This window comes from Coregonus clupeaformis, chromosome 17 (genome assembly GCF_020615455.1).
Source record: "Coregonus clupeaformis isolate EN_2021a chromosome 17, ASM2061545v1, whole genome shotgun sequence".
NCBI classification, from domain to species: domain Eukaryota; kingdom Metazoa; phylum Chordata; class Actinopteri; order Salmoniformes; family Salmonidae; genus Coregonus; species Coregonus clupeaformis.
In genome coordinates, this window is record NC_059208.1 from 41,242,873 (window position 1) to 41,313,313 (window position 70,441).

At 42.4% G+C, this 70,441-nt stretch overlaps 6 protein-coding genes across 9 annotated transcripts in view; 4 read left to right on the forward strand and 2 right to left on the reverse strand.

Moving 5' to 3' along the window:
* Positions 1-11,059: 11,059 nt before the first annotated feature.
* Positions 11,060-15,674, reverse strand: LOC121585571 (adaptin ear-binding coat-associated protein 1). Its single transcript, XM_041901896.2, has 8 exons — positions 15,488-15,674; positions 14,541-14,641; positions 14,275-14,379; positions 13,964-14,045; positions 13,599-13,707; positions 13,296-13,443; positions 11,725-11,821; positions 11,060-11,576 (listed from the first exon to the last, which is right to left on the reverse strand). Exons 1-8 carry the CDS (start codon positions 15,580-15,582, stop codon positions 11,522-11,524), a joined length of 792 nt encoding a protein of 263 aa, XP_041757830.1. The 5' UTR covers positions 15,583-15,674; the 3' UTR covers positions 11,060-11,521.
* A 364-nt stretch (positions 15,675-16,038) lies between these two features.
* Positions 16,039-24,240, forward strand: LOC121586409 (epsin-1). Of its 3 annotated transcripts, none has more exons than XM_041903058.1 (10): positions 16,039-16,125; positions 16,947-17,084; positions 17,284-17,385; positions 18,006-18,161; positions 21,052-21,180; positions 21,594-21,714; positions 21,896-22,077; positions 22,232-23,114; positions 23,267-23,419; positions 23,838-24,240. In XM_041903058.1, exons 3-10 carry the CDS (start codon positions 17,317-17,319, stop codon positions 24,011-24,013), a joined length of 1,869 nt encoding a protein of 622 aa, XP_041758992.1. In that variant the 5' UTR covers positions 16,039-16,125; positions 16,947-17,084; positions 17,284-17,316; the 3' UTR covers positions 24,014-24,240. The 3 variants fall into 3 exon arrangements, with proteins under 3 accessions (XP_041758992.1, XP_041758994.1, XP_041758993.1); XM_041903060.1 differs by having other exon boundaries at positions 23,862-24,240; XM_041903059.1 differs by having other exon boundaries at positions 17,300-17,385.
* Positions 24,241-28,349: 4,109 nt separating this feature from the next.
* LOC121586410 (germ cell-specific gene 1-like protein) lies at positions 28,350-37,339 on the forward strand. The gene is made up of 7 exons (XM_041903061.2): positions 28,350-28,536; positions 30,382-31,727; positions 32,376-32,570; positions 33,518-33,565; positions 34,315-34,473; positions 34,639-34,750; positions 36,595-37,339. The coding sequence occupies exons 2-7, from the start codon at positions 31,532-31,534 to the stop codon at positions 37,010-37,012; spliced, it is 1,128 nt and encodes a 375-aa protein (XP_041758995.1). The 5' UTR covers positions 28,350-28,536; positions 30,382-31,531; the 3' UTR covers positions 37,013-37,339.
* Positions 37,340-40,184: 2,845 nt separating this feature from the next.
* LOC121586411 (visinin-like) lies at positions 40,185-48,798 on the reverse strand. Of its 2 annotated transcripts, none has more exons than XM_041903062.2 (4): positions 48,616-48,798; positions 46,935-47,443; positions 41,504-41,615; positions 40,185-41,386 (listed from the first exon to the last, which is right to left on the reverse strand). In XM_041903062.2, the coding sequence occupies exons 2-4, from the start codon at positions 47,313-47,315 to the stop codon at positions 41,298-41,300; spliced, it is 582 nt and encodes a 193-aa protein (XP_041758996.1). In that variant the 5' UTR covers positions 47,316-47,443; positions 48,616-48,798; the 3' UTR covers positions 40,185-41,297. The 2 variants fall into 2 exon arrangements, with proteins under 2 accessions (XP_041758996.1, XP_041758997.1); XM_041903063.2 differs by lacking the exon at positions 48,616-48,798 and adding an exon at positions 47,892-48,071.
* Positions 48,799-60,790: 11,992 nt separating this feature from the next.
* LOC121585764 (coiled-coil domain-containing protein 106-like) lies at positions 60,791-63,318 on the forward strand. Its single transcript, XM_041902070.1, has 6 exons — positions 60,791-60,827; positions 61,049-61,136; positions 61,580-61,800; positions 62,302-62,463; positions 62,615-62,812; positions 62,980-63,318. The coding sequence occupies exons 1-6, from the start codon at positions 60,791-60,793 to the stop codon at positions 63,294-63,296; spliced, it is 1,023 nt and encodes a 340-aa protein (XP_041758004.1). The 3' UTR covers positions 63,297-63,318.
* A 1,435-nt stretch (positions 63,319-64,753) lies between these two features.
* The window catches only part of LOC121586412 (splicing factor U2AF 65 kDa subunit-like), an 18,919-nt gene continuing 13,231 nt past the window's right edge, over positions 64,754-70,441 (forward strand). Inside the window, exons 1-4 of the mRNA XM_041903064.2 lie at positions 64,754-64,896; positions 65,583-65,718; positions 65,873-65,911; positions 66,363-66,472. Of these exons, the coding sequence (XP_041758998.2) occupies positions 64,848-64,896; positions 65,583-65,718; positions 65,873-65,911; positions 66,363-66,472 (334 nt within the window). The 5' untranslated portion in view covers positions 64,754-64,847. The remainder of the gene's footprint in view (positions 64,897-65,582; positions 65,719-65,872; positions 65,912-66,362; positions 66,473-70,441) is intronic.

A 70,441-nucleotide genomic window follows, 5' to 3' on the forward strand; every position in this document is an offset into this window, starting at 1 on the left:
TGAGGAAAAATCACCCTGATTAACTCTTTAGTATTATCCCAGTTTACCTATTTGCTTATGGTCTTGCCTACGCCTAGCGAACAGTTTTTTAAATTATATGAGGAAAAAATATTCCATTTCATTTGGAACGGCAAGCCAGACAAAATTAAACAGGCCTAACAAAAGTTATACTTAAATCCGAACTGGTTCTCTAGTAAATTAGTAAGACTGTCTTACCCCATGTTCAAGAACGGCCTTTTTCCCTTTATTCAGATTACAACCTCTCACTTTCAGTTATTTGAAAAGAAAAGAAATCTCCCAAATATCACTATTTCTAAAACAAGCCATAGAAAGTTGGTTGCAATTTCAATTTAATCCTCCAGAAATTACAGAACAAATAATGCAACAAATATTGTGGTTAAACTCAAATATACTAACTGATAAAAAACATTTTTTTTAATGTTTAAAAAAGGTATAATCTTCGTAAATTATATCATATGTAGAACTGGTGGAGTTATGTCGCACATGCAGCTAACAAAAACATATGGAAATGTCTGCTCTACCCAAAATTACAACCAAATAATTGCAGCATTACCGCAAAAATGGAAGAGGAAAGTGGAAGGGGGAAAAAGTAAGGAACTTGTCTGTCGGCCTTGCATTAAAGAACATAATTGGTTAAAGAAAATTGTGATAAATAAAAAATTATACCAGTTTCATTTAAGGACCAAAGGATTGACAGCCGTCCCATATAGATTGCAAAATAGTTGGGAAGAGATTTCTGACGTACCGATTCCATGGTATAGTGTTTATGAACTGATACGCAAAACGACGCCGGATTCAAAACTTAGAATTGTTCTATTTAAATTATTATACAAAATTCTTGCTACCAATATAATGTTATTTATGGGGGATACAGTCTTCCCAGCTCTGCAGATTTTGCTGCGAAGAGACAGAATTATTAGATCATTTGTTTTGGTACTGTCCATTTGTAGCTTGTTTTTTGTCACAGGTCCAGGAATGGCTGAAGGATTGCAATATTTACCTGGCGCTAACTCTGCAGATAGCACTACTGGGTGATCTGAAAAGTAATAGTCAGTCGATCAATAATACACTGCTCAAAAAAATAAAGGGAACACTAAAATAACACATCCTAGATCTGAATGAATGAAATAATCTTATTAAATACTTTTTTCTTTACATAGTTGAATGTGCTGACAACAAAATCACACAAAAATTATCAATGGAAATCAAATTTATCAACCCATGGAGGTCTGGATTTGGAGTCACACTCAAAATTAAAGTGGAAAACCACACTACAGGCTGATCCAACTTTGATGTAATGTCCTTAAAACAAGTCAAAATGAGGCTCAGTAGTGTGTGTGGCCTCCACGTGCCTGTATGACCTCCCTACAATGCCTGGGCATGCTCCTGATGAGGTGGCGGATGGTCTCCTGAGGGATTTCCTCCCAGACCTGGACTAAAGCATCCGCCAACTCCTGGACAGTCTGTGGTGCAACGTGGCGTTGGAGGATGGAGCGAGACATGATGTCCCAGATGTGCTCAATTGGATTCAGGTCTGGGGAACGGGCGGGCCAGTCCATAGCATCAATGCCTTCCTCTTGCAGGAACTGCTGACACACTCCAGCCACATGAGGTCTAGCATTGTCTTGCATTAGGAGGAACCCAGGGCCAACCGCACCAGCATATGGTCTCACAAGGGGTCTGAGGATCTGATCTCGGTACCTAATGGCAGTCAGGCTACCTCTGGCGAGCACATGGAGGGCTGTGCGGCCCCCCAAAGAAATGCCACCCCACACCATGACTGACCCACCGCCAAACCGGTCATGCTGGAGGATGTTGCAGGCAGCAGAACGTTCTCCACGGCGTCTCCAGACATTGTCACGTTTGTCACATGTGCTCAGTGTGAACCTGCTTTCATCTGTGAAGAGCACAGGGCGCAAATGGCGAATTTGCCAATCTTGGTGTTCTCTGGCAAATGCCAAACGTCCTGCACGGTGTTGGGCTGTAAGCACAACCCCCACCTGTGGACGTCGGGCCCTCATACCACCCTCATGGAGTCTGTTTCTGACCGTTTGAGCAGACACATGCACATTTGTGGCCTGCTGGAGGTCATTTTGCAGGGCTCTGGCAGTGCTCCTCCTGCTCCTCCTTGCACAAAGGCGGAGGTAGCGGTCCTGCTGCTGGGTTGTTGCCCTCCTATGGCCTCCTCCACGTCTCCTGATGTACTGGCCTGTCTCCTGGTAGCGCCTCCATGCTCTGGACACTACGCTGACAGACACAGCAAACCTTCTTGCCACAGCTCGCATTGATGTGCCATCCTGGATGAGCTGCACTACCTGAGCCACTTGTGTGGGTTGTAGACTGCGTCTCATGCTACCACTAGAGTGAAAGCACCGCCAGCATTCAAAAGTGACCAAAACATCAGCCAGGAAGCATAGGAACTGAGAAGTGGTCTGTGGTCACCACCTGCAGAACCACTCCTTTATTGGGGGTGTCTTGCTAATTGCCTATAATTTCCACCTGTTGTCTATTCCATTTGCATTTATTGTCAATCAGTGTTGCTTCCTAAGTTGACAGTTTGATTTCACAGAAGTGTGATTGACTTGGAGTTACATTGTGTTGTTTAAGTGTTCCCTTTAGTTTTTCGAGCAGTGTATAATAATACTTTTAGCAAACATGTTTATTTTCAATTTACAATCTGTAGAAACAATGATAATAGAAGGGTTCAGAACTTTTGTGAAACATCACAGTACAGTTGAAAAATATATGGCAAATAGAAATCCAATATGGATGGTGTTAAGAGATAGATGGGAGGTGTTGAATGTAGCTGAAGGATGGGACTAATAACAACTAATAACAACAAGATAACTAATGTAAAGCATACTGTGTCCATAATAAGTATATAGGTTATAGGTTGAGAGCTTTTGTGAAAGAGAACAGCTAGAAAGATATGGCATATAGAAGCAAATCGGATGGACATCATGAAAATGATCGGAGAGGTTGAGGGTAGAGGAAGTTCAGGAGTAAAAACAAACAAAATATAATTATTGTAAAATGTACTGTGTCCATAAAATGTATACAGTATGTATAAGCTGGAAGTAGAGGCCTAAGCGTTGTTGTTCACTAGTTTACTCCAATTAGGGAAGAGGTGGTTGGGTTGGAAAGTAATAAAGGGAAATATATTTTTTTAAAGAATATGTATATATATGTATATGTATTTGTATGTATGTGTATATGTATGTGTATGTATATATATATATATATATATTTGTGAAATAAAAAACATATGGGGGATTGGAAGTGATGCAGACAATTACATTGATGAAGTTACAATCTATCTGCAATATTAAAGCTGATCTACCCCCCAAACGTAATATATATACACACAATTGAAGTCGGAAGTTTACATACACCTTAGCCAAATACATTTAAACTCAGTTTTTCACAATTCCTGACATTTAATTCTAGTAAACATTCCCTGTCTTAGGTCAGTTAGGATCACCACTTTATTTTAAGAATGTGAAATGTCAGAATAATAGTAGAGAGAATGATTTATTTCTGCTTTTATTTCTTTCATCACATTCCCAGTGGGTCAGAAGTTTACATACACTCAATAAGTATTTGGTAGCATTGCCTTTAAATTGTTTAACTTGGGTCAAACGTTTCGGGTAGCCTTCCACAAACTTCCCACAATAAGTTGGGTGAATTCTGGCTCATTCCTCCTGACAGAGCTGGTGTAACTGAGTCACGTTTGTAGGCCTCCTTGCTCGCACACGCTTTTTCAGTTCTGCCCACAAATGTTCTATAGGATTGAGGTCAGGGCTTTGTGATGGCCACTCCAATACCTTGACTTTGTTGTCCTTAAGCCATTTTGCCACATCTTTGGAAGTATGCTTAGGGTCATTGTCCATTTGGAAGACCCATTTGCGACCAAGCTTTAACTTCCTGACTGATGTCTTGAGATGTTGCTTCAATATATCCACATAATTTTCCTTCCTCATGATGCCATGTATTTTGTAAAGTGCACCAGTCCCTCCTGCAGCAAAGCACCCCCACAGCATGCTGCTGCCACCCCCGTGCTTCTCGGTTGGGATGGTGTTCTTCAGCTTGCATGTTTCCCCCTTTTTCCTCCAAACATAATGATGGTCACTATGGTCAAACAATTCTATTTTTGTTTCATCAGACCAGAGGACATTTCTCCAAAAAGTACAATCTTTGTCCCCATGTGCAGTTGCAAACCGTAGTCTGGCTTTTTTATGGCGGTTTTGGAGCAGTAGCTTCTTCCTTGCTGAGCGGCCTTTCAGATTATGTCGATATAGGACTCGTTTTACTGTGGATATAGGTACTTTTGTACCGGTTTCCTCCAGCATCTTCACAAGGTCCTTTGCTGTTGTTCTGGGATTGATTTGCACTTTTCGCACCAAAGTACGTTCATCTCTAGGAGACAGAACGCGTCTCCTTCCTTGGAAATTGCTCCCAAGGATGAACCAGACTTGTGGAGGTCTTGGCTGATTTATTTTGATTTTCCCATGATGTCAAGCAAAGAGGCACTGAGTTTGAAGGTAGGCCTTGAAATACATCCACAGGTACACCTCCAATTGACTCAAATTATGTCAATTAGCCTATCAGAAGCTTCTAAAGCCATGACATCATTTTCTGGAATTTTCCAAGCTGTTTAAAGGCACAGGCAACTTAGTGTATGTAAACTTCTGACCCACTGGAATTGTGATATAGTGAATTATAAGTGAAATAATCTGTCTGTAAACAATTGTTGGAAAAATTACTTGTGTCATGCACAAAGTAGATGTCCTAACCGACTTGCCAAAACTATAGTTTGTTAACAAGAAATTTGTGGAGTGGTTGAAAAACGAGTTTTAATGACTCCAACCTCAGTGTATGTAACCTTCCGACTTCCACTGTATATAATGTTTGTGTTACAGTGTGTCTGTGTGTTTGTGTGTCTGTCCCCTCACAGTCCCCGCTGTTCCATGAAATGTTGCTTGAGTAATTGGAGATGGAAGGGAGTTCCATGCGATCATGGCCCTGTATAATACTGTGGTTGCTGTGAATTCGTTTTGGACTTGGGGACTGTGAAGAGACCCCTGGTGGCATGTCTTGTGGGGTACGTCACGGTGTCTGAACTGAATGTTATTTGATTATGCAGACAACCTGGAATTTTCATTACAGTCATTTCATAGAAACTAGAAGAGAAGCAGTTAATTTCTCATCAACCCTCAACCAGGAAAGAATGCCATGCATGTTATTTATGTTAGTTCTGTATGTGCAGTTAAGGGCAAGGCGTGCTGCTCTGTTTTGAGCCAGCTGCAGCTTTGCTAGGTCTTTCTTTGCAGTTGACCATATTACCGGTAGGATAATATTACCGTGCAGGATACAATGTGTGTTATGCACTGGGATTGGTTGAACTTCTTTTTATAATTGGACCAATATCGTTGTACAATATTTACCACTTTCTCAAATTAGAAAACAATACAGAAATTCAACATATATGGGTTTGAGTGATATTGACCCAGAGCAGTACAGTACATCCCAGAGACCACCAGCTGGTCCTTACAAACAACTGATTTCATGATCAACCTTCCCAAGTTCTCCCATGTCACTCTGCTCCTCCACACACTCCACTGGCTTCCAGTCGAAGAGCGCATCCACTAAAAGACCATGGTACTTGCCTACGGAGCAGCAAGGGGAACTGCCCCTCCCTACCTTCAGGCTATGCTCAAACCCAACAACCCAACCTGAGCACTCCATTCTGCCACCTCTGGTCTCTTGGCCGTCCCACCCCTACGGGGGATCAGCTCCCACAAAGCTCTGCTCTGTCCTGGCACCCCAATAGTGGAGATAGCTTCCCCCTGAAGCTAGGACAGCAGAGTCCATGCCCATCTTCCAAAAACAACTGAAACCCTACCTCTTCAAAGAGTATCTTAAATAAGACATCTTAGTCTTATCCCCCCCCATAAAAGAATGATGCACTTGTCTTTTCCTAATAGCACTGACTTTGCTGATAACTTCTGTATTGAGGAAAAATGTACTTACTACGGCTGTGATGTGTGGTTTTCTCACCTATCTTAAGATGAATACACTTACTGTAAGTTGCTTTGGATAAAAGCATCTGCTAAATTACACATTTTCTATGTAAATGAAAATGTTGAGTTCTGGGCCACAACACCTGACCCCCTGTTAAAACACTGAGGTTGAAGCCCCCAATGTCAGATAGTCCTAAATCACAACAGTGCAGCCCAGCTTGGTAAACTTATGTGGAAAATTAACGCTATGTAGGTCACCCTACATGCGTTGTCCTTTGCGTAAATCAAAGAGATTAAATAAAACCCTGGTTTTATGAGCAAAACAAGGGGCCGAAAATGGCGGAAAAAAGGGGCACTAGCCAGTAACCAATGTATATGGACGGATAAAATACAGTCATCATCTGCCAGGCTAACAACAGCAGGTTATAACCCACTAGGCCAAAACTCGTTAAACGTGTTAATTATGTCTCGTTAGCGGTTGGACAGTTTAATTAGGGTATTAAACATGAGAAGGAGAGGGGCTAGGTTGGAGGTGGTGAGAAGGATCGCTGCATAGCTCCAATACACTATTCCAAACGCGGCTCACTCCTGACATTTCACCTGATATGAGTCATTAATGGTGTGTGCTTGTAAAAGTATGCTGAATTATGTGTGTGTGAGAGTGAGAGAGGGGAGTGGGGGGTGCGAGAAAGATAAATGCATTTGAGGTATATTTAAAATGTATTTTCTCGTGGCCACAACATCAGATCCCATGCTATCTAAATTGAAACCGATCTGTCTTGTATTTTGGCTCAGAGTTTCATTAATAGATATGTATTAAATGTTGACATACAATTTTACAAGACACATAAGGTGCTAGTCTCTCATGGGCAAATTAATATTAGCATCCAGTAACTACAAGCCTGTTAATGGGCCTTGCAAAAGACTAGTGCAGCCTGGCTCTTTGTGGCTGGTAAGACGCTTCATGAGGGTGGTCACGTGTGCTAGCAAGGCAGAAGTCCCAAGTATGGGCCGAATAGGGAGGAAGTGGTACTCGCTAAGCAACGTGACATCCTTGACACTCTCAAATATCATTTTAAATAATAAAGGATGACATAACAAAGTTACTTTTCAAAAATGCTATGCAGTCACGTCCTCCTGAAAGATACTTTTATAATATGAGTTGGATTGAAGTGTTTCAAATATATTTTCAGAATTAATGGGGCTCTATGGTAATACTGAAAACACCTAAATCAAATACGTAAAGCGAAATACAGCACATTTATCCAAAAACTGTTTTGCAGAATCGACTACAACCTAGGTAAGTGGAATTGTGTTTTGAGAGCAACATCCTCTGCCACAACTAACCACTGCCACCGATCAATAATATTACAATTTTCTAATGTAGGTCAATGTATGTCCCCAGTTAGCATGCTTCAAATTTCATGTCCAAATAATCTCTGAAAGGAATTGTTTAGTTCAAATTAAGATACATTTGGATTATTTGTGCATGAAATGTAAAGCATGCTAACTGGGGGACATTGACTTACATTGGTTTTGGTTAGAAAATGCTAATATTAGCAGTTGGTGGCAGTGGCTAGTTGAACACAACCAAAGTGTGGATTGCAGTTTTTCTTGTGCATACAGACAGCGGATTTACTAAACAAATATGCTAATTTCCAATTTGGCTGAATTATCCCTTGGATGTGAAAAATGTAAGGATATTTGACACTGAGCTTGGTCCAGACCCTCTTGGTATTTTCAGAGTATGTCATCTTCAAAGTATTGACAGACTAATAGCATAGCAAGTCCCATTCCTCAGAACTATGAGTACATGTGCATGAGCCACGTGTTGCCAATTGATCAGTTGAACGATATCCAGGGACAGGTTGGGGAATGGAGAGAGATAGATGAGGCTCAGTGGACGACTGTACTTGTTCTCATTTTTCCATCTCTCTCATTACTCGTGTTATCCATCCATATCCCTCTATCGTTTTCTCTGTCAGCAATGCTAAAATCGACAAGCCATGGAGAGATTATGCGCACCACTCTCTCTCGTCTGCCTGGGTCATATCAAGGCGGCAGGTAGCCTAGCTGTTAAGAGCATTGGGCCAGTAACCAAAAGATCGCTGGTTTGACATATTTTTTCCCTGTCAAGGAATATAGAAATGTAAATGTACCACTTCAAATATTAATTTCCTAATTTTTGTAATGTCTTTTGGGAAGCCATGTTTTCTATCACCTTTGACATACACACCTTGAAGGCAAAACCATGTCTATATTTTAAATGAACAGCTGAAATAACAACAAAATACAAATCTAACTTTCAGACATCATATTTTGAGATTTAAAAATGTCAAACTAAAAACGTAATCCCTGAGCCAACTAGGTGAAAAAACTGTCGATGTGCCCTTGAGCAAGGCACTTAACTGCTCCTTTAAGTTGCTCTGGATAAGAGCATCTGCTAAATGACTAAAATGTAATGTAAAAAATGTATATCACGCTGACCCCCTCTCTCTCTCTTCATTTACTTCCAGCCTCTGCCTAGCTCGTGTCACAGTCTTATCAATCGGTCTGTCCACTGTGTTCTTCGCGTGATGTCCCCTGTGCCCATGTTCCCCTGACCGTGTTGTGTCAACTTGGTATTTGTGACGAATGTGTCGGGTCTGTTAACTTCTCAACCTCTCGTGCTTCAGATAATGTCAGGTAGTTTTACGTGGGAATCGGCGTCTGCCTGTGTTTGCCTTCAAGTCACTGGTAGGGTATGTAGGTGTGAGTAGATGTATTGAGGCTGGAGTGGCAAGTCAAAAGCAGAGCATGTACAAAGCAGTTCAAAGTGGCTCCGTGCTGGTCAGCGTTGGGCTGTCCCCCTAGTGGTACATTTAATGTAAACGTTCATCTTCAAATATTAATATCCTCATTTTTGGAATGTCTTTTGTAACACCTTTGACATACATACATTGAAGTCAAAACACTGTCTACATTCTCATGAACATCTGAAATAATAACAAAATACAAAACGTCATATTTTGAGATTTAAAAAAAATGACAAACTAAAAACATAATTACTTTAGTTTTTTTTTTACCCTCTTAATTAAAGTCTAACCTTTTCTACCATGCATCATCCATAAGATGTACAAAGACACACTACTACCTTTTAAGGTTTTTATTGTCACTTTCACGTTATGATAAGTAATGACGACCAAGGCAATAAATCATAAGTATGCGTCTGGTGACATTACAGTAACTATGGAATGACAGAGCCATGTGAAACCATGTTCTGGGGAAGGTAAACAAACACTTTTGACATGAGGCAACTTAATCATTCAATCCCAACAGCATTCATCAATATACAACAGTACATCCTCGACACCAATAGCTGCAGTTGTTACACATTCATATTACACTATGTTAGACAATCATCATTTCACAGCTTGGTTGCCAGATTGGTTTCTGCGTTGGCTATTGATAAAGGAGTAGGCAGACACAGATCTGGCATCCCAGGCTACATATTTAATACAAATGAAACATTGAAAAGCACTTTTGCACATATCATTAGTTTTACACCTATGTACTTTTAATTCCAAGTATAGATTTTTCACCCATTTTCATCCAATGTGCACTACATCAAAACTACCTACTTACAAATGGACTGTAGAGGGCTGTGTCAAGTCATCTGCAGCAAAGTGAACACAGATACATGCTCTTCACTCTTTAAAAAAGGCCAAGTGTGAGGCAGTCAGTACAATGGAAACAGATAAGTTCATCAATATGAGCCCTATTCCGGTTCTCCCCCTTCTCCCAAAATTAGCCTATTGTTTGCATGCAATCATAAGGAATATGGTAGATTCCCTCCAGCCAATGCATACACTAATCCAATGCTTTTAAATCATTGAGGGGGAGTGAACGATTGCCCACTGAGGAGAACAGGGGCGAAACAGAATTGAGCGAGTGTCTGAGCAATTCCTTTTCACTTAAGACGATTCATTACTACGAATGCTGTTCCCTATTATGATCAGAAGAAAACCCTACGGGAAAGGATGTCTTTCCCTATGGGTTCCCCTCTCTAAATCAAGCATGTCGTGATGTTTAGGTAAACATTAACAAGGGGCGCTGGGAAGAGATTTCTGACGTACCGATTCCATGGCATAGTGTTTATGAACTGATACGCAAAACGACGCCGGATTCAAAACTTAGAATTGTTCTATTTAAATTATTATACAAAATTCATGCTACCAATACAATGTTATTTATATGGGGGATACAATCTTCCCAGCTCTGCAGATTCTGCTGCGAAGAGAGACTCATTAGATCATTTGTTTTGGTACTGTCCATTTGTGGCTGGTTTTTGGTCACAGGTCCAGGAATGGCTGAAGGATTGCAATATTTACCTGGAGCTAACCCTGCAGATAACACTACTGGGTGGTCTGAAAAGTCATAATAAATCGATCAATAATATAATAATACTTTTAGCAAACATGTTTATTTTCAATCTGTAGAAACAATGAGAATAGAAGGGTTCAGAACTTTTGTGAAACATCACAGTACAGTTGAAAAATATATGGCAAATAGAAATCCAATATGGATGGTGTTAAGAGATAGATGGGAGGTGTTGAATGGAGCTGAAGGATGGGACTAATAACAACAAGATAACTAATGTAGGGCATGCTGTGTCCATAATAAGTATATAGGTTATAGGTTGAGAGCTTTTGTGAAGGAGCACAGTTGGAGAGATATGGCATATAGAAGCAAACCGGATGGACATCATGAAAATGATCGGAGAGGTTGAGGGTAGAGGAAGTTCAGGAGTAAAAACAAACAAAATAGAATTACTGTAAAATTGACTGTGTCCATTAAATGTATATAGTATGTATACACTGGAAGTAGAAGCCTAAGCGTTGTTGTTCACTAGTTCACTCCAATTAGGGAAGGGGTGGTGTGGTTGGAAAGTAATAAAGGGAAATATATTTTTTTAAAGGATATGTATATGTGTTTATAGGTATGCATGTAGATATATATATATATTTGCGAGAGAAAAAAACATGGGGGATTGGAAGTGATGCAGACAATTACATTGATGGAAGTTACAATCTGCAATATTAAAGCTGATCTACCTTAAAATAAAACAATACAATTAAAACAAGAGGGCGCTGTTGCCGGGTAAAAAGCAGTACTGTAAAATTGCTGCTACTCTGGTGAGAACAGGAAATTGAAGATCCTATCATCATAGCCCTTAGGAGATATTGAAGACCTCCTACCATAATCCTCATATGACCAAATATTGAATATTTGCATTATTACCCCTAATATTACTTTTTGATTATTTTTTTTTACTTTGGGAGGAGACTATAGTGTACATCCATTCATAGATTTGATAAAGACTTTCTAGAAGTACATGGTGTTCTTTGTCTCTTGGAAAGTTTGCTTTGATTGTGTTGTAGCGACGGAGGGAGGCGGTGCGTTCAGTGATGGAGACAAATGAAAAAGGCGATGACGTGGACTCAAAACTGGCCCCAATTCGGCGTGTGCTCTTGTCGAGATGTTGGAGGGAGCGAACTGAAGATAAAGATACTATTTTTACAGGCTGATTGACTCATAGCAATACTGGTGTTACAGTATATTAAGCATATATAATCAGTATGTCATAGCATAACAAGAAAAAGAGCTAAAATAAGCTCCGTCACAGACAGTTCTAACAAGTTACCTTGCAGGAGAGGAGAAGTCTCCCCAAAGATCACTGTTGGGGTTGGATGATTGGACCACAGTGTTGGAGTTACTACTGTCCAGATCTAGCAAACAGCCTAGAGAGAGAGAGAAACTTCTGAAACGTTTCTGTGTTTATGTTAACTGTTAATTTGTGATTGCCAAAGCAAGTGAAATAAACAATGTTAACATATGTTACCCATTCCAATAAAGCCCCTTTGAATTGAATTGAATTGAGAGAGAGAGAGAGAGACGACAGAGAGAGAGAGTATGAACAATCAAAGCTACACTACATGGCCACTACATGCTCGTCGAACATCTTATTTCAAAATCATGGGCATTAATATAGAGTTGGTCTCCCCTTTGCTGCTATAACAGCCTCCACTCTTCTGGGATGGCTTTCCACTAGATGTTGGAACATTGCTGTGGGGACTTGCTCCCATTCAGCAACAAGAGCATTAATGAGGTTGGGCACTGATGTTGGGCGATTAGGCCTGGCTCGCAGTTGGCGTTCCAATTCATCCCAAAGGTGTTCAATGGGCTTGAGGTCAGGGCTCTGTGCAGGCCAGTCAAGTTCTTCCACACCGATCTCGACAAACCATTTCTGTATGGATCTCGCTTTGTGCACGGGGGCATTGTCATGCTGAAACAGGAAAGGGCCTTCCCCAAAAACATTTGCCACAAAGTTGGAAGCACAGAATCGTCTAGAATGCCACTGTATATTGTAGCGTTAAGATTTTGCTTCACTGGAACTAAGGGGCCTAGCCCGAACCATGTAAAACAGCCCCAGACCGTTCATCCTCCACCAAACTTTACAGTTGTCACTATGCATTGGGGCAGGTAGCGTTCTCCTGGCATCCGCCAAACCCAGATTAGTCCGTCGGACTGCCAGATGGTGAAGCGTGATTCATCACTCCAGAGAACGCGTTTCCACTGCTCCAGAGTCCAATGGCGGCAAGCTTTACACCACTCCAGCAGACGCTTGGCATTGCGCATGGTGATCATAGTCTTGTGTGCGGCTGCTCGGCCATGGAAACCCATTTCATGAAACACCTGACGAACAGTTTTTGTGCTGACATTGCTTCCAGAGGCAGTTTGGAACTCGGTAGTGAGTGTTGCAACCGAGGACAGATGATTTTTATGCGCTATACCCTTCAGCACTCGGCGGTCCCGTTCTGTGAGCTTGTGTGGGCCTACCACTTCGCGGCTGAGCCGTTGTTGCTCCTCGATGTTTCCGCTTCACAATAACAGCACTTACAGTTGACCGGGGCAGCTATAGCAGGTCAGAAATTTGACAAACTGACTTGTTGGTAAGGTGGCATCCTTTGAGAGTGCCACGTTGAAAGTGACTGAGCTCTTCAGTACGGGCCATTCTACTGCCAATGTTTGTCTATGGAGATTTCATGGCTGTGTGCTCGATTTTATACACATGTCAGCAACGGGTGTGGCTTAAATAGCCGAATCCACTATTTTGAAGGAGTGTCCACATACTTTTGGCCATGTAGTTTACCAATCACAGCTTTATTTAACTATAGAGAAGCTTATCAAGGCTTTTTGTTTTAACTGCTGTACCGTTATCTGAGCCTCCTGTTTGAGGCACTGTGTTTTGATTGGAGAAAGCAGAGGAAGGAGGAGGAGCTATCTTTCCTTTCCGTGGTGGCGGTAGGAGACCGAGCCCACCTGACCCCTGTGGGCGTGGCTTATCCCTCTTTTTGCCTTGCTTGAAGAGAGAAAGGAAGAGAGAGAAAAAAAATTAAGATTGAAATTGGGTGTTGAGTAAAAGTCAAATGGCCAATCCCAAACAGACCCCAGGGGCAAGGGCTAGTTATACAATTTCTATAAGAATGATCTAGTTCAATTGTGCCAGGTCTTTACCCCAATATTAAGGGTGATGGTTTGTCCGTCTTTAAATCCCAAGTCCAGCTTTGGTCCCAAAGCAGCCCCCTGAGGGTTTTTGCTGATCTCATTCTCTTGTTTCACCCACCTGTAACACACACACACACACACACAATATCGACTTAATATGCACTGACACTGGAAAAAGTAATGTTACATCAGCTGTTTTGAAAACTGCAGCATCTGGAACAAGCAAACTCAATGACACGTTGTTTTGGCTGGCAACTTATGCTGCAAACAGACCACAGTAGGTGTGTTTGTTATTAGTGGGAGATGATGAAGCACCAGTGTTTGAGTGCCTTGACAGTCACACTGTCCCTGGAGTGACCCCTTCCATCACTTACTTAAAGTGGTCCTGCAAAGACACGTTGAAGTCAAAAGAGTCCCCTCTGTCCCCGAATCCAACACCAATAAACGCACTGCGGCCTGAGAGAGTAGGTTGACATAGCTGTATGAGTTCATTGACATTGAGCTGACATAAGTGAAGAGTGAATTGACATTTGAGGAGAGCTGACAAACTCTATGAACGCACTGTGAACCGAGAGAGGATGTTGACATAGCCTGCTAAAGGAGGCTGACATAACACTATATGACTTGTGTAAAAGGCTGACATAGCTATGAATGCACAGTGAGGGGCTTTCACTCAAATACACACCATTGTCATCCTGTATTCGCAGGACAAAGTAGCGACTGGAGTCGCTTACGGTTTCAACTGCGATGCCGGGATACTCTGTGACAGGGGCCTGGGCGAACAGCTCCCCTGCAGGATGGGATGAGAAAAACACAATCGTAATTATAAACCACACAGATATGCTGTATGAAGTTCATTTTACTGGCTACATTGAAAGGGTCCCTGACAAGCAATGTTGGGACAAAGGGGCACCTGTGCAACACACACACACAATTTCATGACTCTCTCACCTGAGACTTTGTCTTCCAGTTTGATGTAGGCCACTTTACCCTTGGCCGTGATCCGCATGCGCCCTGACCAATCGGGCACATCCAGCTTCCAGTCTGCTGCCCTACAGGAAAGACCCAGGTCAGAGGTAACCAATAACAGGGCAAAACAGGGAGTACGTCAGAAGGTCAGTAAACAGTGCCTATTCAAACTGTTCTCAGACCAGCTTTTGTAACAAATAGTACGGTACAATATGGAAAGAATTCTGAATTGACCCAATTATCTTGTTCTTATAATGCCTGAAGGCTGAAGCAAGACTATTATTAAGATCACAAACCCCAATTAATAGCATAAGATAATTTATGGTTTTAGAGAATGTCAATTAAAACCATTTAGCCTACAGTTAACTGGTCCACACACATATAGGCCAATAGGCCAGACTGAAAACAGTAGTCTGATGAAACTACTTTTATTTTTCCCTGGCAGCTAGCACTGTTGGTTTCAGGTGCCTTTAATAGACAATGGTTTCATTATTTGAGCAATTCTGTAATCAATTTTACTATCACAATAGGACTGTTGTAGAATGATCGGGAACCTTGTATTATAGGCCCAAGTATATAGGGCTATTTATCACCTAATATACATTCATATAACATTTGCTGTCAATGCATTCTGCCAATACATTCTCTGGTTAAACTATGCTGATAAACAGCACACGCAAATACACATATCATGCCATTCACTGTCAATTCATCCGCACTGATAGTGCCAGCTTTGCGAGAGTAACATCAATATTGCCAATGGGGCAGAATAATTAGTGAGTCGTAGGCCTACGCAAAACAAATTAGACACACATCGACAGCTGTAAACATCCAGATAGATAGGCACACACACAATGCACCCAGATAAAACCACCAGCACCGCGGTTTTTGTCCAACACCCCAAATATGGGCCAACCCTTTGCATTTACCTGTATCCACGATTTGTAGCCCTCGGTGGTATGCGATAAACGTTGACGTCGGGTTTAACGCAAAGGATCGACTCATATTCGCCCTCGGTCGCCATCTTGATGTAAATTAAATTGACGTGTGGCTTATTTATCGGTCCTTTCGGTTTTTGCGAGTGTGCTATACACTCACAAGCCACGAGACGGCGATGACGTGAAGGGGATTCCAGAGCAGAGTTTGTGCTCCATCAATGGATGAATTGACCCTGCGCACATCCCCCAATGGTTTAAGGCAGCATTCCCCTTCCAATAATATGTATGATATGCATAGATGTTTACGCACCCATATATGGCATTGGTAATTATGACAAACAGCTGTTTATATATACTTTTGAGACCCAGAAAATGCTCTATAAACACATAAACAGGCAAGACTGCTCCCAATAATAATCAGTTAATTTGTGGAAAAACAAACAAGTATTTTGTTTCAGTCTCAATAGAGACAATGTTACATTGTTGCCACATTGTTTAATTTTATTGACAACAATGTAACATCCTCGTGATTATTAAGTAGGGGAGTGGTCTTTTAGACAGGTCAGGTTCAGAGTGCAGATGAAAGCGGAAATTGTAGTTCTTTGCAGATCCCTGATAGTATCCCGAAGGTTCGTATTCCTTTTAAATAAATGCAAAATCATATGAAAAATGGATGCTCAATGGAAGCATGTTATCTTAAAGTTGTCTGTTGTCCTTAGAAGTAGACCAAAGCTATATTTTCAAAGCTGTCGTTGTCATTAGACGGCTGTCATTGTTAGCTAACTGGTTAGCTTGCTTGCTACGCTGAAGCTTGGTTGAAAAGAACATTCGACAGCCATGAAGACGCACTGACGTTGGCTAGCTACGGTAGCTGTCCATGGTTCTGAATCGTTATGCAGACAGTAGCTCACATTTACATTTTAGTCATTTAGCAGACGCTCTTATCCAGAGCGATTACAGTTAGTGTGTGCATACATTTTCATACTGGCCCCCCGTGGGAAACGAACCCACAACCCTGGCGTTGCAAGCGCCATGCTCTACCAACTGAGCTACATCGGACTACAGCTTGATTGATATATCGCAATTACTGTTCTTGACAAGAAGAATATTGCCAAATAGCATGCTAATTCGACAGTAGCCTACTCGGGTGCATAGCTAATCTGTAGCACTGTAGATCATGGATTTGTCGGCATAGCGTTGGCATTGCAGTATGCTTGCTGGCCACTAAACTAGCTTAGCTTTTTGCTAACATGGAATGGCGTTGATTTAGTCACAATCATGAGGATTTGGCATTTTCTGTTTGGCATTTACATTTAAAAACACAAAGCTAGCCATTGCATAACTGGGTGATACAATGTGTTGCCCAATGGCATGCCAATGTGAAGTAGCTTCTTCAATAGCCTATAGCTATGTCATTGCTTTGCTCCATTTTAGGATTTTCTTTTCCCAGATCTGTGCTGTGTGCTGTGACAATGTCGTCGTGGAGAGAGAGACTAACAGAATGAGCATCCAGTGAGACCAGATCGAAAGAGAGACTCACTTCTTTGACATCATCCACAATCAGTTTTATTTCAATAGGGAAGCTGAGGTATAAGCAGCATGATTTGGGCTAAGTGCCAAGCAACTTCTCCTGTGTTACAGACACCTACATGTCTGGTGTTGATACCTGCCATTACGCGAGGCAAGACAGAAGCGTCATGGTTAATATATGAGTGAAAGCTCTGTCTTCTTCCGTTGACTGTGTGTGTGTGTGTGTACATGCTCTTACTAGTCTTTATACTGACTAGGTCCTTGTGGTTTGAGACACCCAATCAGGCGCCATGACGTCCTCTATGCTACGCCGACAATTGAAGAACCTTGTTCAGAACTTCTCTGAGGCTGAGGTCAAGGTAAAGGAGATTATTTACTTTCCCCCTTTCCTTTCCCCTTCGCTCTCTCTTTTCTTGCTCTCTGTCCTTTGTTCTGAGACTTTTGTCTCATCTTCCTCTCACTCTCTGCAACTTTACATACTTCCCTTCATCTTCACTCTATCCCTCTCTTTCTCTCCTCTTAATGCTGTACCAACGGTGGGTAATTTTACCCTGCAAGGGCCGGTGTGGGTTCAGACTTTTGTGCCAGCCAATTAGTAGCATACCTGATTCAACTGATCACAGTCTTGGATCAAGGCTTTAATTTAATACAATCAAGCTAGTACGGCTTGGCTGGGGCAAAAGCCTGCATCCACACTGGCCCTTGCAGGGTAAGAATGGCCACCCCTGCTGTTCAGTTGACACTGTCAGCATTCTAAAGTACCTTTGCAGCATCGTTCTAAAATAAGACACACCCTCTGTAGCAGAGCATGGGTCAGTACTCCATCTGTTACCCCTATCTGTAACACCAGTGACTCTATCGCCAGTATTTTCCTAAAATGATATAGTACAAGTTTGGTGCCAGAAAGCCTGGATGCTTTGGGAGCCTTTGTTCTCCGTCTGGAAAATAATCTGTGTTAACACTGCTGTATTTCTGTCAGGTGAGGGAGGCGACCTCCAATGACCCCTGGGGCCCCTCCAGCTCGCAGATGGCCGACATCTCGGACCTCACCTACAATGTGGTGGCCTGCAATGAGATCATGACCATGCTGTGGAAACGCCTCAAAGACGACAAGAACTGGAGGCACATCTACAAGGTGAGGCCAAAAGGGGAATAATCACACATATATTTATAGTTCGAAAGATTTAGATTGTGTATACAATAATCTAATCTACAGATGTACATCTTCTCATCATAACATCAAAGTTGTTCATACTGTATGGCTCACTGGCTGTATGCATACTTTATTCTTTATTATGAAACTTTATTATGAATAATTGATGAGCGAGCACAAGTTGCTTGAAAAGCCTGCTGAACAGCTCAGTTCATCAAACAGTGCTGGATAGAACCACGCCTCTCTCTTTTTCCGTCACATCAAATTATTTATTAATCTTTGGTGGGGTGGATTGCTATAATGCATTGGGATTGAGTTACTGGTATCAATCACTTGAGTGTGGGTACCTTTCAGAGACGTCAATGTCGATATCAAGCCTTTGTGCTTTTTGGTGCTTTTTTATTTCTGTTCAGTCCATGCTTCCTGTAATATTATCTTCTCTTATTTGGGTTGGTTGGAGTTTTTTTAGAGAGCTTCGTAAAACTGTAGCCAATATATTTTAAAAAACATTATTCCTCATACTGTGAAAATATTGTCTTTATATTATTTTACACTTTCTTCTTCATTTTGTTTATTTTTCCACAAACCAGATGCAAATACATATACAGTGAGGGAAAAAAGTATTTGATCCCCTGCTGATTTTGTATGTTTGCCCACTGACAAAGACATGATGTCACGAATTCCGCCGAGGCTGCTCCTCCTCCTTGTTCGGGCAGGCTTCGGCGTTCGTCGTCCCCGGAGTACTAGCTGCCACCGTTTGATGTTATCTATGTTTGTTTGGTTTTGTCTGATTAGTGCACCTGTTCCATATCACGTCTTGATTATGTCACCTATAAGTTTCCTTTGGTTTTGTTTGTAGTTGTGTGTCGTTGTATGCCTGTCTGTTGGTGTAGGTTATTTTGTTTGCTTATAGTTAGTGCTGTTCGCACTTTACGCACTGTTTTGCGTATTCGCTCGCCTCCTGTTTATGAGGCCCGTTTGGATTGTATTTTGCTCCTGTGACTATTAAAGTCGGATCGACTAAGCTTCTGTGTCCTGCGCCTGACTCCAACACCACATCCACATCAGCCCTTGACACATGATCAGTCTATAATTTTAATGGTAGGTTTATTTGAACAGTGAGAGACAGAATAACAACAACAAAATCCAGAAAAAGCGCATGTTAAAAATGTTATAAATTGATTTGCATTTTAATGAGGGAAATAAGTATTTGACCCCTCTGCAAAACATGACTTAGTACTTGGTGGCAAAACCCTTGTTGGCAATCACAGAGGTCAGACGTTTCTTGTAGTTGGCCACCAGGTTTGCACACATCTCAGGAGGGATTTTGTCCCACTCCTCTTTGCAGATCTTCTCCAAGTCATTAAGGTTTCAAGGCTGACGTTTGGCAAGTCGAACCTTCAGCTCCCTCCACATATTTTCTATGGGATTAAGGTCTGGAGACTGGCTAGGCCACTCCAGGACCTTAATGTGCTTCTTCTTGAGCCACTCCTTTGTTGCCTTGGCCGTGTGTTTTGGGTCATTGTCATTCTGGAATACCCATCCACGACCCATTTTCAATGCCCTGGCTGAGAGAAGGAGGTTCTCACCCAAGATTTGACGGTACATGGCCCCATCCATCGTCCCTTTGATGCGGTGAAGTTGTCCTGTCCCCTTAGCAGAAAAACACCCCCAAAGCATAATGTTTCCACCTCCATGTTTGACGGTGGGGATGGTGTTATTGGGGTCATAGGCAGCATTCCTCCTCCTCCAAACACGGCGAGTTGAGTTGATGCCAAAGAGCTCGATTTTGGTCTCATCTGACCACAACACTTTCACCCAGTTCTCCTCTGAATCATTCAGATGTTCATTGGCAAACTTCAGACGGGCCTGTATATGTGCTTTCTTGAGCAGGGGGACCTGTTGGGCGCTGCAGGATTTCAGTCCTTCACGGCGTAGTGTGTTACCAATTGTTTTCTTGGTGACTATGGTCCCAGCTGCCTTGAGATCATTGACAAGATCCTCCCGTGTAGTTCTGGGCTGATTCCTCACCGTTCTCATGATCATTGCAACTCCACGAGGTGAGATCTTGCATGGAGCCCCAGTCCGAGGGAGATTGACAGTTATTTTGTGTTTCTTCCATTTGCGAGTAATCGCACCAACTGTTGTCACCTTCTCACCAAGCTGCTTGGCGATGGTCTTGTAGCCCATTCCAGCCTTGTGTAGGTCTACAATCTTGTCCATGACATCCTTGGAGAGCTCTTTGGTCTTGGCCATGGTGGAGAGTTTGGAATCTGATTGATTGCTTCTGTGGACAGGTGTCTTTTATACAGGTAACAAGCTGAGATTAGGAGCACTCCCTTTAAGAGTGTGCTCCTAATCTCAGCTCGTTACCTGTATAAAAGACACCTGGGAGCCAGAAATCTTTCTGATTGAGAGGGGGTCAAATACTTATTTCCCTCATTAAAATGCAAATCAATTTATAACATTTTTGACATGCGTTTTTCTGGATTTTTTTGTTGTTATTCTGTCTCTCACTGTTCAAATAAACTGACCATAAAAATTATAGACTGATCATTTCTTTGTCAGTGGGCAAACGTACAAAATCAGCAGGGGATCAAATACTTTTTTCCCTCACTGTATGTATTGTAATCTTTCTCAACTTTTACAATCCGCTTGTAATTTCATAAAAACGCTCCTATCTTTGCCATATTTGTCTGGCATACCTTGGATTTCACTATGGTGTCATCTTAACTTTTTATAAATGATGTATTTATTTTTCTGCTGATGATTGCTCCATGCAGTGATCAAGTTGCAGAGCGTGTCTTTAAGGAGCAGGGGATACTCGTCTTGATTCCCTATTTTGTTTTTCACTCCCATCACCCAACTGCAGTCGTTGACCCTGTTGGAGAACCTATTAAAGACAGGCTCAGACCGCGTTCTGAATACAATGAAGGACAACATCTACATTGTGAAAGCACTAACAGAGTTCCGTTTCCAGGACAAGGATGGGAAAGATCAGGTACTAAAGCTTGCTAAATGCAAACCAACTCCTCTGATATGCAAGTTCCATCTCCAAGGTATTCTTTTTGAAGCCTCCCCACTTGAGAAATGAACTGTGAGCGAATTTACGTATTCATAATAATTAGCATAACTTTATGATTAGTATGTTCAGAAAATCTCCAGTGAAAGTGCTTTGTAGAACAGGAATAGGCTTAAACTGATCTGGGAAACCAGTCCAAAAGTGAGTGAGGCTTGAAGTATCTGCCTCTACTAACATCTAAGCTAACACAGTGCTTTGCCATGCATACACTGACTGATATTGAGCTTTCCTATACTAATTCTGCACAGTTACGCTTAGGGAGCCCCATGCTCCAGAAAGAGAGCTACCTAGTGGTACATACTAATGATGTCTGCTCATGCTATCCTTCACAGGGGGTGAACGTGAGGGAGAAGGCCAAGGTAGTACTGGTTCTTATGGAGGACGACGAGAAACTAAAGGAAGAGCGAGAGTTTGCGCTCAAGACCAGAGACAAGATCTCAAAGAACGCCACTGGTGCACATTAGAGAGCACACACTCTACATTTAAGAGACTTCATTTGACCATTTCCCTTAAAACATTCTTGGAAAACAATAAACAATTTCCTGAATTGAAAACTGAATTGACCCCCAACCCTGCTTGCCATAATGATGTATCTCATCATGCTATACTATATCTTATCGTGCTCTTCCCACAGCCTCCTCAGACGACCCCAACGACCCCAAGGACCCCAACTACAAGCCAGTGTATGTCCCAGGAGCCACCGGGCTCCCCTCCCTGGCCAATATCCCGTCTGTGGCTGACCTCGCCGCCAGCTTTGAGGCCAAGAAGCAAGAAAAACTGAGACTAGAGGCCCAGAAAAAAGAGGAGGAAAGAAGGGTAAGTATTACATTTCAATAGTCTGATTTCTCCCTTTATTTGGACTTTCAAAGACACCTTCAGTAAAGGATTGTACACTTAGGACATTTTGGATCATCTACCAAATAAATGTGTGTTTGGCATCATGATTGTCCAATCACTTATGTAATTGCAGTCAAAGATGACCAAGGAAGAGCTTGAATGGGAGGATGCCGCCAAAGCAGGAAAGGTTGCTGACGCCTTTGGCGGGGCAGATGAACCATCAGAGGAGGATGCATGGGGTGCAGCAGCCAAAGCACCCGCTCCTGATCCTTGGGGGGGTGCGTCCAAAGCTCCATCCGAGGATGCATGGGGTGCAGCATCTAATGCTACAACAGAAGAAGCAGATCCTTTTGCGGTGCCAGCCAGTGCCCCAACAGATGGTTCAGATCCTTTTGCGGCTCCAAAAGATGGTTCCGATCCATTTTCTGCACCATCCAATGCACCATGTAAAGTTGAAGCTGATCCGTTTGGGGCACCAAAAGATGATCCCTTTTCAGCACCATCAAATACACCAAAAGGTGTTTCCGATCCGTTTGGGGCACCAAACGATGATCCCTTTTCAGCACCATCAAATACACCAAAAGGTGGTTCCGATCCGTTTGGGGCACCAAAAGATGATCGCTTTTCAGCACCATCCAATACACCAAAAGGTGGTTCCGATCCATTTGGGGCACCAAAAGATGATCCCTTTTCAGCACCATCCAGTACACCAAAAGATGGAGACGATCCATTTGGGGCACCAAAAGAGGATCCATTTTCGGCACCATCCAATATGCCAAAAGACGATTCCGATCCTTTTGGGGCCCAATTGAATACCCCAACAAAAGGTGCTGATCTTTTTAGGGCACCATCTAGTCCACCAACCGAGGCTTCAGATGCGTGGGGTGCTCCATCCAATCCACCGTCCGAAAAGAAGGCTGATCCCTGGGGAGATGAGAGGACCACAGCTGCCTCTCCCCCCACAAATCCATTTGGCGATGGCTCGAAGGCTGATGATGACGCATGGGGACCACCAGGTAAGGAGTAATGGTTATAACCTTGTGACATCATCACATGTGCTCTTAATTAATATACAGTCATTTTTAAGATGTAGACCACAATTACCATATATACATTTTTGGTTGGAGTTCCCCTTTAGATCTGTTTAACCTCACCCCCTTTCCTCCAGCATCGACCCCGCCCACCGCCAGTGACCCTTGGGGTGCACCTGCAGCACCCACAGACACAGCATCGACAGGCGACCCCTGGGGAGATGGAGGGGCTTTCACCACTACAGACACTATGAACTCTGACCCATGGGGAGCTCCAAGTAATGGCACAGGTAATGTAGTAATGTATGCTTCCTCAAGGCTGTTGCCTCCAAGCTCTGAGTAAGGCGTCTGACACACCGAAATGTAAGCCTCTCTGTAGGTCCTGGCAATAAACCTTAAACGTCCTTGCATGCAGATATCTGAGTACTCCTTTTTCTTTCAGTCAAGCATGTTTGGGTACGCTCACAGATTCCATTAATGTTTTTCTTTGTGTGTTATCACTCCATCTGTCTTCCCTCTGTCTGTGTCTCCAACACTATACTGAACACATCCTTGTCTGGTGAAACCCATCCTTTCTCATGTTTATACTTCCCATAGGCAATTATTCCTCTAGGGTTTGGTGAAATCTTCAAGATGTATTATCGTATATCACGATATACGATAATATTGTAATATCGCAATGTACGATAATATCGTAATATTGCGCAGGCCTTATTTCCTCTTTCTCTACAGATAATGGAGCCGCCGCAGACGAAAACAACAAATCGCCAGCTTCGTTCCTTGGTGCCGGAGCATCGCTCGTGAACATTGACTCACTCCTCTCCTCCAAACCCAAACACCCCCCCCTCGACGTCCATGCCAAGCAACAAAGTAAGGACGGGTAAACGAAAGAGAGACCGGGGGAGAGAGAGAGGGAGAGAAACAGAGAGTGAATATATATTTATCCGTTCATTTAAAGCAGTGCTTGTGATTCAGTGTTTTGACTAGACCTTCCTCCCCCTTTAGTGGATAACTGTTGTGTTGGTCAGCATCAGTAGTTGTAGTCACGTACAGTACCAGTCAAAAGTTTGGACACACCTACTCATTCAAGGGTTTTTCTTTATTTTTACTATTTTCTACATTGTAGAATAATAGTGAAGACATCAAAAATGAATGTAGAATAATAGTGAAGACATCAAAAATTAAATAACACATATGGAATCATGTAGTAACCAAAAAAGTGTTAAACAAATCAAAATATATTTTAGATTTTAGATTCTTCAAAGTAGCCACCCTTTGCCTTGATGACAGCTTTGCCAACGCTTGGCATTCTCTCAACCAGCTTCATGAGGAATGCTTTACCAATAGTCTTGAAGGAGTTCCCACATTATGCTGAGCACTTGTTGGCTGCTTTTCCTTCACTCTGCCGTCCGACTCATCCCAAACCATCTCAATTCGGTTGAGGTCGGGTGATTGTGGAGTCCAGATCATCTGATGCAGCACTCCATCACTCTCCTTCTTGGTCAAATAGCCCTTACACAGCCTGGAGGTGTGTTTTGGGTCATTGTCCTGTTGATGGTAGTCCCACTAAGAGCAAACCAGTTGGGATGGCATATCGCTGCAGAATGCTGTGGTAGCCATGATGGTTAAGTGTGCCTTGAATTCTAAATAAATCACAGACAGTGTCACCAGCAAAGCACCCCCACACCATCACACCACCACCTCCTCCATGCTTCACGGTGGGAACCATACATGCGGAGATCATCCGTTCACCTACTCTGCGTCTCACAAAGACACGGCGGTTGGAACCAAAAATCTCAAATTTGGACTCCAGACCAAAGGACACATTACCACCAGTCTAATGTCCATTGCTCGTGTTTCTTGGCCCAAGCAAGTCTCTTCTTATTATTGGTGTCCTTTAGTAGTGGTTTCTTTGCAGCAATTCGACCATGAAAGCCTGTCACGCAGTCTCCTCTGAACAGTTGATGTTGAGATGTGTCTGTTACTTGAACTCTGTGAAGCATTTATTTGGGCTGCAATCTGAGGTGCAGTTAACTCTAATGAACTTATCCTCTGCAGCAGAGGTAACTCTGGGTCTTCCTTTCCTGTGGTGGTCCTCATGAGAGCCAGTTTCATCATAGCACCTGATGGTTTTTGCGACTGCACTTGAAGAAACGTTCAAAGTTTTTAAGAAGGCACACCTGTTAATTGAAATGCATTCCAGGTGAATACCTCATGAAGCTGGTTGAGAGAATGCCAAGAGTGTGCAAAGCTGTCATCGAGGCAAAGGGTGGCTACTTTGAAGAATCTCAAATATTAAATATATTTTGATTTGTTTAACACTTTTTTGGTTACTACATAATTCCATATGTGTTATTTCATAGTTTTGATGTCTTCACTATTATTCTACAATGTAGAAAATAGTAAAAAATAAAGAAAAACCCTAGAATGAGTAGGTGTCCAAACTTTTGACTGGTACTGTATATATTTTAGATATGTAACCTTTTCACTCCTCTCTCTGTTCTACACTCTCTCTTGGAATGTTCTGGACTGTGTATCCCTCCTCCTCCCTCTCTTGCCCCATTTCTTTAGCTTTTCCTAATTTCCCAGGCGTTTTACAAGGCCCAGGCCCTATGGGCAGACTCACGTCCATTGCTGGGGTTTCTCGTACTACAATCCCCCCAAACTCCAGCCTTTTTGGTTCCACCCCTATGTCCTACGGTGTTACCCGCCCCAGCTTTGGGTCCCCCAACCCCATGCTGGGGACTCCTTTATCCCAGCTATCATCCCATTCCCTGGGAATGCCTCATCCTGGCCTAGCTATTCCTGCAATGGGACCTCAGATGGCACCCCCCTGTTTTGGAGCTGTGATGATACAGCCCAATTGTCTGGGGGTTATTCCTCAGGCAGGACACTCTGCAATGGCCCACTTGGGAGCTTCCACTCCTCCAATGGGAGGGGGGGTCCCTTTGCAGCCACACATGGTTTTGGACACCGGGATGGGACAGCCTCTTCAACGGAACAACAATCCTTTCCTTTTCTGAAAAGCTACAACCTGTCCAGCTCCCCTTCCTCAACCCCAATATCTACAATGGTTAATATAATGTACATGTCTAATTTAAGTGTATGCAACAATATGTAAGAAATGAAACAAGGGAAAATATAAGTATTTCAAAAAACATTTGATTTTTATTTAGGTTCTTTCAAGAGTGGGAAACTGAGAGGGGACCATAGGAGTTAGTTCCATTTAGTCCTTGTGTGATTTTGTTCTTGTGTTGTTCTTTTTTAGTTACACTGACCAGGTTATTATCAATGCTCTCCTTCTTTATGCTCGACTCATAAGGCTCTGAGAAAGGTGAATGGAGGGTTAAGAAGACGTGATAGCAATATGTGTACAATCATTACAAAAGCCTATAGTGGGACACGTACCTGTAAAGAACAGGATGGAAGTAGAGCCGCTTTCAGGAGGTGTGTGTGTGTGTGTGTGTGTGTGTGTGTGAGCATGTTTTGTGTGAAGATGAGGTGAGATCCTTCAGCAAAAGTAACCATAACAACATTAACTTTTTAAAGTAATTTTTAAAAATGTCTATTTTATTTATTTATTCATTTATTATCCTATTTACTGTATTTATTAATTAAATTATTTGTTTGTTTCTTGAACACTTGGCCTCCAACAGATACTTTTGAAACAAACTAGAGCCATATTCAAATTAATTAATATCACATTACTGACAGCAAGCATCAAAGTTGTCATTGTACTGAGGGTTTCTTGAGTTGAACAGTGACTTTGGTTGGAAACGGTCATATCCAATTGGATAGAACCCTAATCATCCACATGATCATCCAATAACCAATAGTGGCTTTATTTCCCTTTTATTATTTTATACACATTTATATGTCTACTTATTTACTTATGTTTGAGAACAAACATGTTGTATACAAATGAAAGCTGAATTTGTCATATCATTTTTTTCTGTCCTGCGCATGTTGTTGAAAACTGTATCTCAAATCAGTTGAAAGTCATTTTTGTCAAATATTTGTATTGAAAGACAACATTCCATGCAGACAGTACTGTTATGTTTATCTATTCAGTGAGTTTTCATCGTAAGGCCTATGAATCCTATTGGATGCTTGTCATTCTGTATTTTGCATTCCCTCTTTAGCCTCAAACAAAACAGTTGAAGTACAACAAGACAGTGCACAAAATGTGAAGCGAAATGAAAGTGGGACTGGAATTATCTGAATCGTAGTGCAAGTCTATTAGTATTGTTATGGTAAATGTTATCATAGCTAATATTATCATTACATTTTGTATGATAAATAAATATTTATTTATTTGGGTTGTCAAGGCTGTGCTGTAAACTGTGACAGTACACATTTGAGTGAAATAAAATGATTCAATACCAGAGAGCTCAGCTCTGACTACAAATTCTCTCTTTGTTGGCATTTCTTATGTTTTAAGGTATCTTCATCAATTTCTGTTATCTCTTTGAATGAGGGGTATGGTCTATGCTCAATCAACATTTGTCTCAATCAACATCATAGTGATGGTAGCTATTACAAATGGCCACAAGAAGGCTGGTGACACATCTGTCACTCCAGCCACTCCAGTTCAGTGAGCCTGTTTTATACACTGTATACATATTTTTAGTATGCACATACATGCATGTGCATCCCTGGACTAAAACCCAATTTCAATTATGTTTCATTCAGTCGCTCACTTCACTCTTTCAGCCCCTCTCTGAAATCAGGATGATTCAAACTAATTTGTGGACATAATTTGAGGAACAGCTGTTTGATGGCAGTTAGCTAAGCGGAGTGGAGATTGCTGGGTTGAAGGGAAATTGGGTGGATCACTTGAACTGACGGGATGAAAGCGAGGGACTGAGTGGTGAGCGGCTACTGTAAATTCTCTAATTCCACTCCTCATTCAGAGTATGGGCATGACCCTTGGAAATCTGGGCTGTTGACTCATCATCCAGGCCACGATGGGGATTCCCCGTAGGGGAACAGATTGTGTTAAATCGTATGTAATCAGAGGGGTCAGAGCAGTACAGCACATCGGTACAGTACAACAAATGACATAGTGAGTTCACGTCCAATGCCATAACCTTAATCATTATGTAGTGAACTACAAAGTAGGATCATGGATTTGCCTCAAGTGGAGCGTAAGAAAGGGTAGGAGAGAGAGGGAGGGAGAGAGAATGTGAGGGATGGATGGATAGATATAGGGAGCAAAGAGAGAGAAAGTAACAGATGGGCTTGTGAGGATTAAGTGAAATCTGGGTGGGTTTGTGCTAGAAACTCACCCAAGAAAGACGAGCGTAAGGGAGAGGGAAAGTGAGGGAGGGAGAAAAGGTGAAGAAAGTGAATCTCGTAGAGAGGACGAAGGAGTGTAGAGGGTCGATGTCTCTGAAGGCCTTATATGGTACGTTTTTTTTCTTCTTTAATTTCAATGTCATTTTTTAGCTTGATTCATTCACAAACATCTGTTCGGTAACTTTCATGCATGTATAGTACAACCGTAATGGGTGGACAAGGACTCAATGGAAAGCCCAGCAATATGCAGCACATAGAGAAAATACAATGGGTATGGCAATTGAAAATCATATCTAGGCACAGGTATTACAGGAAATGAAACCTACCTACCTATGATAGCCTACAAGTAGCCCACAGGAAGTGTGGAAAGTAGCTTTTGTCTTGGGGAGCTAGTTTTCAACAGCTTCATATGTACTGTAGCAACATCTGAATTACATGGGATGGAAAAGTGATCCTGCGTGTGTGATTGTGTGGCTGTGTCATATTTAATCATATTGTTGGACAATGGGGATAGGAGATTTTCTTTGGTTTACCCGTTAAATTGATGCGGCCCCTAGACTGCCCCAAATCTTTTCCGGTTTCGAGTGAGGCAAAAAAAAAAAAGAGTGCCAGAGTATCTGGAGTTTATATGTGAGACTCTTAGGAAGGAGAGATTGATTGACAGTTTGAAACATTTTTCTGTTGAAATACTTACAGATTTAAATAATTGGAAAATTGAAGGGCTTGTAATTTGATCATTTGGGGGGAAATTTACTAAATTTGAAGGATATTCCATATGTTGGAATATTTTGGTATCATGATGGGATAAATGAAATACCTTACTTTTCTGGATGGGTGTCACTAGGGAGGGGAGTCTGACTAACTCCTGGTCTTACTGTCATGAGGAATCCTCTCTGTCATTATTTTGTGCTGCAATTGACAAACCAATCTGGCAACAACACAGCATTACACTCTTAGAAAAAAGGATTCCAAAAAGGTTATTCGGCTGTCCTCATAGGAGAACCCTTTTTGGTTACAATTTTGTAATTTAGAATACACTCTTATCCAGAGCAACTTACAGTAGTGAGTGCATACCTTTTCATACTTTTTTGTACTGGTCCCCTGTGGGAATCGAACCCACGACCCTGGCATTGCATGTGCCATGCTTTACCAACTGAGTCACCCAGGGAGAACCTTTTTGGTAACATGTAAAACCCTCTGTGGAAAGGGTCCTACATGGAACCAAAAAGGGTTATTCAAAGGGTTCTCCTATGGGGACAGCTGAATAACCATTCTAGGTTCTAGATAGCACCTTTTTTCTAAGAGTGTATAGTGGTAATGTATGCAGATGGACTGATGCAGATGTTGCCAGATTAAATTAAAATACAGAAACATCACATCTGTGATTCTGCTATCTTTGTCAGATTGCTATTCTACATAAAGACCATATCAACACAGATGGATTGATATTTCAATGACCATTCTCTAAGGTGACCAATAATGATTCATGGAAATGAGACAGACATCAGACCATCCGTATAGTATGATGATGATGATGATGATTGTGACAATGATAAAGATTGTGACAATGACATGATATGATGATGACAACAATGACGACGATAGGATGATGATTGTGTGGATGATTGTGATTGTGATGATGCAAAAGACTGTGATGATGAAGATGATGATAAAGAATGTTGTGATGATGATATGATGTTGACGATGATGATCGTCATCGATGATGATCATGGTCTGTTGACATAGTCCACATAGTCCAAAGTATGTATGTAATCTCAAACTTTGCTGACTATATGGATTACATCGTTGTCTAAGCCTATTGCCATGTAATATGAAATGTTTCTACATATGGGAGATTACAGTGAACAGTGATTTCTGACGGATTTTGCTGTATTTTGTTGCCCCTTAATTACTCCTCCCGATACTAATCCAAATTATTTGTCTTGCTCTATAGATGGTTGGACAGACGTTACGATCGTCAGATCAAGTGGGATTAACCAGATTCACCTAGTACAGGGAGATTAACACAGATTCATGAGGATTACGGGCCAACAGAGAGGTAGATTGAGAGATTGGACTAATCATTACATCAAATCACAATCTTCCTAAGAAAGCCGAGATGTGCGGGAAGAACAGAATATGTCCTGAGAAAAAGGAGACAGGAGAGAAGGATTAGGGGTTGTATAAAACGTGGTGAAATTGAAGTGTTTCTCTTCCAGGACACAACTGTATAACAGCGAACACATGCCAAATCCATGTCATGAAACTGGAAACATGGGATGTAGCATACAGACGAAAAATAAAAAATTTAAGAAAAATTCATTCATTCAATTTTTCTTCCCAAATCTAAAGCTGAAAAGCTCTTTGCCTGATTGCCCCAGTTCAATGACTGCTTTGATTTGCTAATTAATCATCACAAGTCGTTATTGAGGGACCACAGCTGGATCAGCGTGTAAAGGAGGAATATCGAGAGGACTAGTTGGAGTAGAGAATGACAGAGGCTAGAGGCTAGCTAGTCCTCATCTGCATCCAATCCATCTGTCTCACTCAACAGCGAGAAAATCCTCTAAATTCATTTTACTCCGCTCCATTGACCCCTGACCCCGTGTTTTATCTATTCCCTTCTTCTTCTTCTTCTTCTTCTTCTTCTTCTTCTTCACTCCCTCCCTTTATCCCGCCCCTGCCTAATCTCCTCGTCTCATCTCATCCCTCCATCCCATAATTTTCTCACAGTTTCCTAATCCCACTCCCCATAACCATCCCTCTGTCAAACCCCCTCCCCACTCCCATTTCTCTACTCTATATCTCTCCATTCCATTCCCCTCATTCTGCCTTGTCATTGAGTTCCCCCACAGTTCTCTCCTCATCATTGTCAATGCCCTCACTCTAGCTGATCTCTCATCAGTCCTCTGTCATCCCTGTGTCCATCCTCTAACCAGCACCCTCACCGTGTTTCACCATCCTTCGTCTCAAGCTCCTTTTGAGACACCCCGTCTCTCCCTATCTCTCGCTTCTCTTCCCTGCCTGTCTCCCACCTCTGTCTCTCTATTGGAGGACCACTATTTATTCTAGCAGTAGCCCTCGCCCCACACCCATAAGCCACCATGCTGGAGAACATGTCACGATGCAACCGCTCCCTGCTCTCCTTGTCCCTGACTTCGCTGGCCCTGGCACTGTCCATTCTGGCCTTTTGCACCTCGTACTGGTGCGAGGGGACCCACAAGGTTGTCAAGCCCCTCTGCCTCTCCCCGGTCAAGTTGAAGAACTGCGGGCAGAACAACAGCCAGCCCTACACCACAGGTAGGGAACAAATTCACCTATCCACATGTGCAAGAACGAATGTGGAGCCCAGTACCTAAACAATGATTTGTTTCCCTCACTATGTACTTGTGGACTCACCCCTGTTGAACCAACCCCTGAACATGAATCCTTACACTGAGAATTCTTGCTTTTTAGATGTCAGGGGAACCCTTGGCAAAAAGTCCACCTTTCCCTTTTTCGCAATCCTCTGAGAAATCTACTGTATATCAACAGAAAGCACACAGAGGTCTGTTTACATAGTCCACATAGTCCAATGTATGTATGTAATCTCAAACTTTGTTGACTATCTGGATTACATCGTTGTCTAAGCCTATTGCTATGTAATATGCAATTCTTCTACATAAGGGAGATTACGTCAAGAACAGTAATTTCTGACCGATTTTGCTGTAGATTGTTGCCCCTTCATTCCATTGACACTAGGGAGCACTTTTGACCTCTGTCCCTGAAGAATATTAAATGATGGTCTTGATATGCCTTTGACGAACATGGCTGGAAGATGTGTGTTTATGGAGTTTATTGTAGAAAAACATTACAGTAATACGGTATGTAGACTAGACACATATATCTCGCCTAAAACTGTCCAACCGTTCCTGTCCCAATTACCCCTTTACCCTCTCTTTTCCTCAGAGAGTCCCACTCTGGACCCTAAGACGCCGGCAAACAACGTCACCTTGTCGCCCATGGAAAAGGAAGAGCAGGCGAGGCTTCGGAAAAAGGCCCTCGCCAACGCAGTGCACTACATCTGGGAGACAGGCGAGGACAAGTACATGCTGCGCTACTTCCATACAGGTTTCTGGTTGTCCTGCGAGGCACACAACGAGGGTGAGTATTTATCCAGACCATTGTTTGAATATGCTTTACCCTTATAGAAAGAGGGGTTAAGTAGCCTTCATCCCAAGAACCTAATGATGCCTGGTCCTTGTACTGTAAGATCCAATCTCCTCAATGAATGTACTTGCTACGACTGTGATACAGTATGTGATATGTGGTTGTCTCACCTAGCTATAAGGAATTAATGTACTAATTGTAAGTCTCTCTGGATAAGAGCATCTGCTAAATGACTAAAATGTAAATGTAAATGAATCCCTAGCCTTAGCCAGTAATTGCTTGACACAGAGAACTTCATTGGAACAATGAATAAAGCAGGAGACAGCTCTTGTTATAGGCTGTTGATCTACAGAACCTTAATCGAGTCCAGTCTTACAATAAGGTCGGACCTAGGACTGAGTATAACGTCGATATATCTATCAGCATTTGCCATCGTGTCTTTGAATATGGCTGTTTTGCTGTTCTACTGTCAATATCTACTTATCCACTGATCTGGGATAGTCCCTAATCAGCTGAGGCTATGTAGAAGTAAATTATCACAAGCGGGTGCTCTGTTAATAATTTAATCATCTTTAATGTTGGTGATGTAAAGTCAAGAGTCAGTGAAGGCTAACTCAAAGGAATGTCTTCCCATATCATTTCAGGAGTAATTTGCAAAATCACTGTAGAGAGAAGAGTGTTAGAGCTTTTGTCTTGACCCTAGATAGAGAACATCTGGTGGATTTTTCTTTCTCCTCAATGTGGCTTATTTTACTTCAGAAAGTGTCCCCTTCCGATTGCCCATGCCAATTGGAACACTATTCTAAGATCTCACAATAGCCACTCAAGGGATCTCTTATTAAATCAGTATGTCAATCTTCTTGACAAGGCCCTAAAAGATACATGTGAATGTATTGACTTAAATTGTATTTGTTACTAATCACATTCTATTTGTCTTACAGAGGAGAAGTGCCGGAGCTTCATTGAATTGACTCCAGGGGAGACACAAGGTTTGTGCTCATTGAAAGTACATACAGGTGCTGCTAATAAGCCACCATTAAAGTCAAATAAGGACTTTATGCAAGCCTTTTCTCTCTCTACCTCTCTCCAATCTTAATTGTCCCTCTTTCTCTCTACTCTGTCTTTCTCTCTCTCTCTCTTCCTCACTCTTTCGCTCTCTCTCTCTTCCTCACTCTTTTGCTCTCTCTCTCTCTCTCTTCCTCACTCTTTCGCTCTCTCTCTCTCTCTTCCTCACTCTTTCGCTCTCTCTCTCTCTTCCTCACTCTTTTGCTCTCTCTCTCTTCCTCACTCTTTTGCTCTCTCTCTCTCTTCCTCACTCTTTTGCTCTCTCTCTCTTCCTCTCTCTTCCTCACTCTTTCGCTCTCTCTCTCTCTTCCTCACTCTTTCTCTCTCTCTCTTCCTCACTCTTTCGCTCTCTCTCTCTCTTCCTCACTCTTTTGCTCTCTCTCTCTTCCTCACTATTTTGCTCTCTCTCTCTCTTCCTCACTCTTTCTCTCTCTCTCTCTTCCTCACTCTTTCTCTCTCTCTCTCTTCCTCACTCTTTCGCTCTCTCTCTCTTCCTCACTCTTTTGCTCTCTCTCTCTCTCTCTCTTCAGCACTATTTTGCTCTCTCTCTCTCTCTTCCTCACTCTTTTGCTCTCTCTCTCTCTTCCTCACTCTTTTGCTCTCTCTCTCTCTTCCTCACTCTTTCACTCTCTCTCTCTCTTCCTCACTCTTTCGCTCTCTCTCTCTCTGACAGGGGTGCTATGGCTGTCAGTAGTATCAGAGTTTGCGTACATAGGCCTGTTGGCCATGGGCTTTCTCCTCATGTGGGTGGAGGTGCTGTGTCTCTGTGCCCGTAAGGAGATGTACGCTCTCAAGATCAACGCCTTTGCCGCTATATGCACTGTCCTTTCAGGTGAGACAGCCACCACTGGCAGAACTTTCTCTTATTACAAAAATTATATATACCAAGGCTTTTGAGTATTCTGTAAAAATATTGAAAAGGTAAAGCATTGATTATTCGATGTTGGTCAAATCAAATAGGAGATTGTCAGCAAATAAATCACCCTCTCTCTCTCAGGTCTGATGGGGATGGTGGCTCATATGATGTACACCACAGTGTTCCAGTTGACTGTGAGCATTGGGCCAAAAGATTGGAGACCACAAACCTGGGACTATGGCTGGTCATTTGCGTAAGTATCCCCTTAGGCATAGTTCACCCAAATTACAAAATTGCTTATTTGTTCCCTTACCCAGTCTTTGGACATGGAGCAAATCCATGGTTTGGTTTGTTTGTATAGGCACTGTCTCCAATCATTTTCTAACCACAAACCAATGGAAAACAGTGGGGTCCAGAATTATTGGATCCCTTGATAAAGATGAGCAAAAAAGCCTTTATAAAATAAATAATACTAATACTGAGCTATATTGTATGCAATTTTTTTTAAATATATAATTATATTATTTTATACTACTACAATTTTGTTTAACAACTAGTAGAAATCTAAAAAAGATAGGGGTCAAAAGGATCCCCTTGCGAGGATAAGGACACTGAGCCTTTTTCTAAAATGTTTTATGAGTTGGAGAATACATTGGGAGGGATTTTAGACCATTCCTCCATAAATAATCTTTCCAGATCCTTGATATCCTTTGTCTGCGCTTATGGACTTCCCTCTTCAATTCGAACCACAGGTTTTCAATGAGGTTCAAATCAGGAGACTGAGATGGCCATTGCTAAATGATGATTTTGTGGTCAATTAACCATTTATTTGTGGATTTTGATGTGTGCTGGTGTGCGTGGCCAAAGACCTTTATTTTAGTGTAATTTGACCATAGCAATGGTTCCAATCCAAGTGCCAATGCCATTTAGCAAACTCCAGTAGGTGCTATGGTCAGATGACAAGAAAATAGAGCTCTTTGGCCATGTACTCCTGAGTGGTGCAGTGGTCTAAGGCACTGCATCGCAGTGCTAACTGTGCCACTAGAGATTCTGGTTTGAATCCAGGCTCTGTCGCAGCCGGCCGCGACCGGGAGACTCATGGGCGGCGCACAATTGGCCCAGTGTCGTCCAGGGTAGGGGAGGGAATGGCCGGCAGGGATGTAGCTCAGTTGATAGAGCATGGCATTTGCAACGCCAGGGTTGTGGGTTTGATTCCCACGGGGGGCCAGTATAAAAAAAAATATGTATTCACTAACTGTAAGTCGCTCTGGATAAGAGCGTCTGCTAAATGACTAAAATGTAAATGTACACCAATGGTGGGTTTGGCCTTCGAAAGAACAATGCATGCAGAAAATACCTCATCTCCACTGTAAAATATGGTGATGGATATTTGATGTTATGGGATTATTTTGCTTCCACTGGTCCCGGGGCCCTTGTTAAGGTCAACGGCTTCATGAACTTTACCAAGTACCAGGACATTTTAGGAAAAAAACTGGTTGCCTCTGCCAGGAGGCTGAAACTTGGCCGCAAGTGAGTCTTCCAGCAAGACAATTACCCCAAGCACTAATCAAAATCCACAAAGAAATGGTTAATTGACCACAAAATCAAAATTTTGCAATGGCCATCTGAGTCTCCAGACTTGAACCCCATTGAAAACCTGTAGTTTGAATTGAAGAGGGCAGTCCAATTGTGCAGATAAGGATATCAAGGATCTGGAAAGATTCTGTATAGAAGAATGGTCTAAGATCCCTCCCAATGTGTTCTCCAATCTCATAAAATATTTTAGAAAAAGGCTCAGTGTCATTATCCTCGCAAGGGGATGGTGCTGGAGTATTGAAAACAATATATATTTTGTAATACTTGTTAAACAAAATATTTTTCTCTGTTCAATTGTCTTAGTATAGAATGATTAAGAAAAAAAAATACATTATTTATTTTATAGTCTTTTTTGCTCATCTTTATCAAGGGATCCATTAATTCCGGACCCCACTGTATGTACCCGATATTAGCATCTTTTAAACTTCTAGGCCATATTTACAGCCTATCTATAACCAATGACCACCACGGTTCACCATCCTTTCTCTCTCTTACCCCCAGTCTGGCCTGGATCTCCTTCAGCTGCTGCATGGCGGCGGCTGTCTTCACCCTCAACTCCTACACCAAGACGCTGATAGAGATGAAGCACCGCGGCCGCGTTCGTCTGGAGGAGGCCCGGGCAGCCATACAGGCACCCTCCTACGACGAGGTGTTGCAGGCGGCTGGGGGCGTCTACTCAGTTAGCAGCCTGATCCAGCATTACCAGCAGGGGGCGTTGATTGACCCCATGTGTGAGGGGAGGGGGCCGCTGGTGGGCCCGGGGCCGGGGGTTCCAGACCCCAGAGGGCTGGTGATGATGGCTGGTGGCTGTGGGACAGAGGGGTGCGAGGACTGCGAGAGAGAGATGGACGAGATTGAGGATGCCCTGGACAGGGAAGAGAGGGAGGAGATGGAGAGAGAGGACTGTGAGAGGTGCTGAGGGAAGGGAGGAGGAGGGGTTAAAAATAGGTTCTGGCCTATTTATTTTTCTTACATGTTTTGGATTTAACTGTGAAATGGACTGTGCTTGAGTTCAGTCATTGCAGTGATAATTATTTCATTACCTCAGTCCATGAATTAAATCTGAGTAGATAAAGCTCTGTAAAACCAAACACAGAGAGTGATATGTATTGTCCGGGTAGAGATTGATATAGACAATCACTAAGAAATGCCTGGCATTGGCCACATTTAACATGTATAGTATATCTCATTTTTATTCGATTGTATTTATGGTAACCCTGTTATTACTATCCTGATATTGATAGTAACTGTGGTGACATTGTGAATAAAACTTAGAATTTGTATTTTCTCTCCGTCTCTGTTTCATGTCATGTCAGTTCTTCTAAATAAACTGGACACATCCTGGGAACTGTCTGTTGGAACAACTGTCTCATTATCTCCAGTTGATGTCCAAAAATAGATGATGACATTATCTTGAATGTTAAATGGAGAGTGATGCAAAGATTACATCAAAAAACAGGGAGCTTTGGAGGTTAAGACAGATGCTTTCAAATGCTTGACAGAAGATTATGTCAACAATCTCCCCAGTCACAGGTACAAGGGCAAAGGGCGAGAGAGAGAGAGAGGGAGGGAGAGAGAGAGGAGAGAGAAAGAAAGAAAGAGCGGGTGACAGCCACCTCTACAAGTCTGTAGGATTATTCAGATGTATGTGGTAAATGATAGAGAATGTAAATAAAAACAGAAGGGTAGACTATAAGATCAGCAATATACAGTGGGGAGAACAAGTATTTGATACACTGCCAATTTTGCAGGTTTTCCTACTTACAAAGCATGTAGAGGTCTGTAATTTTTATCATAGTGTGACGTCACGAGAGGCTACACAGCTTTCAGCGGGATTGCTCAAGTAGTGCAAGGAGACAAGGTTCAAACAAAACAAGGATTTTATTATAGGTCTTGGGAAATTAACGAAAATATAACAAAATTCTGTTCTCTTGTGGCTCTTTAAGGGTTAACAGTTCAGGGATGTCTCTTCCACATCCAAAATCATAATTCTCCCTCGCTCAGATAACTTTTCCCCAGCCTTACTGTAGTCCACGTTGCAGCTAGTGGCCAACCCAGCAAAAAGTCCTTCCAAATGTCTCTCACGTATTTCCACAGGTGCATATATCCAAAGGTGAGTATTTCCCAAAGGTAAGTATCTCCAAATCCTTATATTCCTCATGGAAGTGGACGTGCAGCACTCTTGTCCTCCCGAGAGCCCAGGTTGGAGACTGTGTCTCTTCCCTTCCCCAAACCTTCAGCTCATCAGCTCCTCATTTGTTTCAGCTGCGTGGGAAGATTGGCCATAGAGGGGTGGAGTTCCCGACCATACCAGCAGATGGAGCCATAGCTGTCTGGGTTTGCAGCCACCTCAGGGGGATGTAACGTCCCTCCAGGACACAGCCTCTCGTGACATCACAATAGGTACACTTCAACTGTGAGAGACGGAATCTAAAACAAAAATCCAGAAAATCACATTGTATGATTTTTAAGTAATTAATTTGCATTTTATTGCATTACATAAGTATTTGATCACCTACCACCCAGTAAGAATTCCGGCTCTCGCAGACCTGTTAGTTTTTCTTTAAGAAGCCCTCCTGTACTCCACTCATTACCTGTATTAACTGCACCTGTTTGAACTCATTACCTGTACAAAAGACACCTGTCCACACAATGGCCAAGACCAGAGAGCTGTGTAAGGACATCAGGGATAAAATTGTAGACCTGCAAAAGGCTGGGATGGGCTACAGGACAATAGGCAAGCAGCTTGGTGAGAAGGCAACAACTGTTGCCGGAATTATTAGAAAATGGAAGAAGTTCAAGATGACGGTCAATCACCCTCGGTCTGGGGCTCCATGCAAGATCTCACCTCGTGGGGCATCAATGATCATGAGGAAGGTGAGGGATCAGCCCAGAACTACACGGCAGGACCTGGTCAATGACCTGAAGAGAGCTGGGACCACAGTCTCAAAGAAAACCATTAGTAACACACTACGCCGTCATGGATTACAATCCTGCAGCGCACGCAAGGTCCCCCTGCTCAAGCCAGCGCATGTCCAGGCCCGTCTGAAGTTTGCCAATGACCATCTGGATCAGGGTTCTTCAATTCCGGTCCTGGAGGGCCGAAACACTTCTGTTTTTTATTTCTACCTGGTAGTTAATTGCACTCACCTGGTGTCCCAGGTCTGAATTAGCCCCTGATTAGAAGGAGAGGATGAAAAACAGAGGTGTTTCGGCCCTCCAGGACCGGAATTGAAGAACCCTGATCTGGATGATCCAGAGGAGGAATGGGAGAAGGTCATGTGGTCTGATGAGACAAAAAATAAAGCTTTTTGGTCTAAACTCCACTCGCCGTGTTTGGAGGAAGAAGAAGGATGAGTACAACCCCAAGAACACCATCCCAACCGTGAAGCATGGAGGTGGAAACATAATTCTTTCGGGACGCTTTTCTGCAAAGGGGACAGGACGACTGCACCGTATTGAGGGGAGGATGGATGGGGCCATGTATCGCGAGATCTTGGCCAACAACCTCCTTCCCTCAGTAAGAGCATTGAAGATGGGTCGTGGCTGGGTCTTCCAGCATGACAACGACCCGAAACACACAGCCAGGGCAACTAAGGAGTGGCTCCGTAAGAAGCATCTCAAGGTCCTGGAGTGGCCTAGCCAGTCTCCAGACCTGAACCCAATAGAAAATCTTTGGAGGGAGCTGAAAGTCCGTATTGCCCAGCGACAGCCCCGAAACCTGAAGGATCTGGAGAAGGTCTGTATGGAGGAGTGGGCCAAAATCCCTGCTGCAGTGTGTGCAAACCTGGTCAAGACCTACAGGAAATGTATGATCTCTATAATTGCAAACAAAGGTTTCTGTACCAAATATTAAGTTCTGCTTTTCTGATGTATCAAATACTTATGTCATGCAATAAAATGCAAATTAATTACTTAAAAATCATACAATGTGATTTTCTGGATTACAGACCTCTACATGCTTTGTAAGTAGGAAAACCTGCAAAATTGGCAGTGTATCAAATACTTGTTCTCTCCACTGTAAGTAGCATGACAATACTGTATAGAATGTAGACATTTCCAACCAGAAAATAGTGACAAGTGAAAACACAACATTTTGAAATGCTTTATTTCACAATAATACTTTTGAATCAAAACAGCAAAACAAATTGTTTACAAAAACAGAGGGGGGAAACAGAAATAACACAAATAATTAAAAACAAACACAAATAATCTGATAGACAGATTTGATTTTGCCTTGCCACACACCTCAGCTCTCTAAGAACTATTAAAGGGCCATTGTTATCTAATGAGGCTTGAAGCTAATGTAATCTAAAGTTTATGACAACTCTTTCATAAAGTCAGTATCTTATCAAAATAAAAGGTGTGTGTATTAAATGAGTGAGACTTCAAATGCTGCTAGAACTGTGCTCAACAGACAGAGTAAACACTAGTTCAGCAATAATTTCAGTCCAAGCGTTTGCACTTCTATAAAGTTTGTGTCTATCATTTTCAGAGGATAATATTAAGACAAAGAAACGAATTGAAACGCACAATCCTTATCTTTCAATAACAGGGACAAACTCTGAGTGAAGTAGTTTCAACAAATTTTACCAAGTTTCTTTCTACTTCGAAAAGAGGAGAGGTAAATGTCATAAAGACTTGTATCGTAGTTGGCATTCTGTGAGTCTACAGTATTTAGCCCTTGACCTTTATTTTAGATTTTGTCTGTCGGTATCAACATCCATGTCTTTACAACACAGGTTCAATTTTAAACACAATCTCTAAAAGGTCCTAAAACATTATCCTAAGATTGCACTACCTTTGTTATTATTGCTGCTTTATTGGTACACATTTCAAAATATTTTACGAATGATTAGCTAATGAGTATGAAGTATTATCAACAGATTACTCAATACTTGCTTTCATTTTCTAAACCCCTCCTACCAGCTCTCAATACTCTTTAGCCTTTCTCAAAACATTCTGAAGCTAAATATCAAGTCCCAAAAATATATAGAATTTGTGCAATACCAGTATATAGTATAAAGTAATGTCCGGTGTAGCTCAATTGGTAGAGCATGGCGCTTGCAACGCCAGGGTTGTGGGTTCAATTCCCACGGGGGAGCAGTATGAAAATGTATACAGTCACTACTGTAAGACGCTCTGGATAAGAGCGTCTGCTAAATGACGAAAATGTAAGTACAATAGGACCTTATTAGCAGGGGTTACTTGTTGGCAGGTTCGTATTGAATGAGGCGAAGCGCATCCTCATTGTCCATCACACCCTTGATGAACTCTCCTTCTGCAACTCGCTCTAAGGTGGGGAGAGAGAGCAAGAGCAAGAGAAAGAAACAGATAGGAATCATCATCATTAGGTTTATATTACAGTTAAAATGTGAATTCACATTAAACAAGACTTTCTTTTTCTCACCATTGTCTTTTTTCTCAAAGAATGTCCAGAGTTTGTTGGCCCTCTTCTCCGGTGTGTTCTCGTCATCGGGCAGCTCAGCCTGTTCATCCTTGGGAATTAGCTTGAAAATAGCCTGTTGGGTACACAAGGGGCACAGTTTAGGATCAGTAAAATATCATTGAATACAAACAGCGTTTATTAGAGACAGGCTTCTATTTGAGCAAGGTGTTTATTTCCTTAATGCACACAGCTTTTGCTCAATAAAATGTTGAAAAGACTACCACACTGTTTATTGTGACAAGTATGACCAGTATAAACATTATAATAACAAAGCCCTCGCAGATCAGACTTGCAACGACTTGACTGCCTATCACACGGCTCCCATTTCGCACTTCAACACCATGGAGAGCGGTACCAGTGATGTCGTGTGTTCTTTTTGGTGGCGCGATGGCTAGCAACAATGACACATTTTTTTATGCACATGACCATGGGAATATCAGAGCTGTGTCCACGGTAATCTCGTAAACAATTCATTTAGACCTGGTATTTATTTGAAACAGGTGTTTATTTGCTGAAATGTGTGCCGATGCCCGGCTTCTAAAAGGGACAGACGGCTATTTGAGACTCAGCGTTTAATTGAAGTTTTATGGTACGTCACTTTCATCAGTTATTCTGTAACATGGGAGATTTACTGACAAATATGTCAAGCAAATCCTGCTGACTACATCAAAATGTCACGTTCATTAATGCTGTCCAACACAAATAACTATTATTATGGAACCATTTTATCCACATTCATGGCTTGTTATTGTAAAGTGTTTGTGAAAGGATGTCATTGAAATTTTCTCACCCTATATAAACTATACACACCAGATCACTGCAGTGAGAATATATCCTTAGAACACCCCAATCCTGTTCTTTTTAATCTTCTCACAAAACCATATACCAGGGCTGATCATTTTGAAAGAGAGATTACTGTGGAACATTTAGTTTGTACTATGAAATGATCAAATGATAATCTTTAAAAGGTACTGTAAGGATAAAGAAAACGTATCGCTCCGAAGGATTGTCAAAAACACATACTGTATTCTTTCTTGAACAATGTAAATGTATGAAACAATCAGGTACCATTCACATGGAAAGAAAATAATATTTGCGTTCAGTGCCTTCGGAAAGTATTCAGACCCCTTGACTTTTTCCACATTTTGTTACATTACAGCCTTGTTCTAAAATGGATTAAATAAAACCATTTCCTCAGCAATCTACAAAAAATACCCCATAATGACAAAGCGAAAACAGGTTTTTAGAAGTTTTTGCAAATGTATAAAAATAAAAAAAGTATTCAGACCCTTTGCTATGAGACTCGAAATTGAGCTCAGATGCATCCTGTTTCCATTCATCATCCTTGAGATGTTTCTACAACTTGATTGGAGTCCACCTGTGGTAAATTCAATTGATTGGACATGATTTGGAAAGGCACACACCTGTCTATTTAAGGTCCCCACAGTTCACAGTGCATGTCAGAGCAAAAACCAAGGAATTGTCGAAGGAATTGTCCGTAGAGCTCAGAGACAGGATTGTGTCGAGGCACAGATCTGGGGAAGGGTACCAAAAAATGTCTGCAGCATTGAAGGTCCCCAAGAACACAGTGGGAGTATAGGGGGTTTAAAGGGTGTGTGTGTGTGTGTGTGTCAGTTACCCGGTGCCTCCATCATTCTTAAATGGAAAAAGTTTGGAACCACTAACACTCTTCCTAGAGCTGGCCGCCCAGCCAAACTGAGCAGTCGGGGGAGGAGGGTCTTGGTCAGGGAGGTGACCAAGAACCCGATGATCACTCTGACAGAGCTCTAGAGTTGTGTGGAGATGGGAGAACCCTCTCTGCAGCACTCCACCAATCAGGCCTTTATGGTAGAGTGGCCAGACGGAAGCCACTCCTCATTATAAGTCGCATGACAGACCGCTTGGAGTTTGCCAAAAGGCACCTAAAGACTCTCAGACCATGAGAAACAAGATTCTCTGGTCTGATGAAACCAAGATTGAACTCTTTGGCCTGAATGCCAAGCGTCATGTCAGGAGGAAACCTGGCACCATCCCTACGGTGAAGCATGGTGGTGGCAGCATCATGCTGTGGGGATGTTTTTCAGCGGCAGGGACTGGGAGACTAGTCAGTATCGAGGCAAAGATGAACGGAGCAAAGTACAGAGAGATCCTTGATGAAAACCTGCTCCAGAGCACTCAGGACCTCAGACTGGGGTGAAGGTTCACCTTGAACAGGACATCGACCCTAAGCACACAGCCAAGACAACGTAGGAGTGGCTTCGGGACAAGTCTCTGAATATCCTTGAGTTGCCCAGCCAGAGCCCGGACTTGAACCTGATCAAACATCTCTGGAGAGACCTGAAAATAGCTGTGCAGCGACGCTCCCCATCCAACCTGACAGAGTTTGAGAGGATCTGCAGAGAAGAATGGGAGAAACTCCACAAATAAAGGTGTGCCAAGCTTGTAGCATCATACCCAAGAAGACTCAATGCTGTAATCACTGCCAAAGGTGCTTCAACAAAGTACTGAGTAAAGGGTCTGAATACTTATGTAAATGTGATATGCTTTTTATTTTTAATAAATTAGCAAAAATTTCTAAAAACCAGTTTTTGCTTCATCATTATGGGGTATTGTGTGTAGATTGATGAGGGGCAAAACAATTTAACCCATTTTAGAAGAAGGCTAGGGTAACAAAATGTAGAAAAAGCCAAGGGGTCTGAATACTTTCTGAGGGCACTGTGGTTTCGAGGGATTTCAAATGATAGTATCTACCATTAATAAATATGCTTCCCATCTGAACATTAGTTTTGATTAAATCGTATTGTGTTCCCATGGATTGTCAGAAATCAAAATAACATTTTGGAGAGAAGAACAGTGGTACAAAAACCACTAAATCACATTTCAGTGTTTCAACTGTAAACAGGGAGCTTAAAGAAGATTAGAGGACTGGTGCGAACTGACAAATCAGCAGCAGCTTGTTCTCATTTCAGCTCACATATACTCAGTTTGTTAGAAGGATTTTTCCATATATATATATATATATATATATATATATATATATATACATACACTGAACAAAATATTAAATGTAAAGTGTTGGTCTAATGTTTCATGAGCTAAAATAAAAGATCCCAGAAATGTTCCATACATACAAAAAGCTTATTTCTCTCAAATTTTGTGCACAAATTTGTTTACATCCCTGTTAGTGATAATTTCTCCTTTGCCAAGATAATCCATCCACCTGACAGGTGTGGCATATCAAGTAGCTGATTAAACAGCATGATCATTACACAGGTGCACCTTGTGCTGGGGACAAGAAAAGGCCACTCTAAAATGTGCAGTTTTGTCACACAACACAATGCCCCAGATGTCCCAAGTTTTGAGGGAGCGTGCAATTGGCATGCTGACTGCAGTAATGTCCACCAGAGCTGTTGCCAGAGAACTGAATGTTCATTTCTCTACCATAAGCCACCTCCAATGTCGTTTAAAATAATTTGGCAGTACGTCCAACCAGCCTCCCAACCGCAGACCACGTGTATGGCGTCGTGTGGGCGGGTGGTTTGCTGATGTCAATGTTGTGAACAGTGTGCCCCATGGTGGCGGTGGAGTTATGGTATGGACAGGCATAAGCTACGGACAACGAACACAATTGCATTTATCTATATAAATTTGAATGCACAAAAATACCGTGACGAGATCCTGAGGCCCATTGTGAGGCCCATTTTTTAAAGGTATCTGTGACCAACAGATTAATATCTGTATTCCCAGTAATATGAAATCCAGAGATAAGGGCCTAATTAATTTATTTAAATTGACTGATTTCCTCATATGAACTGTAACTCAGTAAAATCAATGAAATTGTTGCATGTTGCGTTCATATTTTTGTTCAGTATATATATATATATATATATATATATATATATATATATATATATAAACCACTACTAACCCCAGCAAAATACAGTATGTGGTGTTTGCCATTGGTCACATTTACATGGCAAAGCACTGACTGTTCAGATATTGGTTGGCAATATTGTATACTTCACCATGATCACTATAGGGTGGGATACTCACTGTCATTCTTTAGCTCGAAGGACCATATAAGAAATGGTAGTTTTAAAAAACGTTATAATTTGGGCTAAAACGTTATTCACGATTTTAGTATTCAACCTCTTTTGCATGTTTGAACAAATTACACATTTACTTTCAGACAGCCATGGGAGATAATCGCACAGTGTGTGTCACGTACATCTTGACCTGCAGCCCAGTGTAACCAGTGTGAAATGGGTAGCTAGTTAGCGATGCGTGCTAGTGGCGTTTCAATCGGTGACGTCACTCGCTCTGAGACCTTGAAGTAGTTGTTTCCCTTGCTCAGCAAGGACCGCAGCTTTCGTGAAACGATAGGTAAAGATGTTTCGAAGGTGATTGTTGTCTATGTGTGCAGAGGGTCACTGGTTCAAGCCCAGGTTGGGGCGAGGAGAGGGACGGAAGCAATTTTGTTACACCAGGACACACCGAGATGTCTTCAAATCTTAAGCACTGTTTAATCTCTGTCCCCATTCGCTCCTACCCTATATTTATCCCTCCCTCCTACACCCTTTCAGTTTAACCTAAGATTAATATCTGTATTCCCAGTCATGTGAAATCCAGAGATAAGGGCCTAATGAATTTATTTAAATTGACTGATTTCCTCATATGAACTGTAACTCAGTAAAATCAATGAAATTGTTGCATGTTGCGTTTATATTGAATTCAGTGAATTCGGTCAGACGCCGTAGTAGAGTGGTATCAGTGCCAGAATGAATCTGCACCACAGGGACATTGACACTATCGCTGAGGCGAAACGATTTATCCCCGCCTCCAGGTCACTATAGTGCACCCTGAGACTCCACAGCAGAAGTGAGGCACCAAAGCAATGAATTGTGAGATATTGGGGTTACCACTTTCTTTGTCAAATGTAAAGTCAAGATTTTTTGGATTGAACATTCTATTTTATGGCTTAGTTTGCTCATGTTTAATTATCTTATGGTTGAGAGCCCTTGATATAAGCGTCGGCCATTTCTGGGTAAAAGGTTTGTGTGTAGAAATATCAGGGGGTCAATTATTACATCTTAGAAGATAAAACAGAGCTTGAGGCTTATCCCTCCTCCATATTGCCTGAGACCCTAACCACAGCTCCTCCCCCATCTCTGTCAATCACCAAGTAGTACAACCATATGACACTTGAACAGAATCAACCTCACACAGTTTTAAACCTTAAACCCCTCAATGGCAATTCAGAGGCCTAGATTAAGTCTAGTTTGGATTTAGATGACAAGCATCAGTCAACAGGATTAGTTTCGAACATGCATGTCATCTCTATTTATCTATCCACCCAGCTATCTATCCATCCACTCCCCCTCCCACTACTTACGCTGCAGATATCGGTCACTTCCGACTTGGTGATGTATCCGTTCTTGTCCACGTCGAACAGCGAGAAGGCCCACTCCAGCTTCCGGTTGGTCTTCCCCGTGGACGTCAGGTGCAGCGCAATTATGTACTCCTTGAAGTCCAGCGTGCCGTCATCGTTGGTGTCGAAGGAGCGGAAGACGTGCTGCGCGTACGTCTGGGCGTTGCTCTCGGGGAAGAAACGGCTGTAGATGACCTCGAACTCCATGGGCGTGATACGTCCAGAGGGACACGACTTCTGGAAGCTCTCGTACCACTGGGTGATCTCCGTCTCAGTGAACTTGGTGCTGAGCTTCAGGTCTTCCAGGATCTCCTTGGAGACGGCGCTGCTCTTGGCGTTCCCCATGTTATGTTTTCAGGTTAAATAAATAGTTCTCTGTTGTGTCTTTTAAAGGGCAAATGTATATCAACACGGACTGTGATGTGTTTTTTTTGTACGTCCCGACAATGTACGATATCCCTCGAAAAGCAACTCTAAATGAAAATAGGAATGAAGTAATTTAAGTAATCAAGTTAAGAAATCACGGAGTGGAGTTCAATGTTTTAATTATCGTAATCTTTAATCAAGAGACGTATCTGGGCACACCGGGCCATCCATAACTAATTGCAGTAATGTATCCAGCATGTGACGGGATGACAGTTATTGTAGACATGACAGCCGTAATCTGTGCTCTGTGATCTCCGTCTAGTAGTCATAAAATACCCATTCCTAATCATCGGGGTCTAGGATACAGGTTACGGTCAGCTAATGAATTTACACATGCACTCACGCATGCACGCAACAAACACACATGCGCACACAAACACATGAACAACATCCTGGCTTTCTCTGTGCTGTTTGTCACTTCATAAAGCCCCACAGTTGTGATATACCCAGGCTTTAAGTTGTTTACAAGTCTATGTGTCTACTTTTCGGACTCACCAGTGATTCATATCCCAGCTCAATACACGTATGGCATTAGCAGTTGAGAGCCCATTACTCATATACTTTCCTCAAATTCACCAAAACATACAATGACCCAATAGTTATTTAGGCATGTATCACAATCAGAGGACGCTGGTGGTAGGAGCTATAGGAGGACGGCTCATTGTAATGTCTGGACTGGAATTAATGGAACGGAGTCAAACGTGGTTTCCATATGCCATTACAATGAGCCCGTCCTCCTATAGCTCCTCCCACCAGCCTCCACTAATCACAATGCATACATATGCAACTAAAAACATAATACTGAAAACCTGTGGTTATTCCTTTGATCTATGACTCAACTATGGACTAGCATACATTCACAATAATACAACTTTAAAATGGCTGTAATGTGTAATAAAGCACAAGTGTACATGAGACCATTAGTTCTCAAAGGTACTAGAACAGACATTACAACTATGGGTGAAATGAGTACAGTATGTTGAGTAGATACTAAAAATGAGAAAGTCCATATTAACCTAATGCTGTTAGAAAGGAGTTCCAATCAGTCAATTTAGGAAGCAAACTGAAATTCCAATATCAATTCCAATCTTCCACATACATTTGAATGGAATTCAACCCATCCCTGGCTCCAAAAAAACATTTCCTTGGAGTACAGCTAGAACTATAGACAGAAACAAACAAGGAAACAAGACATAAATAGATGAATTCAAACGCTTACCTGTGTGAGTGACTCAGAGAAGACGAGTCAAGATAAAAGTGATATTCATATGGTCAGCGGACTGAGAAAAGTGGGGTCCTGCTACACCTGCTGGCTCGGCTAAGTGAATTATACAGGATTGTTAAGGCGCTGAGCCCCAAACGAACTTCTAATCTGCTTATTTTTCTTTCTCCACCATTCCATGTCTACATTTACATTTACGTGATTTAGCAGACGCTCTTATCCAGAGCGACTTACAGTTAGTGAGTGCATACATTATTTTTCATACTGGCCCCCCGTGGGAAACGAACCCACAACGCTGGCGTTGCAAACACCATGCTCTACGAACTGAGCTACATCCCTGCCAGCCATTCCCTCCCCTACCCTGGACGATGCTGGGCCAATTGTGCGCCGCCCCATGGGTCTCCCGGTCGCGGCCGACTATGACAGAGCCTGGATTCGAACCAGCATCTCTAGTGGCACAGCTAGCACTGCGATGCAGTGCCTTAGACCACTGCACCACTCGGGAGGTCAACACGTTAACACACACAAAATATATTTTATGTAATGTCCATGTAATGTCTTAATATGTCCTTATTTTTCTATTGCCCTTTCTTAACAAGCAAAGTACAAACAACTTTTTTTGCCATGAGCATTTTATCCACATAGGCTGCTGTGTAGTTTTTGACTGTAGCTTTATCTTCTTCACTAAGACTTGTTGTCAGTTAACACTTGAGTTGAATAAGAAAAAAACAACAATGGTCTTACAGATATCAGCTGTTTTTACAAATATCAGCTGTTTTTACAGATATCAGCAGTTTTACAGATATCAGCTGAGGTTAGTGTATAGGGGCCATGCAACCATTTCTCGACACATTGTTGGTAGTTCCTAGATAGCCAACTGTAGGTCCGTTTTTAAGGTTTAGGTGCTTTAGTCAGTTAGGATCCCACTTAAGTAGAGGGTTTGGTCAAACATGTTCAACTATGTACACTAACATAGAAACAAATGAATGTCTGCTCACTGTTTCTTTGTTTCCAGATGAGGTGATTTAATAAAGCTTCAGGCTTTATTCAAATCCCCTTCAAGGTAAATGACCATGTTAGCTTTATTAGATCACCATGTTTGGGAGCAGCATAACAGTGAGCAGAGATTCCTTTTTTGATGTAGATCTTCTTTTTGTCAAGCTCCTGTTACTAAATTTTTTTAAAAAAAATATACCATTTAGCAGACGCTTTTATCCAAAGCGACTTACAGTCATGCGTGCATACTATTTACGATGTGCATAAACCCCCACACATGTACGCCACTATTGAGAAGGACAAAATAGTAAAGGGTGGTCTCACAACCAAAGAGATTCAGTATGTCAATAACACACAGGTAACCTATTCTTCCCCCGTAATTAGAAAGGTCTAAACCTTCAGGTTCTTCGTTCTTACAGACCTAAGACGAGTTAGTGATGATTAACCCCTCTGTCTTTGATCCAGGGGACTTAAGTGTGCTTACCTGACCTATGACCCATAAGCCTTAACCCACCACCTGCTCAGGTGAAACTGCCTGGAAGAAAATGTGCATTATATTTGTTGGTAGAATGCTCATAACTTCCCCAATTTAGTTGGAGTTGGTATAAGCAGTGGCGATTTTAGCATGTAAATGTTGATGGGGCAAACTCCCCAAAAATGTTTTAGATGCATGCCATTAAAGCCATTACACAACACAACACTAAACAATACATTAATTGCACTATAACAGTGACAAACGGTGCCCACAAACTGTTAGGGCCTACATAAAGCTGTCCCAACAGAGATGAGATGAGTAGTAGTGCAAGATATGTAAACATTATTAAAGTGACTGTAAACCTTATTAAAGTGACTAGTGTTCCATTTCTTAAAGTGGCCAGTGATTTCAATAGGCAGCAGCAGCCTCTAATGTGCTAGTGATGGCTATTTAATAGTCTGATGGCCTTGAGATAGAAGCTGTTTTTCATTCTCTCGGTCCCAGCTTTGATGCACCTGTACTGACCTCGCCTTCTGGATGATAGCGGGGTGAACAGGCAGTGGCTCGGGTGGTTGATGTCCTTGATGATCTTTTTGGCCTTCCTGTGACATCGGGAGCTGTATGTGTCTTGGAGGGTGGGTAGTTTGCCCCCGATAATGCGTTCGGCAGACCGCACCACCCTCTTGAGAGCCCTGCGGTTGCGGGCGGTGCAGTTGCCGTACCAGGTGGTGATACAGCCCGACAGGATGCTCTCAATTGTGCATCTGTAAAAGTTTGTGAGGGTTTTAGGTGCCAAGCCGAATTTCTTCCGCCTCCTGAGGTTGAAGAGGCTCTGTTGCGCCTTCTTCACCACACTGTCGGCGTGGGTGGACCATTTCAGTTTGTCGGTGATGTGTACGCCAAGGAACTTGAAGCTTTCCACCTTCTCCATTGCGGTCCCGTCGATGTGGATAGGGGCGTGCACCCTCTGCTGTTTCCTGAAGTCCACGATCATCTCCTTTGTTTTGTTGACGTTGAGTGAGAGGTTATTTTCCTGGCACCACCTCAGAGCACTCAACTCCTCCCTGTAGGCTGTCTCATCATTGTTGGTAATCAAGCCTGCTACTGTTGTGTTGTCTGCAAACTTGATGATTGAGTTGGAGGCGTGCTTGGCCATGCAGTCATGGGTGAACAGGGAGTACAGGAGGGGGCTGAGCACGCACCCTTGTGGGGCCCCAGTGTTGAGGATCAGCGAAGTGGAGATGTTGTTTCCTACCTTAACCAGCTGGGGGCGGCCCGTCAGGAAGTCCAGGACCCAGTTGCACAGGGCGGGGTTCAGACCCAGGGCCTCGAGCTTGATGATGAGCTTGGAGGGTACTATGGTGTTGAATGCTGAGCTATATACAAGACCACTGATAATCTCCCTCGATCTGGGGCTCCACGCAAGATCTCACCCCGTGGGGTCAAAATGATCACAAGAACGGTGAGCAAAAATCCCAGAACCACACGGGGGGACCTAGTGAATGACCTGCAGAGAGCTGGGACCAAAGTAACAAAGCCTACCATCAGTAACACACTACGCTGCCAGGGACTCAAATCCTGCAGTGCCAGACGTGTCCCCCTGCTTAAGCCAGTACATGTCCAGGCCCGTCTGAAGTTTGCTAGAGTGCATTTGGATGATCCAGAAGAGGATTAGGAGAATGTCATATGGTCAGATGAAACCAAAATAGAACTTTTTGGTAAAAACTCAACTCGTCGTGTTTGGAGGACAAAGAATGCTGAGTTGCATCCAAAGAACACCATACCTACTGTGAAGCATGGGGGTGGAAACATCATGCTTTGGGGCTGTTTTTCTGCAAAGGGACCAGGACGACTGATCCGTGTAAAGGAAAGAATGAATGGGGCCATGTATCGTGAGATTTTGAGTGAAAACCTCCTTCCATCAGCAAGGGCATTGAAGATGAAACGTGGCTGGGTCTTTCAGCATGACAATAATCCCAAACACACCGCCCGGGCAATGAAGGAGTGGCTTCGTAAGAAGCATTTCAAGGTCCTGGAGTGGCCTAGCCAGTCTCCAGATCTCAACCCCATAGAAAATCTTTGGAGGGAGTTGAAAGTCTGTGTTGCCCAGCGACAGCCCCAAAACATCACTGCTCTAGAGGAGATCTGCATGGAGGAATGGGCCAAAATACCAGCAACAGTGTGTGAAAACCTTGTGAAGACTTACAGAAAACGTTTGACCTGTGTCATTGCCAACAAAGGGTATATAACAAAGTATTGAGAAACTTTTGTTATTGACCAAATACTTATTTTCCACCATAATATGCAAATAAATTCATAAAAAATCCTACAATGTGATTTTCTGGAATTTTTTTTCTCATTTTGTCTGTCATAGTTGACGTGTACCTATGATGAAAATTACAGGCCTCTCTCATCTTTTTAAGTGGGAGAACTTGCACAATTGGAGGCTGACTAAATACTTTTTTTCCCCACTGTATATTTTGCTAAACAGGTGGGACTCTGCCCCACCTGTCCTGAATGATGGGTCGCAACTGGGTATAAGTATAATGACTGTCACTGGTTGACAACCATGATAGCCATACATAAAAAAAGGATGGGCCTTGATAGCCTGAGGTTTCGCCACCTCTGTCTACCTCTGTTTATCACTAGGACCCGAGGGGTTTCCTACAAAGCAGGATCAATGAGTTAGCCAGCTAACTTGCATAAATATTCTGAAATAACTTTTTCTTTAAAAAAAGATATGCTTGAAATGGGTATGGTCTAATTGAGTCAACAACCAAAAACACATACCTAAGTTTAATGAACCAGAACATCAAAAGTTATTTCTGGTTGTTTATCAAAGTTAGCTGGCTAACTCATTGATCCTGCTTTGTAGTATACCCATCTGGAGGGGCCACGTTTTAATTTACTTGGTTAACCCGTTTTCACATTTTCCCTTGTTTTCTCTGGCCTTTTCCTTGTCCCACCTGTAATGCTTATTAGTGTTATTGGTTGATTGACTGACACAATGTTAATTTTCAGCACTCACAGTGTGTTATAGGGACCCAACACTGTGAAGGGTTCAATTTATCAACACCTTGAAAAAGATGGTCCTATGTACAGTATGAAAATATTGATTTTAACACTGTGTATTGAATCTACGCCAGAAAGGATGTGTTTACACACACAGGCAGCCCAATTCTGATCTTTTGCCCAACTATTGACAATATATCATAATTGGGCTGCCTGTGTATGTAAACGCAGCCAAAGTGTGTTTCAATCAAAATCAGTTCAGTTTCACACAGTAAACATGATCTCATTGATAAAATTAATACAAACATTCTTACAGCAAAATAGGTATGTATTTTAGACTGTACTATAATACCTGTCACCAATTTTCAGTGAGTGCCTCTGGTGCAGTTTTAGGGGGTTAAGTGCCTTGCTCAAGGGCACAACAATAGGAGGTACCATTGAGGATACTGATTATGTTTCTTGTCTATTTCTTGTCTATGTGCTTGTTTGTTGCATGTGTGAAGCACCACTATATCACTTATAGAATTGTCCTAAGAGAAAAAATAAAGTTGTTTGAATTTAATTTAAGTGATGCTGAAATACCTTTAACCTGATAACTACAATTTTATCAACCACATCAAGAGAGACCTCTGGATAGACTGGAGCCAAGACGTGTGTGTTAACATCAGTCCCCAAATTAAAGGTTCAGATGGCCAGCACACCCATGGACAGAGAACCAGCTCCAGATCCCCTTAAAACAGGATGGTATAGTGCCACACTTCAGCTATAGTCTAGTCCTCACATTCCACTACATCCACACACACTTTATCCATTGTGATCTCCCTGGCCTGACACACATTCACCCCTAGTTGTTTTGTCCATCCATTCCTATTTTAAAAAGGGGATTTTCTCCTGGGCTAGAAATATACTTTGCACAGAGCCCCTGGTTATTGGATTAAGTGTTTTGACGCCCCCCTCAACTCTCTGAGCCAGTAAAGCTGCTGCCCCGAGACCGAAGACAATCTAACCTTTGCTCTAAATCAAGGTTTAGTCCGAGTGGGTGGGTGGGTGGCTGGCCAGCCGCGCTAGTGAAGGGATATTTTGATTGACAGAGAGACAGACAGAGGAGAGGCTAAGGAGGCTTAGAAGGTGATGGTTTATGCCAGGACAGAGCGGTGCCAAAGCGATCTAATGGCCATGCCATCCATCCTATTAGTCTGTTTGTCAAAGATACATGCCATGGTAAATATAGTGAGGGGTATTGAATCACAACAATGGAACATGGAACAAACAAGCCAGGGCAGGCTATACAGGCTGGGCAACTCCATTCCTGGTGGGCCTCAGACTGGGCAGGCTTTTGGTACAGCCCTTTTGTTACAGCCCAGCTCTTAAATACCGGATTAGACTAATCATGATCTTCATTTAAGGCCATGATTAAATTGAAGACCATAATTAATTAATTAACTGCTTCTACAGTGGCAGGCAGACAGCGATCGAGGCCTTCAGTTACTGTTCGATTGAATGTTAAACTGGCAAAACGAGTGACCTAAGCGATTTGTGTGTAGTATGATCATCGGTGCCAGGTGCGCCGGATCTAGTATCTCAGGCCAACCTCCTGTGCTTTTCACGCACAATAATGTCTAGGGTTTACTGAGAATGGTGAGAATCATGTAAGCTAACAGGCAGGCCACAAACAGACAAATAACGGCGCAGTACAACACTGGTGTGCAGAACAGCATCTCTGAACGCACAAATCGTTGATCCTTGTCACGGATGGGCTACTGCAGCAGACGACCACACTGGGTTCCACTCCTATCAACTAAAAACAAGAAAAAGGGCCTCCAGTGGGCACGCAATCACCAACACTGGACAATTGAGGAGTGGAAAAACATTGCCTGGTCCGACAAACCCAGTTCCGACAAACATTGCCTGGTCCGACAAACCCAATAGAGCATTTAGGATGAGATGGAATGGGCTGTTCGCAGAATGAATGTACTGCCGTCCAATCTGCAGCAACTGCGTGTTGCCATCGTGTCAGCATGGACCCACATCCCTGTGGAAAGGATGGACCACGGTAATTATTTGCTAGGATAATAATTGCTTGTCAATAAATTAAATGTAATATAATGGCAATCCGGGTTATATGTTAAAATCCTACGTATGAACTGCCGACATTATTACGCATATTAATTGATAATGATGGAAAATAAGATATGCAAGATATTTGAATAGATATATATTTTTAAATAGTTAGAGGTGACAGCATTAGAAATGCTTTTGGCGGTTAATCTGCTTCTGTTTTGTGCGTGGCACTGTGTGCTGTTTTCGATGGATGGGTCCTGGCCTCTCGGGGCCCTAGGGATCCGGAGGGATGTGGGTGGGATGCCGATCACTGGGATGACGGCTCAACTTGGGATGGGGAGGGGCTTTAGCGGGGGAATTACTGGAGAACAATTGAAGGGATACTTAGTAGCAATGCAAATATCATGGTACAGCTATATGGACACTCAATCATGTTACGGTTTTTTTTTATGGTACATTTACAAACATATATAATGATAAATAGACTTGAAACGTGTATCTCATTATGGTGTATGGTGAAATAAGTATAGCCAGTTATAATTGTAATGGCTTAGCTGATAATAACAAAAGAAGAACAATATTTACATGGCTCAAAGAGAAGGAATATAATATATATTGTTTACAGGAAACTCATTCAACAATTCTAGATGAAGTTGCGTGGAAAAAGGAATGGGGGGGCGAAATATACTTCTCCCATGGGTAAAGAAATTCAAAAGGGGTGATGATATTAATTAATAGTAATTTCGATCCGAATGTGCAAATTGTCAAAATAGATACGCAAGGTAGATGGATTATTTTTAATATGTTATTGGACAATAAACAGATATGGCTCATTAACATTTACGGACCAAATAATGATCCACACTTCTTTGACAATATATATAATAAATTATCAACCCTGCAAGCAATTCCAGACAATATTATTATGGTGGGGGATTATAATACTGTTTTAAAAAGCTCAATGGACTGTAAAGGAAATCACACCACAAACAATCACCCACATGCTCTTAAGGAAATCGTGAATGTTATGGATACGTTAGAACTAGTAGATATATGAAGGCTTAAATATCCTGATCTAGTGAGATATACAGTGGGGAGAACAAGTATTTGATACACTGCCGATTTTGCAGGTTTTCCTAATTACAAAGCATGTAGAGGTCTGTAATTTTTATCATAGGTACACTTCAACTGTGAGAGACGGAATCTAAAACAAAAATCCAGAAAATCACATTGTATGATTTTTAAGTAATTAATTTGCTTTTTATTGCATGACATAAGTATTTGATCACCTACCAACCAGTAAGAATTCCGGCTCTCACAGACCTGTTAGTTTTTCTTTAAGAAGCCCTCCTGTTCTCCACTCATTACCTGTATTAACTGCACCTGTTTGAAATCGTTACCTGTATAAAAGACACCTGTCCACACACTCAAACCTCTCCACACAATGGCCAAGACCAGAGAGCTGTGTAAGGACATCAGGGATAAAATTGTAGACCTGCACAAGGCTGGGATGAGCTACAGGACAATAGGCAAGCAGCTTGGTGAGAAGGCAACAACTGTTGGCGCAATTATTAGAAAATGGAAGAAGTTCAAGATGACGGTCAATCACCCTCGGTCTGGGGCTCCATGCAAGATCTCACCTCGTGGGGTATCAATGATCATGAGGAAGGTGAGGGATCAGCCCAGAACTACACGGCAGGACCTGGTCAATGACCTGAAGAGATCTGGGACCACAGTCTCAAAGAAAACCATTAGTAACACACTCATTACCTGCAAAACCAGTCCTTTATTGGGGGTGTCTTGCTAATTGCCTATAATTTCCACCTGTTGTCTATTCCATTTGCACAACAGCATGTGAAATTTATTGTCAATCAGACAGGTTGATTTCACAGAAGTGTGATTGACTTGGAGTTACATTGTGTTGTTTAAGTGTTCCCTTTATTTTTTTGAGCAGTGTATATATATATGTATATATATTTTGTTTTTAAACATGGGGGATTGGAAGTGATGCAGACAATTACATTGATGGAAGTTACAATCTATCTGCAATATTAAGCTGATCTACCCCCCCCAAAAAATAAAAAAATTCTGAACCTTTGTAGAATCCAAGCCCCGAAGAATGCAGGCTGTTCTGGAGGCAAAGGGGGGGTCCGACCCGGTACTAGATGGGTGTACCTAATAAACTGGCCGGTGAGTGTATATTTTTGGTTGCTGACTCTTAGGGTCCTTAGGATTACTTTATACTATTAGATACCATTCCACCTATTCCGCTCCAGCCATTAGCACCAGCCCGTCCTCCCCAATTAAGGTGCCACCAACCTCCTGTGTCCATGAGAGCACATTTTCTCTCCCCTGCCTTCCATTAAGCCTGTTGTTTTTAGTATAATTGTACTAAATACTTCTTGCCAGGTTTACAGGATATCAGTTGATTGACGGTATCCTCTGAATAACACAGCAATAAACTTCATTTGAGCCCTCTCAATATGAAGCTAATTCATTTTTGTTTAAGTAGTAAAACAAAAGCTCCCATTTTGCTCTTATTGGCTAATCAAATTGTGGTCATACACAGCACATAGAAGCTAGAGTACAATTATGAATATCTACCTCCACATAGCGGTAGGCATAGTAGTCATCATACATACTTGCATTGGTGTATCTCTACGATGGAATATGCATTGTGTGCATGTAGGTTCTTAAGTGTGTTTAAATGTATGCTGTGTGATTTGGTTGTTTGAATAAGAGTGTCAGTCCAAACAGGTCTACTAGTACATAATGTACATCACAGGAGGTTGGTGGCACGCACCTTAATTGGGGAGGACGGCTCAGTCATGGCTGGAATGGACTAAATGGAATGGTAATCGAACTTATCAAACACATGGGTTCTATGCGTTTGATACCATTCTATTCACTCCATTCCAGCCATTATTATGAGCCGTCCTCCCCTCACTAGCCTCCTGTGATGTACATACTGTACTCTCCTTGTGGGGACCTGAGAATAAATCTGTTTGTCTCCATCTACAGTTCACAGTAGGAACTGTCCCAAGATAAGAGGGAATGGTCAGAGAGACTGAAAATACTGCAATTGCGCCTACTAGAAATGTAAAATGCAATGGATCACATTCACACTGCAGGATTGCAGCTTGTGTGACAAGCAATCAATATTTAAATTCCTACCATATAAATGATTTACATTACTAGTAAACCTACAGACATTTCCTAAATTGAAAGAGCCCCGAAGCTGTTCACACAAGGAAACATTTATTAGCAAAATAAAGAGATGAAAATTATTGACTGTAAGGCCATTTTACTCAATTAAATCACATCCACTATGCCAGATGTAACAGATTAGCAATTGCATTATTAAATACATTTTACTTTGGACATTAACAGTTTGTAATATATAGGGGACATAACATGCATTTCAACTGCTAGGCATAAAACAGTGCTATTATTACCCATCAAACATTAATAGTGCTGGACTCATTTAAAATACTGCACTAGCACAATAACTATTGAGGTGGTTCAATGTGAGGGGAGACTGGGGATAATTGATCCAATCCATGTCTTGCATCCACCCACCAATGTGTAGACGGAAAGCCTATTGAGAGAAGAGGTAGAGAGAGGTTACATTTGAGTCATTTAGCAGACACTCTTATCCAGAGCGACTTACAGTTAGTGAGTGCATACATTTTCATACTGGCCCCCCGTGGGAAACGAACCCACAACCCTGGCGTTGCAAGCGCCATCCTCTACCAACTGAGCTACAGGGGACTACAAATAAATTAATTATTTTAGATGCTGCAGAGTAGATGCATCACAATTAGCATGTCTTGGCACGTATTCATTTTATTTAGCCTTTATTTTAACAGGGAGTCATGCTGAGGACAAGGTGTCTTTCACAGATGAGCCCTGTAAGTATAATGTAGAATATGTTTAGGCCTATAAACCATTATTCAAGTCTCTATTAGTAACTAAACTTACCTGCTTTTATGGCCAGCCACCACAGCCCTAAGGCCCCCTGTGGCGATGGATATGCATCTTGCGGCTGAGGGTGCGGGCCAGTCGGTCCACGGTGGTGCCGATGTGGCCCAGCTCTTTGCTTGAGGCGAGGCCGTCAATGTTTCCGCTGTACCACAGCACCCAGCCCCCCAGAGACATGAGCACGAACAGTGCTCCTGTGTACACCAGGAGGTCCCCAAAGTCCCTGCCTTTGATATTTAGAGGGACAAAGACTCCCACCAGCAAGGCGGTGCCACCCAGCAAGTCCATCAGCACTGCAAAGGCCAGTGCCAGTTTACAGTGGGACAGGCCATCACAGAGCCCCATGGCCACACCTGAGAGAGCGATGGAATCAGAAATCTGACCTGGGGTACTACAAGTTACAGGGTACACAAACAACTGGGTAAAAAATAAGTGCAGCAAATAAATTCTAGGGAATATGAAAGGCTACATTAAATGTATCATCTACATGAGTGGGAAATAAAAGTGGTTGGTATTAGGTTACAACGATTTAAACAGTTTGTATGGGATAAACAGGAACCCACTGGGCAAAACGGGTTGAATCAACGTTGTTTCCACGTCATTTCGACCAAAACAATCAATGTAATGAACTTGAATCAACGTGGAAAACTGATTGGATTTCCAAAAGTAATCAAGGTAAGGGAATTTCGTTGTTTTTTTCACCCAACTTTTAACCTAAATCCATTGATAGGATGACATTTTTGGTTGATTTCACGTTAGTTCACAACTCAATCAAATGTAGCCTAAATCAACTGAACGTTTAACTGAGACGGCACTAGTGGGAAGGCACTATTTTATAATCTCAGAATAGCCAAACTAATTACATTTTCACTCCAAAGGAACAGAGAAAATAGTTAGGCTAGGTAGGCTACATTGTTTTAAAACCATTGGCTTTCCATAGTCGGTAGCTTACAAGTTGCCCTTTGTCTGGAAAATGTGTCATGTTTTTACTTTGCCCTGGTGAAACTGATGTCGATTCCGACACCGTTTAATGTCGTTATTTATTAGCAAAAATAATTGTCTACCTGGACAAGTTGTGTATTCTTCCGGAATTCGAACCCACCTTTTCACTTTATTTGTGTTTCTCAACGACCACTTTTCCCCCTCCCACATTTTCACCTGAGCCCCACCCACATATGGTATGCAGAAATGGTATAAGAAATGGTTATCATTGGTAGGCTAGTAAGGCTAGAAGATGCACATTTAGTAGTTGATGTATGTGAAGACACGATGAAGTAGGCATAAAGTTAGTTTCACTGTAATTATTATAAATCTCATTAGCCATCAAAGGAAGTCCGAAGCGTTACAAGTCCTACACACGTGCGCTCGAGTAGAAAAGCTGACGAATTTACCTGATGGGAAGCGAAGGGTTATTAACTTGCTTATTAACTTGCGTCTTTTTTTAGCAGAACGAGGTAACAACTAATGCAAACCATTCGATGACCTTTCATGCGAAAACATAAGGTGACATCACCGTCTCGAAAGAATAATGACTGTTTTAACACTTTCCGTACAATGTATGATCCACGATGATGCTTATTATAATGTTACAATGTTTCCATATGTAGCCTATCACAGATTTGTAAAACAGCACTCAGCCCAAAAAGGATGACTGATCCTCGGACAAGCACAAGGAATGCAACAGGTACTTTAATTTGTCTTCCTCCTCCAGAAAGGCTAGTTGTTATTTTACTAATTTACTGCATTTACTATAGAAATGTATAAAAGCAGGGTTAGCCTAATCTCTAGGCATTTCCATTTAAAGAGCCAATCCTCCCTCACCCCTTTCTAGTTTATTTATCAAATGACATCATTGTTAATTATGTGTCACTCGTGTGTCACTACCATTTACTGTGGTCCCTAAAGGTCTGTATAATGTTGTGGATGGATGTGAAGTCTCCTTCCCCTTTGAGGAGAACCTGGACCGGTCTGCCTATCTCAACCAGAGGGAGCAGATTTTGGAAAGTAAGTATGGGCATAAGACCAGTCACACAGATTTTTGTTTCTTTTTTTGGGGGGGGGGACAACCAGGCTTCAGTATTAACAATTTTACCTGTCTCTCATACATAATACTAGTGGCAACCCCTTATAAATGTGTTCTCTTATCATTAAATGTCAGATAGTTCCGGGCTTAAATGTCAGATAGTTCCGGGCTACTCGAACACAAGCAACATGATATGCAGTTTATTGATTAATTTCCCTAATTGGCTAGAAATTCCACACACCTGGAGGGTGGAGGTAATTAAACTACCACCCCTCATGAAAAGGGTTCTGCATAATCACCTCTTGATACCTTCATCAACTCAATTAATTATGGTGTCATAGGTCAAGTGGTCAATAACTTCTCAGTGCCTACCCATGAGGTATGACTAATGTCAAATAGTTAACTGCACTCCTCCCCCTTCCAGAGTCGGCATCTGAAATGCCTCCGCACTACAGTCCGTTCATGCTGATCACCAACCTGCGCACCCACCTGTGTGTTTCCCTAGAGAAGAATCCATGGCTGCAGAAGCGCATCGACGACCTGGAGGAGGAACGCAACTTCCTGCGCTGCCAGCTGGACCGCTTTGTCTCCTCCATGAGGACCCCGGAGAGCAACCGTAAAGACTGGGGCAGTGGTGGGTGGTGGTGGGGAGCACTTTTCTACTGACTTCCCACTGGGCACAGACGTCAATTCAACGTCTATTTCATGTTGGTTCAACATAATTTTATAGGGTGTCAGGTAGCCTAGCGGTTAAGAGCATTGGGGCAGTAACCGAATGGTCGCTGGTTTGAATCCCCGAGCCGACTAAGTGAAAAATCTCTCAGATGTGCCCTTGATCAAGGCACTTAACTCTAATTGCTCATATAAGTCACTCTGGATAAGGGCATATGTGGAAACAAAGTTGATTCAACCAGTGTGTGCCTAGTGGGTTAGTACTTGACTATACGTTCCAACTTGTTGCCTCAAAAATATCTAGTCACACTTTCTATTTAATACACTGTTTGAGAACATAATACAGGTGAATACATTATATAGGCTGATACATGGAGAGAGGTGAAATGGAGGTAGAGGAAAACAGATGAGAATTTCAAAATTGGAACTCTGTTGAACTCTATTATCCTCTGCCCTCTATTAGATTGGTATCCTGAATCCCAGCACGCTAGTCTGAACTACACTACTCTGAAACCTCCACCAGAAAGATCTCCAAGCCCTCCTCCTTCACCCATGACCACCAGGTCTGGAATGCTACGGAAACACGTCCAGAGCCAACTTCACACACGTAGCAGCAGAGTACCTGGTGAGAGGGAAGCAGAATCAATTTTGGGTGGGATGGCTTTTTAGGAGTGGGAGAATCATACAGCTTAAGCTAGGCTTTAGTGTCAAACGTCATCAAGTGTCTTGAAGTGTATGTGGATACATTTTCTCACCGTGTCCCCCCCTTTCTCCAGTAAAACAGGAGGTGCGGGTGATAGAAGAAGATAAGTACTTTGAGGAAGACAGTTATTTAGAGGAAGAGGAAGTGGAAGAGGAGGACGATTCATCGGATGAGATGTCGTCCAAGAAAAAGGGATCCAAGAATGGTGGGGAGCCAAGAATGAAAATGAGACGGGTCTTCCGGATCACTCGAGGCAAGGAAAGACAAAGAGGTAACCAAGTCATAGTTTATTGCTCTATTATTTCCAATGCCCAGTGCATTTGTGTCAGCTGCGTCATAATATTCAATTGTATGTTGGAAAAATGAGTTTCCTTGTTATCACACTTTTGGGGGAAATCCCTATCAACTGCTAACTAAAATGGCTCCTCTCTCCTTCAGTGAAAGACCCTGACGGTGTGCTCCGTCGGTACCAGAAGATCCTCCTCACTTACCAGCGCCTGAGGAGCATGTCCAAGACCTTCCAGGTCCACCGGGTGGACCGCAACACTATGGCCTCCACCTCCCCCATCGCCGAGCTGCTGCTGGTGGCCCCAGAGAAGGTAGCCGAGGTGGGCGAGTTTGAGTCTTCTAAGGAGAAGCTCCTGGACTACGCCCGCCGCTGCTACAAGGCCCTGGACGAGCCCATGCACACCAAAGTGGCAGCCATGAAGAAGAACCACCTGCTTCTGCCCATCTCCTACAGGTTCAGAAACTAATGGGGGGTCCTTTCCTCCTACAAGTTTAGACATCAATGGATAGGAATGTTGAGAAGTTATGACAGAGAAGTTATTGACCTTCATGGGGATTCACTTACCAAAGGCTATAAGGCTTTGGTCACAGCCAAAGCTTCAGAATATTTTTTTGAAGTATCTTATTCATTGTTCAAAGTGGAGATTGTGGTTGAATAATTTTCTGACAGTGGCTAATTGCAGGATTACTGTATTGGGGGCTCTAGGTTCTTTTTTTGTTTACCGAGAGATTTCTGTTCTCCCATCCTTTCATTTTTTTGCAAGGAAGAAGAGATCCCGAGTGGCGCAGTGGTCTAAGGCGCCGCATCGCAGTGCAAACTGTGCCACTAGAGATCCTGGTTCGAATCCAGGCTCTGTCGCAGCCGGCCGCGACCGGGAGACCCATTGGGGCGGCGCACAATTGGCCCAGCGTCGTCCAGGGGAGGGAATGGCCGGCAGGGATGTAGCTCAGTTGATAGAGCATGGCGTTTGCAACGCCAGGGTTGTGGGTTTCGATTCCCACGGGGGGGCAAGTATAAAAAAATATATATGTATTCACTAACTGTAAGTCGCTCTGGATAAGAGCGTCTGCTAAATGACTAAAATGTAAAAAATGTAAAAATGAGATGTGTAAGAAAGGTTTGGAGCCTGTCACTGTATTAACTAAGAGCCACACACTGGATAATTTTGTGATGTAGCCTATTATAGCAGTTACATAGAAAAATTGTGTTGGCTCCATCCTGAGTCATCCACTGGTTGGGCATGCTGTTTATGGTAATTGGTTTATGTTTTGATAGCATGAATCAAAGACTATCTATCTTTCATTCAGTCAGATGGCAGAGCAGAATTATGATTTGAGGTGTTGCTGCATGATTCATGAATGGTAGAAGCACTGACATATTGCAGACACTGCATTCCTTCGTTTGAGAACCTTGCTAGTTTTTGTAGATGACTGCCATTCAGGGAAATCTTTTCGACAAGTTTGCTTTAAAATAATTTGGGAGTCCAAATGTGAATAATTTGAGCATGTATTGTTGTTTTGATGGTAGAGAAAGTTAATGGACAGGCACACCGTTCTGAGCTGTGGGTTTAAAGAAAATCCACCTGTACATATATTTATTTGTTTTCATTGCCGAACCATTTGTTAATACCTGATTCACAGCTAAAATATTATTTGTATGTTTATTTTATTTTTTTCTTCACATTTTGATAGTATGTTGAGGTTAGTGAAAGCAGTGTAACCCATCTGCTGTACAAAAAAAAACATAATTTGTGCAAAATGCAGTTATGAGTTTTAGTAGTTGGTATCTGTCTTCCTGGATATGAAATTGATCAGAAATGTGCCTGTGTTTATAACTAAACTGGGTGGCCTCTGAACAATGAATTCCTCTGCTCAACACACACTAGATTAGTATTATTCCATGCCGACAGAGGGCGTCCTAACTCCCTGTGTCCAGTCTTGATTCAAACAGATGTGTTTATTTGTAGCCTTGGTAGCTAAACTAACAAGATAGATAAGTCATTAAATCTAGGTCCAAAATGTCGGATTTTGATGAATTCGAGAGACTGTTGACTGAAAATAAGAAAGGTGAGTGTTGTTGCACATTCATCCTACAGTAATGGTTAATTTTTACCAGCTACAGTAGCTCCAATATATTATTTTAGCTAGCTAGCATACCAGTAGCTCGCTGTCACTGCATTGCTGCTAGCTAGTTTGCACTAGGCCTATAATGTGTTTACCAAAACAATATTATGACTGAGAGACTCACATGCTTGCACGTCTGCTTGCAATGTACAACAAAGGGCACTGATTGACACCCTAGCCATCCCTGAATAGCTAGCTACATCTGCAGGATTGACTAGTGACATTTGTATTTATTTGGGAGCGACATTTTTAATTGCGACCTGATCATTACTTTTTGACTTGTGCTGCTATTAACTGCAGCACGCTCACTATCAGTTAGCTTATCTAAAGGGTACTGTACCAGGACACATAGCTATACATTTATGCAATGTAGAATCAGGGAATGTCAGGGAATAGTGTTACAGATATGCCTACAGATCGTGTTTTCTCTGCATGTTGATGGAGTGAATTTTGAATTGCCTTTTAACTCTAACGTTCGCTATAACAAGAGTAGCAGCATATAATTGTGCTTATCACAGTTTTTTTTTTCGGTAGTATGCATAAGGCTTTTTCTCTCCTGCTGCAACTAAGGGATCCTGTGTCATTGTCAGTGACTCTCGCCTCCTCTTCCTCCCTCTTTCCCCTTTTAGAGCGGGACAAGGAGAATCGGCACGGGCGGCGTACCTTGTCCCGCAGTCGCAGCCGAGAGAGGAAGAAGAGGAGCTGGGAAAGGAGGAAGAGCAGGGATAGCCGCAGCGACAGCAAGGACCGTCAACACAGGCGCAGGTGGATACCGCTGTACAAGTATTTGAAATGAGATCCACTCCCATTTTGTGTGAATAGTTGTCTGCTTTGTGCACCATTGACTGGTTTCAAATATTTATTTCCCCACCTTTATGCAATAGTAAAAGGAATACCCATGTTTTAACTGTCATTTCAGCACACAGACTCAAAAACAATCCCAAGAGACTGTTGTGAGGTACAGTAATACAGCGGACAGTGACTTGCATGACACCTTCAAAGTATAACTGCTAATTAGGAGTCAGCTGTCCATCTGTTGGTTAAGTACTGTACTTGGTGGTTGCTGAGTGTAATAACGTTAGAATTGCTTCTTAATACAAGGTCAAGGTAAGGGGAGACTACTTGGATCTGTAATTGTCATAGAGGCTTGCTTTGAAATCCATGCTTATATTTTGGTCGATGTCTGATGTTTAATCCATATACAAATGTGAACATGTAGATGCTAGATATAGTTCTGAGAGGAATGTGTTATAACTATCCATCCCAAATGTATTTTTTAGTTTTTTAAATATCTCTTTGAGTCCCATACTTGTGCTATTCGCTGTCCTCTGTCCACACAGTCTCTGCATTGCAAGGCTATATATATGTCCATCTCTCCTGTCCTGTCCCCTACTGTCTCTCTCCTGCAGTCGCTCTCCAGCTCTGCACAGAGAGAAGAAGAAGAAAGTGAGGAAGTACTGGGATGTCCCGGCACCGGGCTTTGAGCATATCACCCCCCTACAGTACAAGGCTATGCAGGGTCAGTTTGGCAATACTTGTGAGCACTCACTATAATAGTGTCACGTCACAGTCCGTATTATGTCTGCTCAAAAGCAAAGGCTGTTGATGTGATATTGTATGAAAGTATTCAACTCAGTCCCTCTCTCACTTCATACATATACATAAATATATAGTCATACGTACACTGAGTGTACAAAACATTAAGAACACCTTCCTAATAATGAGCAGTTGCACAACTTTCACTGGAGATGGAAAAATGAAATTACTTTTTTGTCCCACCCCAGTTTTATAATTGCACTGTGATACAAATCGCGGCACCAGTGTGCTTTAGGACCATGTGGACGCCTCAGAGCGGTCGGGTAGGCTGTTTTCCGGTTTCAGCCAGCTGGATTTAGGACCGCACGGACATCACAGAGTGTGCGGACAGGCTGTGTGAAGGCAAAGCTTCTGAAAGGCTGGCGTATAGGACCAGCACGGGAGAGATGATCAGAGGCAGCTGCTGTCTGTGTTGCGCTTTTTCTCCGACTTGTAAAAGCAGGCAGAGCAGAAACTGGCTACTCTTTAGTTGACTGATCTAGCTGGCAAGGTAACTGCTGTTTGACAGAAAAAAAGTAGTTATTCCCAGTGCTGAGCTAGTAGTGTAACTGACATGTTACGTTAACCAATGTTTCATCCCCCCTCGACTGAAATGAATGAACTACTAGCAGCTAGTTAATTCTAAAATTGATTAAATTGTTTTTTCCCCTCATCAATCTATACACAATACCCCATAATGACAAAACAGTTTTTTAGAAATAGTTGCAAATGTATAAAAAATAAGGCTGTTATCACATTTACATAAGTATTCAGACCCTTTACTCAATACTTTGTTGAAGCACCTTTGGCAGTGATTACAGCCTCAAGTCTTCTTGGGTATGACGCTACAAGCTTGGTACACCTGTATTTGGGGAGTTTCTCCCATTCTTCTCTGCAGATCCTCTCAAGCTCTGCCAGGTTGGATGGGGAGCGTCGCTCCAAAGCTATTTTCAGGTCTCTCCAGAGATGTTCGATCGGGTTCAAGTCCGGGATCTGGCTGGGCCACTCCTGTGTTGTCTTGGCTTTGTGCTTAGGGTCTATGTCCTGTTGGAAGGTGAACCTTCGCCCTAATCCTGAGGTCCTGAGTTTTTCATCAAGGATCTCTCTGTACTTTGCTCCGTTCATAGTTCCCTCGATCCTGACTAGTCTCCCAGTCCCTGCCACTGAAAAACACTCCCCAGCATGATGCTGCCACCACAATGCTTCACCGTAGGGTTGTTATTGGCCAGGTGATGAGCGGTGCCTGGTTTCCTCCAGACGTGATGTTTGGTATTCAGGCCAAAGAGTTCAATCTTGGTTTCATCAGACCAGAGAATCTTGTTTCTCAAGGTCTGAGAGTCCTTTAGGTGCCTTTTGTCAAACTCCAAGCAGGCTGTCATGTGCCTTTTACTGAGGAGTGGCTTCCGTCTGGCCTCTCTACCATAAAAGCCTGATTGGTGGAGTGCTGCAGAGATGGTTGTCCTTCTGGAAGATTCTCCCATCTCCACAGAGGAACTCTGGAGCTCTGTCAGAGTGACCATCGGGTTCTTGGTCACCTCCCTGACCAAGGCCCTTCTCCCCCGATTGCTCAGTTTGGCTGGGTGGCCAGCTCTAGGAAGAGTCTTAGTGGTTCCAAACTTCTTCCATTTAAGAATGATGGAGGCCACTGTGTTCTTGGGGACCTCCAATGCTGCAGCAAATTTTTGGTAGCCTTCCCCAGATCTGTGCCTTGACACAATCCTGTCTCGGAGCTCTATGGACAATTCCTTCGACCTCATAGCTTGTTTTTTGCTCTGACATACACTGTCAACTGTGGGACCTTATATAGACAGGTGTGTGCCTTTACCACAGGTGGACTCCAATCAAGTTGTAGAAACATCTCAAGGATGATCAATGGCAACAGGATGCACCTGAGCTCAAATTTGAGTCCCATAGCAAAGGGTCTGAATACTTATGTAAATTAGGTATTTCTGTTTTAAAATTTGTACAAATTGCTAAAACCCTGTTTTCACTTTGTCATTATGGGTTATTGTGTGTAGATTGATGACGGGAAAAAAACGATTTAATCAATTTTAGAACAAGGCTGTAAGGTAACAAAGTGGAAAAAGTCAAAGGTGAATACTTTCTGAATGCACTGTATATACAAAAGTATGTGGATTCAGCTATTTCAGCCACACCCGTTGCTGACAGGTGTATAAAATCGAGCACACAGCCATGCAATCTCAATAGACAAACATTGACAGTAGAATGGCCTTACTGAAGAGCTCAGTGACTTTCAACGTGACATCGTCATAGGATACCACCTTTCGAACAAGTCAGTTAGTCAAATTTCTGCCCTGCTAGAGCTGCCTCGGTCAACTAACGTCTAGGAGCAACAACGACTCAGCCACGAAGTGGTAGGCCACACAAGCTCATAAAACGGGACCGCCGAGAGTTCTGAAGCGCGTAAAAATCGTCTGTCCTGGGTTGCAACACTCACTACCGAATTCCAAACTGCTTCTGGAAGCAACGTCAACACAAGAACGGTTCCTTCACGAAATGGGTTTCCATGGTCGAGCAGCCGCACACAAGCCTAAGATCACCTTGCCCAATGCTGCCATTGGACTCTGGAGCAGAACTGTAAAGTTTGGTGGAGGAGGAATAATAGTCTGGGGCTGTTTTTCATGGTTCGGGCTAGGTCTCTTAGTTCCAGTGAAGGGAAATCTTAACGCTACAGCATACAATGACATTCGAGCTGATTCGGTGCTTCCAACTTTGTGGCAATAGTTTGGGGAAGGCCCTTTGCTGTTTCAGCATGACAATGCCCCCGTGCACAAAGCGAGGTCCATACAAAAATGGTTTGCCGAGATCAGTGTGGAAGAACTTGACTGGCCTGCACAGAGCCCTAACCTTAACCCCATATAACACATTTGGGATGAATTGGAACGTCGATAGAGAGCCAGGCCTAATGGCCCAACATCAGTGCCCGACTTCACTAATGCTCTTGTGGCTGAATGGAAGCAAGTCCCCGCAGCAATGTTCCAACATCTAGTGGAAAGCCATCCCAGAAGAGTGGAGGCTGTCATAGCAGCAAAAGGGGGACAAATTCCATATTAATGCCCATGATTTTGGAATGAGATGTTCGACGGGCAGGTGTCCACATACTTTTGGGCATGTAGTGTAGCTACCACAGTCAGTTCAGCTCTAGCTAGCCTCTAGCTATCTGTCAGGTAGCAGTATCTAACAGCTGTTGTGTGTATGGAAATGTGTTGTAGCCTTTGTTTTGTCCCATTTCAACAGAAGTACATTTGAACCATTGTATCATTAGCTAGAGCTAGCCAAAAGTTGGGTAACGTTAGCTAGCTAGCTCACTAACTTTTGCTATTATTTTTGCCTCAATCACACTAGACCTGAGTCAAATGATGAAACCAGCATCCAAACGATTGAAGACATATATTCTGATGTTTCTTCAGCGTAATGTGAGTTTATATTAGTCAGTAAAGCAATGTAATGTTATTCAACGGTCAGTTTCCCTAGTTAATTCCCTACTTTTCACACTGACACGGTATAAACAGCTCTACAGGCTTCACTGTCATGGTGCACAGTCAGTACACAACACTATGATCATCATGTCTTAGCAGGGTCAGGCAGCCAGGGAATACCAGTCTACGGAGCTCAGGTGAATTTTGCGATCAGTGAATGGATACAAAGTTCCATCTTGAGTTGATGGGTAGGCTGCAGTCAGGAATCTGGGAATAATGGTAATTTCAATTATTGAACCATTCATTATATTCTTGGATAATATAATGTATAAATGTACACCAAGGAAATTCTTTGTCATGCCTCATCTGAGCAGGATCAGATGGTGACGGGTCTCAGCAGGGTCAGGCAGGCAGGGAAGACCAGTCTGTGACGGCGCAGAGGTGAACTTTTGCAGATACAACACTTTATTCTC

Coding starts and splice junctions, on each gene's coding strand:
- LOC121585571 (XM_041901896.2), bottom strand. CDS start 15,582: ATGGCGACCGAGGGCGAATATGAGTCGATCCTTTGCGTTAAACCCGAC. Junction 14,642..15,487: donor GCTACAAATCGTGGATACAG/GTAAATGCAAAG, acceptor TCTTTCCTGTAG/GGCAGCAGACTGGAAGCTGG. Junction 13,444..13,598: donor CCATCACCCTTAATATTGGG/GTAAAGACCTGG, acceptor TCTCTCTTCAAG/CAAGGCAAAAAGAGGGATAA.
- LOC121586409 (XM_041903058.1), top strand. CDS start 17,317: ATGACGTCCTCTATGCTACGCCGACAATTGAAGAACCTTGTTCAGAAC. Junction 17,386..18,005: donor TCTCTGAGGCTGAGGTCAAG/GTAAAGGAGATT, acceptor TATTTCTGTCAG/GTGAGGGAGGCGACCTCCAA. Junction 21,715..21,895: donor GATCTCAAAGAACGCCACTG/GTGCACATTAGA, acceptor CTCTTCCCACAG/CCTCCTCAGACGACCCCAAC.
- LOC121586410 (XM_041903061.2), top strand. CDS start 31,532: ATGCTGGAGAACATGTCACGATGCAACCGCTCCCTGCTCTCCTTGTCC. Junction 32,571..33,517: donor CTGCGAGGCACACAACGAGG/GTGAGTATTTAT, acceptor TTTGTCTTACAG/AGGAGAAGTGCCGGAGCTTC. Junction 34,751..36,594: donor GACTATGGCTGGTCATTTGC/GTAAGTATCCCC, acceptor TCTTACCCCCAG/TCTGGCCTGGATCTCCTTCA.
- LOC121586411 (XM_041903062.2), bottom strand. CDS start 47,315: ATGGGGAACGCCAAGAGCAGCGCCGTCTCCAAGGAGATCCTGGAAGAC. Junction 41,616..46,934: donor AAGTGACCGATATCTGCAGC/GTAAGTAGTGGG, acceptor TGTACCCAACAG/GCTATTTTCAAGCTAATTCC. Junction 41,387..41,503: donor CTTTGAGAAAAAAGACAATG/GTGAGAAAAAGA, acceptor TCCCCACCTTAG/AGCGAGTTGCAGAAGGAGAG.
- LOC121585764 (XM_041902070.1), top strand. CDS start 60,791: ATGACTGATCCTCGGACAAGCACAAGGAATGCAACAG. Junction 61,801..62,301: donor CCGTAAAGACTGGGGCAGTG/GTGGGTGGTGGT, acceptor GCCCTCTATTAG/ATTGGTATCCTGAATCCCAG. Junction 62,464..62,614: donor ACGTAGCAGCAGAGTACCTG/GTGAGAGGGAAG, acceptor CCCTTTCTCCAG/TAAAACAGGAGGTGCGGGTG.